The 72,089-nt window shown below is 39.2% G+C and overlaps 1 pseudogene; it reads left to right on the top strand.

Annotated features, from left to right (window-relative positions):
• The first annotated feature begins 52,952 nt into the window (after nucleotides 1–52,952).
• LOC121677029 lies at nucleotides 52,953–65,477 on the top strand (annotated as a pseudogene).
• The last annotated feature ends 6,612 nt before the right edge of the window (nucleotides 65,478–72,089 follow it).

Here is a 72,089-nt window from a genome sequence, read left to right as displayed (position 1 = left end):
AGGTTCACATTGCCAACTAGAGTAGTAAATAAGACAATCTATTTGGTTTTTTTTTTTTTTTTTGCATTATTTTAGAGATTGCCAAAGTTCTGGAATTTTGAGGGCGAAAATTTAAGTTTTTATTCTATAGTTGTATTATAAAGCCCTTAAAATTGCAAATTTTGAGAAACTGGTCCTGTTACAAAGGTCTTAAAGGTTTCATTAATAACTATGCTTTAACAGCATAAATTTCTCTGCCCTTAAACCTCCTAGTTTTTTTTTTCAAAAAATCATTGAAAGCTGAGATGAATATTTATTATATGGTGAAACAGAGAAAGATGTTGTGCCTTCAAATACTAAAAGTCCAATAAGAAGCTGTAACCTAGCTTTCCTATTGCCAATGCAGTAAAAACAAAGTCACTATGGAAGACACGGTGCTCAAGTGCTAGTGCCATGTTAGTGAATCAAATGACTCTCAATGGCAGCACTAAAAAACTGAGGCCTGGGATGGGGATGGGAGAATTCTGAATGAAGTTAAGCTTTATCTTATTGTGGTTGCTGGAGCACTGCATCAGAATCACCTGGGGGCTGTCACAGATGTAGATACAAAGGTCACAGAGCAAAGTTAGTGGACTATAATCTTTACTGAGAAAAGACCTGGGACACACCACTTTTTAGCAGTCACCCCAGGTAATGACTACATACAATCAAGTTTGAAAACTATAAAATTAATGCTTCTGGAAGCGAACTGACACTTTTTTCCCCCTTGAGACACTATGTGTTTTTTCATTCAGAGAGGAAACACTGAAAAGAGCACCCAAGACTGTAGAAATACTTTTGAACAAATGTTCAGCAATTTGGAGGAAGAAACCTCAGCACTCCAAGTTTTCTGTTCCCCAACAATAGGGTCTATCGTTACTATATATTACATAGCATATTTTCAGATTTCTGTGCCTTTTCTAACAGATGATCTCTGGACTGCGACTTAATAATGTTCTGACCCTGCCTATTCAATTTGCGGTCATATTTAAAAGCTTCTTTTAACAAAGACTATAAAATAAATGACTGAAGTCTTTTTATAATTTCTCATTAGCAAGAGATGAAGTAGAGCTTGTATGCAGAGCCTGATGCGGAAAAAATCTTCCCAATACGACTTTCTTTTTTATTTCTACAAAACTCTAGACTTGTCAACACATCTGAATTCCTCTTAGAGTACCCATAATTCTGCTTGGCCTCATGCTTTCCCACGTGTACAGCATTAAGCATCTAGCCCTGTGAATTCCATGAAAAAAAACCCACTGGTTTTACTAATATTCAAGCAATTTGCAAAGTCTTTTAACTCTCTACCTCACTCTGTGCTATTACCATTTGCCTCTTTTCTCCTCAGAGTAGGTTGGGAGTTGAACAGTAGGAAGAGAAAAAAAAAGAGAGGTTTCTTTGTGGTTTCATGTATCTATGCTACCACAATCATCAATGTTTGCCAAGAAAACTCCTTCCCTGAGTCATGAACAATACTCTAATGTTATCAAAAAACTCTACAGCATGGACGGGCTCACTGTGAGCCTTGTCAGTTTGGTTGCTCACCTTCCTGGACTTAGGGGGAGCTGGGAGGACCTTGGACTTAACATAGGGAAGGAAACCCTGATGGCTCTTTGTCTTGGAGAGGGGTGGAGTGGGGGTATGGGTGGAAGGGAGGGGAGGGAAGGGGGAGGAGGAGGGAAGGAGATGGAATTCTTTAATAAAAAAAATGAGGAAAAAAAAGCTTGAAAAATGCTGGTTATAAAAAGTTAACTGGGCCACATAAAATTGCTTGCTAAACAATTATGTTTACCTCCATAGATTAATGTTGCTCTCTGCTCTGGTAGAAGCTTTTTTTTGCAGTGAGCAACAGTAATTGCAGAGACTCAGTGGTCAAAGAGAGGACAGTAAGTGACAACTTGATACCCAGACACAAACACGACCACTGTATCACATTCTGAAAGGCTGAAGAACGTCCTAGGAGAGAAGCCAGAAAGAATTAAAGACCTGGAGACGACGGTGGAGAACTGTGGAGTGCTGTCTTCCAGATATGGCATGACAAGGACACTCATGGACAGCATCTTTGATCATCTATTCAAGATCTTTATAACATTGAGCCCATAAGCATCTTGCCATGAAGGAGAAAAAAATACTCTTGTTGTGATAGGAAAGGGATTCATGAAGCCATACCCCACCCTCAGTATCTATAGTAGTTAACAGTTGTTGTAGAAGACAGTCTTTCTATTGTGTAGCCAATTGTAAGTACCCATACTCCTTTAAATAATCTCTCACCACTGCTCCTGTAAGCAGCCCTGACAAAACTCATTTTTCTTCTCCAAAAAAGACATAAAAATAGAGGAAGGAGGTGTTGAGAAGAACATTTTAAATGGAAATGAGAAAGAGCATGAGTGTGAAATATTGAGATGAAAACAGATAAAAACTGTCATGTACTTGTATGAAACTGTCAAATAATAAAATAATATTTTGTAAAAGTAGAAAGAATAATACTCCATTGTATAAATCTTTATCCATTAGTCAATTGAAGGGCATCAAGGTTGTTCCTAGGTTCTGGCTCTTACTAATAATGCTGCTATTAACATTATTAAGCAAGTGTCCTTGTTAAGGTATGATTGAGCATCCTTCGGTCATTTGAGATTTTCTGTTGAGAATTCTTTTAGCTCTGTTCCACATGTTTAATTGGATTATTTTGTATTTTGATGTCTAGTTTCTTGCATTCTTTATATATTTTGGAGATCATCCCTCTATAAGATGTGGGGTTGGTGAAGATCTTTTCCCATTCTGTAGGCTGCTGTTTTATCTTATTTATGATGTTCTTGGCCTTACAGAAGCTTTTCAGTTTCAGGAGTTTCCATTTATTAATTTTGGTCTCAGTGCCTGTGCTCCTGGCGTTTTACTCAGGAAGTCGCCTCTTGTGCCAATGTGTTCAAGACCACTTCCCACTTTCTCTTCTATCAGCTTTAGTGGAACTGGATTTACACTGAGATCTTTGATCCAATTCAATTTGAGTTTTGTACAGGGCAAATGGATGGAATTAAAAAATTATCATCCTACGTGAGCTAACCAGTACCCAGAAAGTAAAACATAGTGTGTACTTACTCATAAGTGGATATTAGCTGTAAAAAATAACGAGGCTACAACCAGAGCCATGGAGAATTTAGGTAACAAGGAGAGTCCAAAGAGAGATGCATGAATTACCCTGTTAATGGGAAATTGAAGAGATCTCCTAGGTACACAGGGGCCACATGGAAGGAGGGGCTTGGGAACATAAGGGATTGGTGAGACAGACAGGAAGAATGATGAAAGAATGATATCTTGATGGTGGCATTTTGGGGATAAGGAGAAACCTGGTGCCAGGGAAACCCCCCAGAAATCCACAAGGATGATCCCAATTAAGACTCCTAGCAATAGTGGAGAGGGTATCTGAACTGCTGTAATCAGATTGGTGACTATCCTAATTGTCATCAGGGGGCATTCATCCAGTAACTCATGGAAGCAGATGCAGAGATCCACAGGCAAGCACTGGGTCGAACCTTGGGAGTCCTGTTGAAGAGAGAGAGAAAGAATTGTACAAGCCAGGGGAGCTGGGCAGGGGTCAAAGGCATGACAGGGGAACACACAGAGACTGCTACCCCTGAGCTCATGGGAACTCACCAACTCTGGACAGCCAGCTAAGGAGCCTACATGTGACCGTGACTGACCTAGGCCCTCTGTATGTGTGACAGATTTGTAACTTGGCCTGTTTATGAGGCTCCTAGCAGTGGGATCAGGACCTGCCTCTAGTGATTGACCTGGCTTTTGTGAACCCATTCCTCATGCTGGGTTGTCTTTCCCAGCCTTAATGCAGGGGCCGGGCGCTTGGTCCTGCCTCAACATGGTGTCATGCTTTGGTGATATCCATGAGAAGTCTTCACTTTTCTGAATGAAGGAGGAGGCGTGGATGGGGGAATGTAGAAGGAAGGTGGAGGAGGAAACGGGAGGAGAGTAGGGAGAGAAATTTGTGGTCGGTATGTAAAATAAATTAAAAAATTAATAAAGAAGAAAACATGCTTCTCAACTGAAAAAAGTAGAAGTGGACTAGTTTGGAAGATAAAGGGAATGAGTTGACATAGGAAGAGAATGAGAGATAGAAAGTAGAGAGAAATATAATCAAGATACATTATATTTATGTATGAAAATGTCATATTGGAAATTATGATATAAAATTATATTTACTAATAAAATATTTTTGTTAAAAAGTTAACTGGGCCAGATATAGCATCTCATGCCTATAATCTCTGAATTCTGGAGATTAAAAAAAAAGAATCACCAAAGGTTTGAAGTCAGTCTGGTCTATATAGTAATTTTCAAGACAGCATAGGCTAAATAATAAAAGCTTATATAAAAAGCCAAGTAATGCCTATTCCATCAGAGTCATGGTCAGAATGTCCTTTTCTGTGCAAACGAGTTAAAGTGTTTGATTGCTTTTTCCTCTATCAGCTTCAGAATATCAGGTCTTAGGTTGAAGTCCATGATCCACTTGGAGTTGACTTTTATGCAGATTGAGAAATAAGGGTCTAGTTTCATTCTAACAATGTAGGTATCCATTTTGATAGGCACAATTTGCTGAAAATGCCATCTTTCCTTCAATATATACCATTGTTCTCCTTGACAAAAACTCGGGTGACTATAAGAGAATTGGATTATATGTGGATCCTCAATTCTATTACATTTATGAATGTATCTATTTTAGGCCAGTTCTATGCTATTTTTACTACTATAGCTCTATAATATAACTTAAAACCAGAGGTGTTGATTCTTACAGCAATGTTATTATTTGGGCTATTCTGGGTCTTTCATGGTAACATAAGAATTTTGAAATTATTTTGCAATTTGTGCAAAAATTCAGTTAGAATTTTTATAGGAATTGCATTGAATTTGTAGGTTGCTTTGGGTAGGATGGGTGTTAACCTTACCAATCCATGAGCATGAGAGCCTTTTCTATTTTCTGTCATTCCTTTTTTCCTCAGTGTCTTAAAGTTTTCATTATACAAGTCTTTTACTTCCTTGGTTAGATTTATGTCAAGGAATTTAAAGATTTTAAGGCTATTGTCAATGGAATTGCTACTCTGAATTCTTTCTAAGTATATTTGTTATTTGTATAAACAAAAGCTATTTAATTTGTGTGCTAATTTTGTATCCTGCTAGTTTGCTGAATGTACTTATGAGCTGTTAGAGATTTCTGGTAGATTCTTTAGGGTCTTTTATGTATAAAATCATAGCATCTGTAAATAAGGATACTCTGACATCTTTCTTTCCTTTTTGTTTCTCTTTTATCTCTTCCACTTGCTTATTGTTCTAGTTGAAACCAAACCCTGGCCCTGATTATCAGGGCTAAGATGCTGTGTCTAGATAAGTCATAGCACCCAAGGAAAAGCCTACTACTATTACTCTGAGAAAGGGACATAGTGTTTAACCAACTCCTAATGCCTTATTGTGATACTCACGGATTAGTGCATATTTCAATCCTCATCAGAGAAGCTTCTTGAAATACATGATGATTAACACATCTTGTCAAGGTACACAAGACTGCAAAACGCTCAGCTCTAAACATTTATATCATAGCCTCTCTTCCCAAGGCTCAGAGGTCATTTTAGAAGATAGAGCAGAGAGATTGTAAGAATTAGAATCAGTGGATGGATACAAGAAAACAGTGTTTTCTGGACACAGCAGGAAAGTTGAACATATGAGTTCACAGCAGTTGAAACAGCATGCACAAGACACATACAAGCTCAGTCCAGACAAAATCCCAGCATGGAGCAGCAAGTTGGGTATGAAGCCCCACTCTTAGCTCAGATGCTATTGGCAATTGATAGCTACTGGGAGAGGGAGAGTCAGGTTGGGTTTTTTTTTTAACATGGCCCCTGTGGATTGATCACACTTCATTGAAAAGCCATGCATTCGAAAGTACTTGGGCAACACTAACTGTAGTTGATGAATTTAAAACAAAAGTGGGCACAAAAAAAGTGAGTAGCAAAGAAGAGTAGATCTAGGATGAGTTTGGGGGTGAATAGAGTCAAATTGCATCTTATGAAATTCTCAGAAAACTAATAAAAATAAGAAAAGAAAAAGCAAAGGAAATCCGTTGAATTCTTTCCTGAAGGTCCTCTAAGACCTTTACTGTTTTAATTTTCACTTAAAACTCTAGATTGAAACTGTAGCATGCAAAACCTCAAATACTTATATAATGAGACATTATTTTGCATATAGAAACTTATGTGCATAATTTCCCACCCACACTCAGATCCCACCCAATACACCAACAAATTTTGTCTATATGCAACAGAAACTAAAAGAATATCCTGTCTATTTTATTTAAGGGAACTTTCAATTTTACTCTATAATTCTATGCTTCTGGTAACCTATATTTGTTCTATTAGTATTTATTATAACTTGACTAAGATACAGTCTTTTGTTTGTCTATTTTTGTCTATCTTCCTAACTAGGACATATGTCCATAATAGTAGGATTTATCTTTCTTTACTACCATGACTATTATTTCTGCTATAAAGAATTGTGATTAAAATACAGCAGACATATTCAAAGTAATAAATACCCTAAATACCTAATATAATACCATTTGGGTCACCCAATACTAAACAGCATTATGAGACCAAATGCCCAAATGACTGATACTATTGAATAACATTCAAAGCACACAAAAAAGTCTTTCAAAAGATCAAAGTAGCCTTTTCTAATTCCCTTGTAAGCAGATGTGAACTATAGTGCTCTGAAATGTCAAACTCTGAGATTTATTCTATCTTGACAAGTTTCTGGAGGATGTCTGTGTCTAATACTCTGATACTACTTCACTTAGAAAATACAAAAATGGGATATTTCCAGATTTGGTAACACATTAACAGACTGAACTGCTTATGGCATTAATTTGTTGTGACTAATTTCTCCAAATTAAAATCATTCAGGTATTAACATAAATACCTTAAACCACATGACAGATTAGAAAACACATGCTTTGGGCCATCCTAGACTAATATAATGGAGAAGATAAAGGACCAAAGTTATAGCAGTTCCTATGTAAATGAAGCCAGATAAATAAGTCAGTCAAAATAATTCTAAGGGCATGGTGATACACTTTGCACAGTTCAAACAATGTATTTCTCCACAATTTAATAAAAGGAACAATAAAAATGTGAGGAAAACTCAGTGACCAAATAATCACTTGTATTTATCCCACTATCTGAAGAGTTGTGACCAAGAGAAATAAGAATCATAGTTTTTATTGATACAGCTCTCATCCTAACTCTTGCTCCTATGAATTGTTGTAATATAAAGAATGTGAATGAACTTTTAAAAACCCTGAAAGAAGCTTGAAAGAAAGGAAGCTCTAGAAAAATCTCTTAAAAGAGATCCTATCACTTATTAACCTCAACATTTTCCAAAGACTTAAAAATCAATGAGCATTCATTTTGACTCTTGCAAATCAGGAAAGAGAATTGTGTGAGATGGCATAACAACCATAATCACTCACAACTAATATTTAGATTAATAACTGAGAGAAAGCAAACTAAAAATGATTAAATAAGACAAAAATCACTTGAAGAAGGAAAAGACTCAGAAAGAGGCAATTAAGCTAGATATAAGTTAGGTGTGATGGTTCATACTCTAATTCCTGCAACATGAAGACTGAGTCAGAGAAATGCAAATTTAACATGAGCCTGAGCTACACGACAAGTTCCTGGTTAATATAAACTACATAGCAAGACCACGTGCCATGTATAAAGGAAAAGAAAGAAGATGCTCTTGGCCATGCCAGGATGAATTTCCCCTTTTGGAATACAGGATAATAGCACTGTGGCAAAGATCCAAAGGTCCTATACGGTCTTCTCTGCTGCTGGGAGGATAAATGAGGAAAAGCTGACTTTTGACATGGCTTATATTTTCTCGAAAGTAGCATTCCGCAGCTTTATTTTGAGTTTGGGGATACTCTGAGCTCCAGGATGAAGGAACCCTACATGTTGTTACATTGGTATCAGTGGTTCCCAGTCTGAGTTGTGTCTTAGACTCGCCACTCACAGAGCTACTGAAACATAATCCTCAGGCCAGGACATGAAAATCAGAATTTTGTCATGTGCTACTCACACTTAGTTTTGTTTTTTTTTTTTTAAAGAAAATACTTTTCTCCGGATGACTGCAATATTTAACAAGGTTTAATAATCACTAAAATAGATCTTATAAGCATTTTAGAAAAAAAAAACACAAACAGCAAGCAAAGTTCAATTCAATGTGACTATCCCCACAAAAAAAAATCTGACTCTAACCTCAATGTCTTGTCTTGCAACTTATGTTCTTCATAAGTCATAAAAGAAGGGAATGAAAAATGTGTGCTCATATTCCAATTTCTCAGAAAATTCTGTAACATAAGCATGAATGCAATGAAAAGATATAGAAGGACAGCTCCATAAATATTACAAAAGTCAATTTGGAGCAAGGGTAGAAGAGAGAGTAGGGAGGAAAGAAAGGAATGCAGATAGTAAACCCTACTTCTAAGAAAACATTCCGTGAAAAGGAAGGAAAAAATTCAAAAGACTATAGAGTCGTTGAAACAGAGTATCAAAGAAAAATAATACAATAGTGGCATGAGGAGAATAAGATGAAAGGGAAAAGGGCCAATTAAGAAAAAAACTGAGAAGCAAAACATCACTGCTGAACTATAAAACATATTACATACCATGAAAATTATGAAAGAAGAAAGCAGAGGTCATGATATTAATATCAGCAAATATTGAATTCAAGGGGAGGTATTTTGATACAGGATGCCATCCACAATGAAGATATAGCTGCCATAAATATTCATTACTAAATAACAGAATCAGAATACATAAAACCAAACTACATAAAATGCAAACAAAATCTCCTAAAACACAGTAGCAAGATTTGATCTTACATTTCTGTCATCTGCAACAGATGAAGTAGATTAAAAAATAAGCAAGGATATCTAGGGAAATTCTGGAAAAGAATCATAAGAAAATGGAATTAAAACCATTATGGTCCTGCCAACTTTGAAAGATTTTGATTAAAAAGAAATAGCTGGATCAAAAGAACATAATATACTACAGGCTCTATTAGACCGTTATACATATGGAAAGGAAATCTTTGATGAATTTCACATTTCAAATGAGCATCAAAACCATGGGAAATGTAACTATTTCACAAAACAGCAGTCTGAGTTCCTTTCTTATTCATTAACAGATCAAAGGTTTTAATAACATGTAAAATGCTCAAAATTGATGGGTAAAAACATAATAGGAATAATTAATGAACTTGAAGTAGGAAACGCTTCTTAACTAGATAGGAACCGTAGACACTAAAAAAAAAAAAGCTCCAAAATTTTTCATGTATCTATAAACTATGTTCTTTGCAAATAACTGAGAATGTTGAAAAAAAGACAAAAGACTGACTGAAAAAAAAAGCTCAGCATAGCTGACAAACAACTATATTCTTTCATTTACAGTAAATTTGTACAAATTGGTAACAAAAGAAAACGAAACAACTAACAGTACTAGGCAGCTATCAGATAAAGCAATATGAATGGTCATTAAGCACATGAAAAGATGCTCAAGCTTATTCATGATTAATGAAATGCAAAGAAAAACAGCAATGAGGATGTCTTTTTTTTTACCCACTGGATCGTCAATAATTTAAAGGCTCACCAAGATGAGGAATAATAGGCACTCTCTGACACTGCTGGTGAAATTGCAAATTGTTGCCACCTCAAGGGAGGATAATTGAGCAATAGAGACAGCCCAAGTATCCAAGAATAATCACTATCGGGAAAGGGCCTACTGAAAGGAACTCTACATCAAAACAGGAATCAAGATATCATCGTTGTTTTTTTTTTAAGTGTTTGATTAGAAATTCATATTTAAAATATAAAACTATAAAAATGGAGCATAAAATAAAGTTTTAGTACAGCTCGGCAAATTCTTTGAACAATAAGTGACTAAGTGTTGATTGCAGATCTTCCAGGTATGACAGGCATTCTTCTCATTATATCACAACAGGATTCTAAAGAGTAAGTTCTACAAAATATTAAGGGTCTCCATCAATTTTCCCAAGAACCTCTCTTCGCATATGTTATTTCAATTATTTTCTTTCATGCAAGGTATTTGGTCATTTTGTATGAATCTTTTCTAGTTCTCAAAAGTTACTTCTGCCAAGCCCCCAACTTGTCAATGGCTTTATTTAGTATTTAGGTAAAACTCTGTCTCCTTTATTAACTTCATTAAGTCCTATGCCCTTTATACCATTAGAAATTTCTTTTTGAGTTTCATCTGTACTCTTTTTCCATTGAAAGACAGGCATAGATATTTATATGATGGGCAAGGATATCCTCCAGCATTAAGTAATAATTACATGGTTTTTTTTTCCTAATTGGCAAGCTAACTCAGGAATGTGGCTGTTTTCCTGATGATTTTTCAGTGTTTTATAAAATCCTGCAATTCTAAGAATTCATATAATGGCAATTTGAATAACAAGAAGTTCTTCTGCACTATTCAGACCCTAAGAATGATGCACTTAGAGTTTTGTTGGTGTTGTTGTTGTTTTACTTGTGTGGTTTTTCTAGACTTCCTGACTAGCTAGAATATTTTGTTGTAGAAGGAAGCAGTGGGGCTGCGTCCCGCCACCCGGCCGCCAGCTAGCTTTACCCAAAATAATTACACGGAAACTGTATTCTTTTAAAACACTGCCTGGCCCATAGTTTCAGCCTCTTATTGGTTAATTCTCACATCTTCCTTTAACCCATATTTAGTAATCTGTGTAGCACCACGAGGTGTGGCTTACCAGGAGAGATCTTAACCTGGGTCCATCTCGGAGAGGAGAAGCATGGAGACTCACTATGGTGACTGAAGCGTCTCCCCACTCCTGCTACCCAGCATTCTGTTCTGTCTACTCTGCCTACCTAATTTTCTGTTCTCTTAAAGGGCCAAGGCAGTTTTTTACTAATAATGAAAGTAACACATAGACACTCCTCCATCATTTTGTTACAGGTTCTCAAAGTACTTTCAAAATGCATAATATAAATGGACTTCCACATTCACATAATTTCATTAAACATGGCCTTTCACAATATAATACTCAATCCACAGATACATTGATTATATCCCTTAAAACTATCTTAATGTCATTCAGTAATGGAGTGATTAATTCTGTTAGGATATGTCCAGTAATTGAGCATGGTACTGGCTAGCATTTGGAAAAAAAAAAGCTCCCAGACTATAGGAAGCTGGAGCAGGAGGACCAAGAATTTGAGACAAGCTTAGGCTAAACAATGAGACTCTGTCTAATGAAATGAATTATAGCCTAATATAGAGTGATTGTATTGTTCATAATAAAAACCAGGATGTAAAACTCTCTTTAAGGTTCTACTTGTAAGACATGGATAGTGGTACACACTTGTAATTTGAGCACTCAGGAAGTAGAGAAAGGATTATCAGAAGTGCAAGATCACTCTTATCTACCCAGCAAGTCTGAGGCCAGCCTGAGATATATGGAAATCTTCTTAAACAAAATTCTATTCTAGCAGTATACATTTTCAAACACACACACACACACACACACACACACACACACCACTTATCCCAAATGTTTGCTAATAAGTACATTCAATAGTTATTTGGGGGAAGTTATTTATTTGGGGGAAATTAACTAGGGGTTATAAGGAAGAGGGTATTTAGTTCCTGTTACATATTCGTGCCTGAATTATTTTACTACGCTTATGTGCTATTTTTAATTTAGCAGAACATTTCAGGTTGCTTTTTGATATATGAACAAGAGACAAGCAACAGAATGTCTTCAAGAAGTTCAAAGTCCTTGCAAACATCTGTAGGCCATACCGCAATTGAAACAGTGTGCTCTATTTCTTCTCCTAATTGTTTGCTCCATTTTGCCTAGCGTCTTCCACTCCTCCCCCATCTAAGCCTTCAGATCTACTCAGTTATTAGGTCCTATGAATCACGCCATCTAAACAGCTTTCTAGTCACCTCATCCTTTGCCCTTCCCAGTGTCATAACCCTAAATCAGGACCTTCTCTCATCTCACTTAGATGACAGCAATACTCCTTTCTTCCTGCTCCCAGCTTTCAGTCCCATAAGACACTCCCTACCTCATGGCACAGTTCAGTCAATTTGGTGTTCTTTCATTTACTCTGAGATAGATTGTCCTTTGGAGTCCTACCGGAATAGTTTTATGTATATCCTTCTTTGTCATTTTTATCCTTCCCTTTTCCACTTGCTTAATGTCTACTCACATTTTGTTACTTTTTCCATAATCCTCACCCCTCCAAACAATGTCTGCTTCCTTCAGACTATTCTCATCTCCTGAGAATACTTATCACATTTGTGTTTGGGTTTTCTCATACCTGTATTTCACACAGTTGACCTTAAACACCATGAAGAGAAAGACCCTACCAATAATGTCTGGCCAATAGATTGACACATAGTGGCACCTCAGTAAATTCTGGTTGACTGACTGACAGCAAATTGGCCTATATAACTCTCTTGCTTAAATCCCACCACTCATTTCTTACCATGTGAAAAGGAAGGTATAAGAGTTACTTGACTATACTCCTGTTTGCTTCTCCAACTTCATCTGCCCAAACCCAAGCCTTGGTCTTTTATTCTTTACCAATTTTGAATCACCCAGTTTCCTAGAACTAACCAAATTGATCTGTACGGTTCTGTAAAAGCTGTTAATGGTCTGTATATTATGCCTCTTACTTTGTCTGTTAGGTATATATGGCAAATTCTCCTGCCTTCATAAATTATAATCAGATGTGACCTCTTTATAGGTATCTTCCCTGACTCCTATGAACATTCACCCATGATTCCGCTATGTTCAAACTTTGTCTTGTAAATTTTGTCCATGTCTCTTTGTACTACATTTAACATATTTTACTTAATTCCCAAAATGGGCTTTGTATTTAATATCATGCTTCACAAATGCTTAATTCATTACTATAACACAGTAAATACTAATGTTTACAGTGAACTGAACAAGGATTGCATGTGAATATAAATTATTGATGGTATATCTATTGCAACCTGTACTCTTACGTATAATTTTTCTGGGCAATAGAAAATATTATCAAGATTTTATATGTAGTAACTCCATTAACTGCCCTGAAAGAATAGCAAATGCATTTTTTTTACATCTAATAAACCTTCATGCTGCTGGTTGAAAGACTACATAAAATTTGCCTCCCTGGGCCACAGCCAAAGCTAAGGCTAACCAACTTCTTTTCTCAGATCTAAGGTTACAAATCTGCATGGCAAGGAAGGTAAAGCAAATAAATGGTCTTTGTAGACCATGCAATTTAACAGCAGGGAAAAAAATGAGCCATTTAGTACTCACACGAGCATTCTGTGCCATCGTCTCAGGTCACTTACAAGAAGTAAGCCTAGCATATTTAACCACAGAGACTTTCAAATTCACAGCTACTGATTCTAAATTAGCAAAGCCTAGCTAGTCATTGTCACATAGACCTCAGCACTTAGATTAAGAGTTATCCTCAAGGTTCACAGTAGAAAATGGTTAATCAAATAACTCTAGGCTTCTGTATCCCTAGGACCTCTCTCCAAGGTATATCAAGGCATTTGTGACTATTAAGCTCAGTTAATATTTCCTAACTTAGGTTAAAAGAGTCTTGCAACAGGGTGCAGTCCATTTGTAATCATTTAGGGGACCTTCTTTACCCCTAGTGACATTGGACTTACTCATATAATTACCAAGACCATAATAACCTAAGCTTTGTGCATAAAATTTCTGAGGTCTCCAGAGAAATTTTCTCTTAAAAACAACACCAAAATACTAACATCTTTCAAGACTGTTTTGAATCTGTTTGGCTACTAGAATATAGTGTACCAAAGTGCGACAAACTGAGTTGTGCAGGAACAAAGGGATTTATTTTCACAGTTCTAGAGGCTTGGAAGTTCAAGATCAATACTGACATTGTCTGATGAGGTCTTACTTTCTGTCTCAAAGATAAAGCCTTCTTACTGTGTCTTGAGATGGGACAAACGGTGGTACCTTTACTCTCATAGCTATATTTTATGTAGGCACAAATCCCCTTCATGGCAGCTCTAAGCAAATAGGCTAACCATCTCCCAAAGGCCCAGCTTGACAGTTTTAGACTTTTACATATGAATTTGGGGAAATAGAAATATTCGTACCATGAAGAAGGCCAAGGTAACATATAAACTTCATGAAGGCTTTTCTTGTTAACCTGATTACTACCTGACCTAGTGGTGCTAACAGTCTGCACCCAAAACTGAAATTTTGATGATATACTGTTTTGTCTTATTATCCAATAATTCAATATAATTTAGCTTTGCTTATCAAACAAAAATGGTAGAAAGCTTCTTGGGGCAAGTCTTCAAGCCCAGTTCAAAAAGCATCATCTGGAGTAATGATGACAGGTTCAAGTGTGTTCGTTAAGACTGTTTTAATGCTAAAACACAGAATCCATTTAAGAAACCTAAGTATAAAAAGTGACTTGATTAGAATGATATGGACATATCACATAAGACTTTATGAGGGAAATATATTTGTGCTTGAGGAATGGAATATTTTAATTCTTATATCTCAACTTAGAAGCCCACACTTGAACACTAAACTACCTTAAACACTAACATGTTAGAAAACATACTTACTAGTGATTCCTGTATATACACTACTTATTTAGCCATTTAAAAGTTATATATCTTTCTCAAAATCTCAATTCAGATTTCTAAAGTGTGAACTCTGACCCAGGTTAGTTCATAGTATCTTCACCAAGTACGTGAAATATGACAGAAAACTCTAGGTTTAGAGACAAACATATAACCAGATCATTTGAATATTACATAAATATCTAACTCAAACACATTTATACAGCTGTCAGAGCACAGAAGATCAAGATTCAGAGAATATTGTTTATGAGAATATTTGAGGGTGATAAAACACCAAATCTTTACAAGGAGAGTTCACTGCTAGGGAAGGCATTCCAAGCAGAAGAGGCCTTATAAATAAAGATATGGATATATGAGACAGAATGATACCAGTGAGGATCTACAAACGATGTAAAAATAAATGATATAACATGTTTAAAAAGAGGCATTAGATGTAGATAGGTAGTGTTAAATCCACAAAATGATTTAAGCATCACGTTAGGAAGGCTGGTTGGACATTGGGTATTGTATTACACAGGTTATGTTTTAGATTACTCTGGCAACTGTGTGGAGAATAGACTGGAAGTGGAAGATACTCTCCATCAATCTAGCATGGAGAACATACTGAAGCACACTATGCTATGAGCCCATTGAACTAATTCAATTGATGGCATACTATTTTGGGTCAATGGTTCTCTCAATCATCTGTTTCATCACTGCTATTTCCTGTTCCACTCCCAACTCTCGTGTGAGTTCATTTATGATCTCCAATGAAAAGGTCACTAGCTTTAGATTTCATTATGTTCTAGGGAGCTTTATAAGGTGTCACAAAGTTATAATTAGAAATAAGGGACTTCAGACTTGAGGAAAAATTCTCAGCTTGGGGGCAATGTAACTCAATGGGGTCTAGTTAAAATGAGTGTATCAGTTTATGTGGTGGGATTTGCTGAAGAAAAATGCAAAACTCCTTTCACCTGCAGTCTCTCCCAATATTTCACAGACACACATGCTCAGTCTTCTGAAAATTCTTTTTCATATAACCATAATTCACTTCAATTGAACACACCCGAAATTTCCTGGGAAGTTTTTTTTAGAGAAGCCATGTGGATATGTCTAGTCTAATCTTCTCGACTCTCTCGTCAGCTCTCTCTATCTCTCTACTCTATCTCTCGTTCTCTCTCTATTAGTAGACATATCTAGTTCTCTCATTTCTCTTCTCTCTTTCTCTCTATCTTTCTCCGTCTCTCATGCTCTCCTCTCTCTTTCTGTGGGTGTGTATGTGTATGTGTGTGTGTGTGTGTGTGTGTGTGTGTGTGTGTGTGTGTGTGTTGTGGAGAATGAACATCATTGTGTATCCAAAAATATTATTGCACAGATTTGGAGACCAGAGTCAAATGTCTTTGTCTATTGCTTCCCATCTTTTTACCTGTAAGACAGAGTTACACTGGACTGGAAGCTCACCTGGTTCTGCTAAGCCTGTGGGATCCACTTGTCTTCATCCCACAATGTATATATTAGGGATGTTAGCAAAGGCCCTCATAACTTTTACAACAAGCACACTTTCCCACTAAGCCAAGCCCGTTCTCTGACCACTTAATACATAAGAATATGCTACTACAACAGAAGTTATTACAGATTAAAGTACATTTTGTCCTGATCATGTGTACAAACCAAATTTTGAGTACACAAATCACACTTATTATCGTAATTCTGCCAACCACCACGTTCAGTGCCAGTTGTCATTTAAGAGATTGGTTTAACTCTAGTTCTCTGTGACTGTATAGTTTTCAAGATGTCATTTATTCTCTTTCTCCCTTTGTTTCTCTCACTAGAACACTATATATGAGAAAAAATAAACTCATATTGGCTATTGAAGTTTACAACACAAGGGACCCACTCAGAGGTCACCAAAGTTAGTGCCTGCTGTGCCTTGCTGTCACAGAAAGTGGTTTTCATTTAGAACATATAGAGTTTTAGTGTTGTTAATGTCTGTGGTCTGTAAAATCCCCATTGCTCATCAGCAGAGTCTGTGGACGCCTGTCAAGGTCCAATATCCAGCTTAATTAGTCTTCATTGTTTAAATTCTGCCTCTCGTCTTTTTCCCATATAATCTGCCCACTGATGACTGAGGAATCTAGGGATCTCCCTGCACTGAGTCTAACAAGCCAAGGCCAAGCCGTTTTTCCTTAGTGTTAAGAGTGCTCTGTAAAGTGAAATGAACATTTTTCAGCCAAAGAGCAGTTTCTTTATAAAGAAAAGTCAAAGGAAACTGCATGGATGTTGGAAGCTAAATAATTAGAGCCTTATAACCCTCTCCAGATATATTTGTGTATGTGTGTATATGTGCATGTGTGTATACAATACATTTATCTACAAAACAGTGAATGTATGTGTTTGTGTTTCTGTGTATGTGTGTGCGTGCCTGTGTGTGTCTGTGTGTGTTTGCACTAAAACATAATCATCAGGGGTTGGAAAGATGTGTCAATGGTTAAGAGCACTTGTTGCTCTTGCAGAATATACGGGTTTGCTTCCCAGCATCCACAGAACAGATAACAACTAGCAGCAGCAGCAGCAGCAGCAGCAGCAGCAGCAGCAGCAGCAGCAGCAGCAGCAGCAGTAGTAGTAGTAGTAGTAGTAGTAGTAGTATTTGGTTTTTTGAGACAGAGTTTCTCTGTAGTTTGGAGCCTGTTGTGGAACTAGTTCTTGTAGACCAGACTGGCCTCAAACTCACAGAGATCCACCTGCCTCTGCCTCCCGAGTGCTGGGATTAAAGTTGTGCACCACCACCGCCTGGCTGATAACAACTATTTATAATTCCAGTTTCAGATTATCTAATGCCCTCTTCTAACAGCTATAGGCACCAGTCATGCATACACTACACATATATATGTCTATAATATAGGTCCACAACTCAAAACAGAGCACATCCATATTTTTATTTTATAACAGCCAATGATGAGAGTAGCATCGTGTATATTACACATAGTACGAACTTGCAGAAGTACATTTATAGATATTTCAAAAGTTGCTGAAAAGTCAGTTCTAATCCCAAACCAAAGTTCATTAAACTTGCTTTTGTCTTCATTTTTATGAAAAACATATCACCAATTCAATTTAAAAATTTTAAAGAATACCAATTCAGTTTTAAAACTAAATATTCAAGCCTGGTAAAATCCAAAGATATACTACTCTGAGTTACATGAGCAGGAATAATGGTGGGAGATATTGTTTTTGTTTTCCATAGTTAAACTCTGTGCTTCTCTAAGAGCAGAAACTATGTATGGTAAAAACAGTGCAGTTCATAATGTGCACCAGTCTGAAATCTAAGCTGAGACATTTTCAGTCAGTGTTCAACCACTGGCATTGCATGGTATGAGGATTTGCACACTGCAGCGTGTTTCTGTTTTATATTCAGAAACTAGGTTATAGTGAAATTGCTCAACGCAACATGGTTACATGCTGCTGCTAAGAAATACCTCATATTCATCACACATTTGATTTTGACGTAAATTTTGATCACGGTGCTTTCAAAAACCTTTAAAGAGCATCCATTTTTTATAACCACCAATAATGAATTATGCAAACATGTGGACTCATGAGCCAGTTTCAGAGTCTTCGAGACAAACATTGTGTGAAAATATAGTATCTAGGGAGTCAGAGTTACTTTACAAAGTGTTGGTGAATAGAATCAGTATGAGAATTAAATGAGATAACACATCTAAAGGTTCTAGAATGACACATAATAAACTTGGTTACTCGTTTTGTATCCATTATTTATTATTATGTGCATGGGGAGTCCATTTTATTTTAAGTCACCTCTAATTCCTGGTATAAGAATGTAAAATACTATAATGGTTTTGCAATTCACAGCAATCATTAACTTAACATTTCTTTGAACTTGTTGGAACAACAAGGTACGTAGCATAACAACCCCCAAGAAACATTTATTAGCATGAAGGAAGACAAATCCTACCAAAACAATAGTAAGTGACCAGAAAAGGATTATAATGGTGATCATAATGTAACTAAGTAACAAATGAATGGTAACGTATTAGGGCTCAATTGGTTTGTTTAAACAGTGACTTTTAACAGATAACTTCATGAGAGGAGTCCTGAGTTTTCCCATTTTGCTGATTATTGTCAAGCACTACAAGATGCACTATGCTTATGTGACAACACTATAGACAAATGACATACAGATCCCCAGCTGTGTGTCCTCTTCCACATATCAGTTTAACTAGGTACCACCACTGTCTGCTCAGTGAGCTGCTCTAATCACCCTCTTCTGCTTGCTGGTATGAAAGCAGTGGTGCTGAAATATTGCTCTTTCACATGCTTAAAAGTTAAGATGATATGACTCAAGTCAATCATGTATTTTTATGCATTATTCAGCAGCCCTGGATTAAAGTGGTCACCTACCTTCACCTGGCTTCTAAGACTAAAAGCATATCCCAGAATTAACTAAACTCTGTATTTGATCCAACATTCATTTCTTCGTCTAAAACTAAATTCACTATCAGGAAAGGAACGATTTGAAAACAAAAAAGTACAAATCACATACATTCAATTTTCATATGGGATATGAGCTTGTTGTCATGTATAGCCCAACATGGGGACAATCTTTCTGTCTAGGTTCACACCATCTAAACAAAGAAGCACATAGATTATGGCCACCCATTCTTATGTTAGCTTGCTTTATTATAACACACCATGTAGCTCTTTACTCTGTGGCATCCTTCCATTTTTCCATAAAGAAACATTAATAGCTACACTCCAAATTCATGCACTATGTGAAGTATCATTGATAAAGTCCTCAAGAGAGAGAATGGCAGCAGCTGTGATATGGTGAATATGAATTGAAGAAGACTACAAAGGCAAAAACTAGTCTCCAAACTCCCAGAAGCAGACATTTAAATATATGCTAGAATGATTTCTATATAATATTGACATCAGAGTGGACTGCTGGCTGAAAACTTTACAGTATCCTTATTCTGACAACAAGCACCATTAACAGTATGAAAAGATATTTGATAAGTGGGAAGCAATGATGACCAAGGCAGGTGTTATCATAAGTTATCACTTACACACTAATGTTCAATCCAACTAAGTGAAGCAATGAGAGCAAAAGATTTGCTAAACTGCAATGATGGCTGAACTAGAGGTTCTGGCTTAGTATGTGGCACTTGAGTAGGTACTCACGCAAGAAATAGAAAATGCCATGCAGTCCGGTGCTCCTATGTGGGGCTCTGTCATTTTCTCCATCCAATGCCAGGTGAAGGTTCTATGGTGATATGCAAGATATTCATGAGTATGACAATAGGATCTGGACATTTCTGGCACCCTCTCCTCAGCTGCCCAAGGACCTAGCTGGGGGCATCTTCCTGGACACCTGGGAACCCCTCTAGAGTCAAGTCTCTGCCAACCCTAGAATGGCTCCCTTAAGTAAGATATATAATTACTTGTTCCCATATCCACCCTTCCTATATCCCAAGGTCCCGATGAGGAGCAAAAGGAGGGAGATCATGAGCAAGGAAGTCAGGACCGTGAGGAGTGTGTTTACCCATTGAGACGGTGGGACAGATCTAACGGGAGACCACCAAGTCCAGTTGGAATGGGACTGATGGAACAGGGGACCAAACCGGACTCTCTGAATGTGGCTGACGGTGGAGGAGGACTGAGAAACCAAGGACAACGGCAATGAACATGAACTCTACAGCATGGATGGGCTCACTGTGAGCCTTGTCAGTTTGGTTGCTCACCTTCCTGGACTTAGGGGGAGCTGGGAGGACCTTGGACTTAACATAGTGAAGGGAACCCTGATGGCTCTTTGTCTTGGAGAGGGGTGGAGAGGGGGTATGGGTGGAAGGGAGGGGAGGGAAGGGGGAGGAGGAGGAAAGGAGATGGAAATCTTTAATAAAAAAATGAGGAAAAAAAAAGAAAATGCCATGCATTATCCAAGAGGATAATGATGGTGTTGATACACTTTCCTATAAGTAAACATACCTGATCTTTGTGGAATGCATCAGAATTTGCACCAAGAGAAGTACTTCAGTGGAGAAAAAAAAAATCACAGTATACACTATAGCTGTTTTCCAAAAGAGCGGTAATAGGATGCTGTACAAGATACACAGACAGGCCTGATAAACAGAAAAATATATTATCATCCAATTTGGAGGAGAGACATAAATCATGTCTCAAGCACAAATGTCTTTGTTGTTTTTTCTTCTTAAATGTAAACTGTGCAAAAAGGGAAACGTAAAACTTCAGTGAATCAAGCCTTAAATGTTACTCCTGCAGGGAGTTTCAACAATTTACTGGGAATATACCAAGCAGTATAGCTAACATAAAATATAGATCTAGTGACAGACATTCTCGTAAGGGAGCCAAATTTATGAGCCAAGTTGCTCTTTAAAGGTGAATGAACTTCAGCCTTGACTATAGTATCTCCCTAACTAGCAAACACCCTCTACTGATGCTAATTTTGTTTGTTGTCAAAATAAGAATCCTGCCAGCATCTTAGCTAGAAATGTACTCTGGTGTCAATGTCATATGGATATCACTTGACTACCACATTTAGAAACGAAATGTGGCTCATTCTTCAACTGCTTCCAATCAATACTTCCAGAATTTATATTCTATAAACATCCACACTTTGCGTCTAAACAAATAATTTCATCATAAGCTAGTTCTCAGTAAAAACTACAATAAGTTTTCACAATATATTATGGGAGCTCTGGCTATTCAGTTCTAAATAATGGCTCCTTTTGCTGGACAAGTAAATTGAAATTGATTTGTTTCAGCAGCATGTGCTGGAACACACAATGCCTGCTTACAACAAGCCTATTGACTTCTTCAAACACTACTCCAGTTTGCTTCCTCAAGGACTCCCGGCAGGATTTTTAAATCATCCCAACTTCTCTTCCCTAACCCCCAGAACAAAGCATCCATTTAAAAAAGACTCTTCACAATGTGTCCAAAAAAGGGAATGTGAACGAGCTTTCTTTGAGGTCAACTGAGAAGAGCCCAAGGTGAGGATTGAGCCCTCAGAGGAAAGGGTCAAAACAAAGACAAAGACTCCTTATAAGGAGAATAGATAGGGAGCAGAGGGACAGGCAGAGACTGGTTATCTTCAGTACCATACCTCCATCCATCTTCCCTTGGGACAATGCTATCATTGAGATAATCTCATGCAGACTCATGGGATATTTCTCTTCTCCAAAGGTACAGCTATAAGCAGGGAAGGAAACAGTTCAGGCATGCAAATGATGGCACCCCAAGATGCTACATACAAAGCTTATGGTACTTCCAATTCATTCAGAAGGGAGGCCCAGTCACATGGAAGAGGAGCCTCCTTTTCTTGTTTGTTTGGTTTGGTTTGTTTTTTGGTTTTTGTTTTTGTTTTGTTTTGTTTTCACTTGCTGCAGAGGAATCTCAGATTGAATCACAGGCAACATGGAAGTTTCTATGTAAGGAGATACATCTGGGACCAGAGCCAACAAAACTGACCTTTCATTATTACCTCCCGGGATACTTTTAGTAGAGCATCCACAAAAGCAGTCATCCTTGTTCGGTCTAGGACATCTCTGTGGATTTTTATCCAAGAGGGTTTCCCAAAGGTTATTTTTGTTATATATTCCTTGCCACCTTATATCATACTGTTTGCACAGCAGGATAGATATTCTCATTTCTATTTTATAATATGTTAAAATAATAAGGCCAAGAAAGGAACAGAATTTCTCAAAGAGCCAAAAGTTTATAAATACCAGTCCAAAAATTTGAACTCAGGCCTTACAACTTTAAATCAAGTACCTTCCTTCAAGATATTCATATTGTATACACACAATCATTTATTTTTTATATTCACTCAATAAACATGTTGTGTTCTGACTTTGTGGAAGGCAGTAGGAGATCACAAGTTCAGTTTAGAATTCAACTTCAGTAATAGCTATTGGAGTTAAGGCAGAATCTATAGTCAATGTGATGGTTCTTAAACCATTTCCAGTAAAGCCCAACAGGTTATTTCTTCACCCCAGCAGAAACAGTTGTCCTGTGCATCAACACTCTTTTCCCATAAGCCTAACATCTGGCAAGATGCTTCCTGTACATTACATGTTACCAATATCCCTTAAATAGAAAACTGTCACTCACCAGACCTTCAGTTCTAAAGACTCTCTGAAGATTTCTCCTCAAGTATGGGGTTACAGCAGGCTGACTCAGGAACACTCATAAAATTGGCACAAATCTCTGACATTTCAAAACCCAGAAGTGTCTCTTGACTAGAGCCCATTTGAGGAACCTACCTCTCAGCACGAGCTCATCATCCAGCGCTTCTGTGACTCCGCTACTACTATCTCACCACTCCCTAGAAGCTTTCTCCTATGCTGAGGAGTTAGTGAAAATAATCTCTTCTGGCGAACCTTCCTTGTCTTTTCTGAGGGCCCTGTGCCTCAACAATGTATTTTGCATAGTACATGTGTGAGGCCCTGTGGCAGACTAATGATCAGAAAGATTCCAAGTGGAAGAGGGAGGGCTTTTCCAAGTCTTGTTTTCTTGTTTAATCCATAGCCCAAGAATAAGGCATCTGTCGCACTTCTCAGCAGGGAAATGAATACGAGGGATGGTTTTCATGCTGTGGGAATATGTCGGAGGTGTTTGAAAGGGCAAGGAAAATCTGTCCTGTAAGGCTTTGGCCTCAAAAGTCCTAAAAGGACAAAGCCCATGATGGCTGACTCTTCTTAACTCTTACACCAGATGTTGTCCTAGAATAGCTTCTAGATAAAATCGATGTTTATAGCTGAACTTTTGTCAGTGTGGTCTCCAGTGACATGTACTCTTACAAACAAAATCCAGCCTAAGCTGATGACTTCACTTCTAGTTTCTACAAGGTCTGTCTATGACCTTGGGTTTCAACAGTACTTACTGTCTCACAAGGGTTATTTGTGTCCATTTGGCCCATCTCTTCACAGTTTTATACACCATTTCGAGCCCTCTTCTCACCCCTCTGGTAGGATCTGAAAAGGTTCATCCACCCACAAGGTCATAGCAGCCATCTCACTTCTCATTCTGATTTTAGGATTTTAGCAAGAACTTCAAAAATACATGAGTGAGATAAGCCTTTTAGCCTTTCCGCATGAATTCATTGGGAAGAAAAGGCCCTTTTGCCAGCCAGAGTTGTGATTTTTCCTATGGTAGTGACTTATCACCCAACCCTCTATTTCCAGTCTGATCCAGAGCTTCATCTCACCACACTGAAGTTACTGAAATTGATATGTGTGTCCCATAAAAGTCCTCTTGTACTAGGTGGTGGTAGCACATGCCTTTAATCCTAGCACTCAGGCGGCAGAAGCAGGTGGGTCCCTGAGTTCAAGGCCAGAATGTTCTACAGAGTGAGTTCCAGGACAGCCAGTACTATACAGAGAAACTCTGTCTCTAGAGACCAAAGAAACGTTCTCTTTCATCTGCTCCTTCTATGTATGACTGTAACATTAATTCATCTGAAGAAACAGATTTCTATGTAGAATTGCTCTGCTCAAATTCTTTCACTAATTCTAGTACTACAATAGTGCCCACCCTCCTCGGGCTTGCATTCAAGGTCACCCATGCAATGTGTCTATCCTACCTACCCAAATCTATCTTCACCTGTTTCTCAGGTGAGCTTTGTGTCTAATAGATACCAGCTTTTTCTTGTCCCAGGCATATCCCATGCTTTCCTGTCTTCATTATAGTATCTCTCCTCCCCCTGAGCCACACTAGATCCTTACCATTCTTCTTTGTCAACCAAACCTCCCCAGTTCATGCACTGCTTCACTCAAGAACCACTTCTTTCTTAAAGCCTTCTCTTATTGTTCAACCCAGGCCACAGAAGGATATCATAGTTTTTTCCAATTGTACACAATCAGGATCTATATTTTAAATAAAATCTGTGAGTGATTTTATTTACATTACAGATGGAGGTATTCCATCATAAATACTCTATGTTCTCTCAATAAAAGGCATCTAAAATTTCTGAAATTACTACAACTAACACTCCTTTACCTTTACCCCAATCCGTTGTACTTCCTGTCTTATGCTACAAATTCTTTCGAGCTTACAGAGGTAAAGAACAATTAGAAAACTTTGTACCTCACCAACCACATACACCAACAACCTGTCCCTCCTATCATTTGTATGTTATATGAGGACACACATTCCCTAGGTATGACTCAGTTATGCTTCCTCACTCAAGGATAAAAAGTTTTCCTTGTCCTTTTTGCCATGAGCTAATTGTAAGTATAGTTATCTACACTGACAGTCCCCCTCTGAAGAAGTAGCTAGTTTATCGTGTCTAAAAGCCTTGGGCTGTGGAACAGGGAAGTGGTCACCAGACAAGGTTAATTTTCTCTACCTAAAATGACAGTTATCTTTGGGTAGCAGTTCTGGTAGTAGAGGGACAGATGTGAAATGTTTTTACAGCATGTTCTGGGTTGGACTGTATGCTAGCTGCTATTTCCAGCTCTTTACTATATGCCTCACCTTATGTCTAGACACCTAAGGTAATTACAATAGGGAGATGCTGACCAGTTCTGGATGATATCACTGAATAGAGGAAATCCAAACACTCAAAGATGAGTTCAGACTACAAATTCCGTAAAAACCTCTCTCTCCTTCCTCTCCTTTCTCCCTTCATTCCTCCTTCTCTGTCTTCCTTACTTTCCACTCATTCTCTCTCCTTCCCTCTTTTTGGCTTCTAATGCTTTAGAATTAATGGAAATAAAATATATTTTTCTTGGGAGAAAATTGGTGGCAATTTCAAGAAAAATAAGGCTGGAGAGATGGCTCAGACATTAAAGGGTAGGCTCACAACCAAAAATATAAAAAAACACATTTTTTTATTTGAAGCCCATCTTTATAATTTTATTCCGTTGCACTCATTACCTCATGAAACCTAATTCAAGTATATCTCATTACTCCTCTCAGAATGCTTTTTGAATTATGAACTCATGACTGTGCCAAAAGTGGATTTCTATTCATTTATTCAACATCATTATAAATTTGGAGACATGAACATTGCATATAAGACCTTATACAACTTATCACAAAGAGAGGAAGGGACCTCAAAGACATACATACACCATTAATTTTAGCACAAAGAACTAGTGGGTAGCCTGTGTTTGCAAACATAATCCTTACAGAATCAGAGTAGACTACGTAGCTAAATCATTCTTTCTGTTTTAAACTTGTTGATGGGATTCTACTATTAAAGCAACCCTGTTTTCACAAACTATAACAAAATTTTCAGTTTGAGTCTCATTTCAATGAATACAACATTGAATTCAAAACAATTATAATGAATTGTAAGTTCAGTATTTTTATGTTGCAATGTTATAACAAATTAGCTGTGAAATACTTGTTAACTGTCCAAACCTTCTGGCCATTATTCTTCATGTTTAGGAGCCATGGGATATCCAGTGTTTTGAGAATCACTCCTTAAAATAGTCCTCTGCCACTGTCCTCTTAGACTGCCTGATTTTCCACAGCATCTTGTTAACCTGGCTGCTATTGCAGCTGCTGTCTAACACATGATCCCTGGAAGACACCAAGGGCATTTCCTGTCTTCTTTACAAACCTCTACTAGGCATCTCTGGTGACGTTAAATTTGGATGCCTTTAAAAGCTTTTCCTAGGAGACTTTTTTTTTCTGTCACTGACTATCACACCCAGCAGCACATTCTGCAGCCACTGAAAGCCTGGTTCTCTCCCAAGCGAGAGGTCTGGCAGAAGGTTCAGACCTTCAGGTTAAACATCAGACGTGACTAGACTTAAGTACCCACTCATGCAGAGGTCCTGACTATTGATGTGGCCAGGAGACTGTTCAAGGTGGTTAAGACTTCAAAACACAAACCATATTTTCAAGAGGGGATATAATGAACACCGTATCTGTAATTCCCCAACCTGTATTCCAAAATGCCTCCTTTAAAAACTGTTCAGAAAAATCATGCTGGACTCTATGGGGGTTGCAAAGACAATGTTATGAGGTGTATGAGCTTTGTCTCTCAAACCTTAAGTGTCAATGCTTTCTCCTGGCATTGTCAATCTTTTAGTACATAATGCCCTTGTCTCTTCATGGAGGATACTGCTACATTTGTTGTCTTAGCCTGACTGGATCTTAACCTGCACATTATTCTTTGGCCTCTACTTTCTTGGTAGTTCTTAGCTTCCATTCTGAGCACAATGTGGTAAGTTCTGAAACATATAAGTAAATGCCCTTTTGTATTTCAAAGAGAGTTCAGTCAACAGGGGGCCAACCTCAACTAATTTCCCGCTGTGTTATCTGACACCTACCTGACCATGGTCCCAAACTAAGCCTTAACATTAACCACACATTGATTTCCATCCCTTACCACTGATGTGATAACTCTTTTGGATTAAAACCTAAAATAACCAAAAAAATGAGAATGAGGAGGGCAGGGAAGAAGAGCAGAATGGAGGGAGGGAATAAGAAAAGAAGGAAGGAAGAAAAGAAGGAAAGGAGAGAGGGAGGAAGAGAAAAGTGTGGGAAGAAAAAATGGGGAGCTATAAGTTCAAGTCAGACTGGTCTACATCATGAGCTCCTAAGCCACCCAGGGCTACCTAGTACGACCCTGCTTCAGAAATGGGGTCAAAAAATAAAATAAAATAGGTAAAGAATAAAGGAAAGACTCAGAAAAATTCAATGGCATACAAGCAAAGGCAGGCTTCACAGGCCACATCTTATCTACTTGAATATAAATTACTAGTGCTACCTTTCTCTAAGAAGGATATTATGTTGCCAACAGTAATTTATGACCCACCAATAAAAGGTGAGGTGGACATAGAGATTGGCAGCAAAAGTGTCTCTGTAGACCAACAAATAAATTGAAACAAGAAGAGCCTCCTTCACCTACAGCATGCACCTCCCTGCCAACCATATTAAGATATACTTTTTACTATGTTTATTGACATAACCCTGACTCTGTTCATATTGGAAGAAGAACTGAACCATGGTGTCCAAATATTCACAAAAGTAAATATTTGTAAGCAGAGCCAGACAATAAATGTCTGAAAGCAATAACCCTAGAAGCACCCAGATGTGAAACATCTAACATCACTGCCATTTGTTAGAGCTCTGAGGAGTAAATAACAGTTCTTAAGACAAATTCCGGTCTCCTAATGGTAGCATGTTTGAAGTACAAAAACAAGAATACTTGAATGACCCCCAAGGCAGCTCATTTTTCAAACAACAACATTCTGCCTCCTATTAATTGAAGATTTATGCAAGTGCTTTATTTAATAGCAAGCTCTGAGTCCAGTCATTTCTCGATCTTTCTAATGTTGATCATGCCTCCCAAGAGACTTCTAGCACTCCACATGCTCTGGGAAGAACTCTTCCAGGGATGATGTGTGTCCCTATGTTCAACAGTTGCTGACAGTATGTAAATTCATGGAAAGCAGAATTCATCCATGATAAGGAGATTGCATCATGTTCAGGACTGTGGTCAGCAATTATTTCCATTAGAAAAATCAAAAGAAAGGTAAAGGCTGTCTTTACTAGCCTTAGTCATCTTCTCTTGACCCCGTCTTCTAAGGGAGCAAGATGAGGTCTCCCATATTCTCATTTCTAACTGTTCTTCCACCACAGCATAAGGGTTCCTAAGTTATCCTCACAAATGTGAATAAGGCAACAGGGGCTGTACACCAACCTAAACTATATCTAGCTATGTCACCTTGGGGATGTCACTTTTATGTTAGGCTCAATATGTGATACTTGGTGTCCGAAATTTATCATTTTAATAAAATGAAAGTAAAGAAGATCAAGGGAACTAGAATTTATACAGTTCTCAGTATGTACTAGACCCTGTGCTCAAAGCTATTTATATCAATTATTCCTTTAATCTTCTCAAGCAGTTATTACAGTGCTGACTCTAGAGATAAGGAATATTAGGTTCAGTGAGGTTATATGGCTAGCTCAAATCACACAAGGCTTGTGAGTGGGAGAAGAGGGATTTTCATCCAGGTCAGTGTATGGTGACTACATTACCTCCAGGGGCTTGGCACAGATAATCCCTAAGGCTCCTTCCAGCGTTAATAACTTAGTCTGTAAAATCCTACCATGTGCACAGCTGTATATTCCACATATGTAAGGTGCCAGCTCCATAAATAGTTGTGAAAAGAAGAGAATTGAGTATTATAAATGAGAGATATTGGGCAATGTATATTTGATGCCTGAATTTAACTGTAAGAAAACAAAAGAAAAGAAATCCAATTGTTCTTTAGAATCTCATTAAAGTAAAATGTGAGAGCTTGGGGAGACGGCTCAGAGGGTAAAGTACTTTGCTGTATATGCACAAAGACCTGAGGTTGGATGGGGCTGGAGAGATGGCTCAGAGGTTAAGAGCCTGCTCTTCCAAAGGTCCTGAGTTCAATTCCCAGCAACCACATGGTGGCTCACAGCCATCTGTAATGGGGTCTGGTGCCCTTTTCTGGCCTGCAGGCATACACAGACAGAATATTGTATACATAATAAATAAATAAATATTTAAAACAAAATAAAATAAAAGACAGGCATTGCCATGATATGCATCAGTATCCCCAGTGCTGGTGACAGAACAGAGAGAGAGAGAGAGAGAGAGAGAGAGAGAGAGAGAGAGAGAGAGAGAGAGACATGCCAAGGGGTTACTGGTTAGTCAGTATAGCTGAAATAGAAAGCTCTGGGTTTACTGAAAGACCTTATCTCAAAAAGAAGATAGGATGGAAAGAGAAATACAGATACTCAATATCTACACACACACCACCACCACCACCACCACCACTACCGAAAGAAGAGAGACACACAGAGAGCAGAGATCATTATAGGAAACTGTCTAGGGTAAGTTTAAAAATAAGTAGACAAATTACCCCCTTTTCTATGAAAGAAAGGGGGAAGCTATGTGGATGCTCAGATTCTGTCACCACCATTCTCTTCCTCCTTCAATAGAAGAAAAAAAGAGGTCTATCTTCAAGCAGATAAATGAGCCAAAAATGAGTGCTAACTTTTCCCATCACCAGAATCAAAAACATTATACTTCTTTAATTTTGTTTGTTTTCTTTCTTTCATACCATACAAAGATGTATTCCCTTCCTACTCTTGTATTCTGTGCCTTTGAAGCCATACTGTGGAATTCAAATTAGACTAATGTGACAGGGTATCATCATGAGGCTGAAATTAAATGATGGTAGCCAGGATGGAGATGTTGGTGATAGAATCAACACAATTGGATATCAAAAGTTAGAAAGTAAAAGGTTTCTCACTTTTGCAATGAAAAATGACATAATTGGTCCCCACAATAATAAATATAAGATACAAAGCCAAGATGAAAGGAAATTTGTAGACTATCAGAGAAAAACTTATCTGAAGCTCTACCCCTATCTTGGGCGTATCTACTGAAATGACTTCTCAGGCATCATTCACCTAGTATTTAAATCTACAACTCATGGCTACTTAATTACTTCTCAGAACTAATATAATAACCTCTTTTGCCTTTGTCCTCCCATCTATCCTCTACCTTGTTGCCAAAAAAGTCCAGCCCAAACACAAATCTCTCCACAGAAATGTCTTACTTCGAACCCTTAGTAATTCCTAACTTCCAGTAGCATAAAACCTGGCACCCTCCCATAATACCCAAGTACTTCATCTCTTTGCACACCAAACTTCTTGGAGGTCTTAGGTAACATTTGCATTGACTTTACCTTGTTCATGCAGTGATGAACCCTAATACCATCAGATCATGTTTGCCTTTTCTTTTTAACTTGCCCTGACATTATTATCATGACCAAATTTCTGCCCCCACATCTAAGACATGGTTTTACCACAATAACTTCAGTACTTTGTTGTATATATGTTTTTGGCCCAAATAGAGATGATAACTCCTAAGAATAGTGACTATGTATGGTATCGAGATAATTCATTCTTATTAATGAAGTACTGAATTAAGAGATAGATGAATGATTAGATGGATAAATAAATGGATTAAAGAATAAACAGAAAACAAGGAATGGCAGCAATGTTAACAAAAACTATCCATAACACTTTGCATATTCACAGTATTCCAGGCTGCATCAGAGTTTGCAGACTACTTTAAACCCTCTTAATTTATCCCTGATAAAATCGTGAGAAAGAATGGAATTTGGATGACAATACCCTATCATGACTAAGATCCAGATTGCCAGAATTATTCCCAAGTTGGATCGTCGGTGATAACCAAATGCTATAAGGAAGAGAAACTGTCAGTAGATGATTTTTCTCTTTTATGACCTTTCCTCCCTAAACCCACTTTCTCCACGCATTTGCTTAGAAGCTGCTTCCACAATGCCATTTTACATTTCGACTCTTTGACGTTCAGCACCAAGTCAGGTCAGTGCTCCCTGGCCTTGTCAGCAGTCTCAGAGTACAACAGTCCAGGGCACAGGAGAAACCTCGAATGTTAAAAGGCCTATTGCAAGTCTCATCAGAAAATCAAATACATAACTCTAAAAATATCCCCCGTGATCTATGCATGTAGCCATGGTGTCTGACAAATTCAATTAAACCTGTCATACATCATTCTCCACAGTGTTATTGAGAGAGACATAGTAGTATCGAATTTTAATTATTCAGCTCCTATTGATCCCACCATAATCTGGTGAGAATCTTTTGCAAACTGACAGTCCCTTCGGGAGACAGCCACTATTATCTAATTATAAATCTCATAGTGTCATTTGATAAAAGGTAAAATTTTATCTTCCCCTCAAAAGAAAAAAAGTAAATAAAAGCCCCAATTTTTGCTAAGGAAGTCTTATAAACAAGCCAAAACACTATAGAAATATTTCTTAAATACATCCGTGAATGGAGTCTATTTTGTGGCACCAGTGCTTTTCTCCATTCTGCCCAATTCTGGTTCCTCAGCATCCAGAAAGGTGTGTGGACACTGTTGGCACAACCTCCTATAGCTTATGATCAACCCGCCCTCATCCCATACCATCATGATCAACCTTCTCTCAATGTTTGCCCCAAAGACTGCTATGATCTAAGCTATGTTTTCTTTGCTAATACAATCAATACTGAAAAAATAGCTTTATTCATACAGAAGGGTGGAGAGTGGGGTAATTTTAAGTACCTGGAAGATGGCTGGAAAGACAAGGAAAAAAGGAGTACCACCAAGGTTCAAAATGGTAAATAGTTGTGATAATTTCCCTACTTGCTAAATTCATTCTCTTTGTTCTCTTTCTCCTTCAAAGCCAAGATGTATGTGCATGTCTCTATTAGTATAAAGTAAATATATATTTATGCTCAAAACCAAGAAAAGGCATCGTGAGGATATTAGATTCCAAAGGAATTCCTAAAAACCTGAAAGTCGCCGAATTATACTAAAGTGGGCAATGGCAGCCTAGGCCATGTACAAATTAAGTTCCATCAGCTGTCTTCACATAAGGTAAGAACAACAAAAAGAAAATTCCACTTTTGAAAGCCAACAAACCTGAGGAGGAACTTCACACAGGGGGGAACAACACAGTTACTTAAAAGGTCAGAGAAGTGATTACAGCAGTCAAGATCTGTGTATCCCCTTGTCCTTTCCTTACTGTGAGCCAAGTGACAGCAATGGCAATGTCTAGCTTCAGACAAATGTATAATAGTATCTGTGCAGGCTGGTAACCTCCAAAAAGAAAGAGAAGTGGCTGTATCCTGATTGCACACTGTGAGAATATTTTTTCCAAACAACACATTGAAGGGATTTCTGCACAATTTCTACTTGCACAGAAACTAATACAGGCATTTCATGGAGAATAGCATAAATGGAGGCATCAACAGATGAAGCAAGAGATTTTTGTCTATGAAGATAAATTCAAAATTGAGAATCACAAATACATGAGGCGCAATGGTGGTAACAAAGGACAAGGATTTTCACCAGCAATGACAGAAAAAAAAAAAGACAGTGGAAGCAGAAGGTAATACATCAACAAAAGCATAGCAGGAAGAATTAATAGGATATGCCAAGCTTAGGATGCTATAGGGAGATAAGTCTGGAGGAGTACAGTGGGGCCATATTGTGCAGGATTTAAGGTATCAAGTAGAGCCATTTAGATTTTATTCTGTCAGCAATGAGAATAGAGATAGTGGCAGTTTATGAGGAGGAGGGTGGCATGATGACAGCTGTGCTCTAGAAGATAACTCTGATGGGAACATAGAAGGTGACTAGAAGTAGAAAGAGTAGAGCTATTTAAGTATCTGCAGCAGACTACAGCGTAGACAACTAAGGACTAAAGGTAGTGATACTAGATGACAAAAGAAGAAACAGCTGAGAGATGTTAAAAGCATCTGGAACTGATTAGGTTTAAGGCTTTAAAAGAAGCCCTGCTCCTGTTACATGTCTTGCACCATTCAGTGATGTATGGAACAGCAAGAGATTTGCTTTGGGGTTTTGCTTATTTTTGTCATTGTTGTTATTGTTTGATAGGGGGAAGTCATCCTGTAAGAAACTTTGAGCTTGAAATGCCTGCAAGGCATCTACATGAAAATATCCTATAAGCAGCTGGAAATTCAAACCCCAATTTTAGGAGAGACATCAAAACTAAAATATACACATTGGAAAAGACTTTTCCCCAGTAGGTTAGATCACCTCCAGAGGGAGTAACTGAGGAAATGTGAGGAGCTGACTAAAGACAAAGGTTCTAAATGAGGAACAGTTATCTTAGGAACTGACTCACAGCTGCATTAGAAGCAGCAAATTGATTTTATTTTGGTGTTGTTTCTACTAATCCAAAGCAAATAAGTCGAATAAATGATCATGGGAAAAACTCACTAGACACAAATGTTGTGCTAAAGGGTACGCTCTCTCAACACATACAAATGTTTTACTTGAACTATATTGACAAAAAACCTGTGTATTACAGTTGAAGACACTAAAGTACACAGAAATGAAGTTGTATCCTCTAAAATCACATAGCCAGAGTGATGGAAAGGCTAGCAGCTACCTCTTATGTATTATCCTTTCAGGGATTCTTTTCTCTCAACACTATGCCCTTAATCCACAATGCTTTATCCTGCCACAACTAACAATCAGAATAGTCCATTGCTGCATCTGACCCTAAGAATTAAAACTATAATCATAGGTGTTTGGCATGGTGAAGACTGTTGTAGCAAATTTAAGTCTTCGGGATTTAATCTGTGCATTTGCTAGCAAGAGAACCCTGACAATGGATATGTTTTTAAATCACTTGCTTCTCCTCTTGTAAATGAATCTTAAAACAAAGGACACATTTTTATCTCATATGTGAAAGTTAATTATAAGTAAATGATGATATGTATAACAAAGGCAAATCTAAAGTACGATGGACCACAGTAGAGAGTCATTAACGCCAGTTTTAGAAAGAAGATTAACTTCATGGAATAACTGACATCTGCCTGGAAATCTTAAGTATAAATAAAAGTTATCTAAACAAGGTCATGAATATAGGGGAATGACAAAAGACAAAGCTGGAAAGAAAAGGCATGCAAAAATCATACATGGCATTAAGAACATGGTGTTGATTGGATTTCAAATGTAAAGAGGCAGAAGAGGACCCTACACCAGGTAATGGTATGATTTGATTTACATTTTTCTAAGATAATTTTGGCTGCTGAATTGAGAATGGATTGAGAAAAGATGGTATAAGAGTGTCATCAGGGGCCTCTCTAGGAAACCTCTCCTAGCCGTGCTATGATTTGGATGATTTGAGTATCCCTTAAGGTTCCACGTGCTGATTTTGATTTACACTGTGAGATGTTAAGAGGGTGGAAACTAGATCTGACTATGGAGTTTAAAGGTGGGGCCTTTGAACAAAGATAATAAGATTAATTTGTCAGGGCGGAGCTGCATTACTGATCAGTGGTAGTTTCATAAGGATACTTAACCGAGCAAAAGTGAGCTTCCTCTTTTTGGGCCTGGGTTACCTCGCTCAGGATGGTGTTTTCTATTTCCCTCCATTTGCATGCAAAATTCAAGATGTCATTGTTTTTTACCGCCGAGTAGTACTCTAATATGTATATATTCCACACTTTCTTCATCCATTCTTCCACTGAAGGGCATCTAGGTTGTTTCCAGGTTCTGGCTATTACAAATAATGCTTCTATAAACATAGTTGAACAAATGCTTTTGTAATATGATTGGGCATCTCTTGGGTAAATTCCCAATAGTGGGATTGCTGGGTCCTGGGGTAGGTTGATCCCAAATTTCCTGAGAAACCTCCACACTGCTTTCCAAAGCGGTTGCACAACTTTGCATTCCCACCAGCAATGGATGAGTGTACCCCTTACTCCACATCCTCTCCAGCAAAGGCTATCATTGGTGTTTTTGATTTTAGCCATTCTGACAGGTGTAAGATGGTATCTCAGCGTTGTTTTGATTTGCATTTCCCTGATTGCTAAGGAGGTTGAGCATGCCCTTAAGTGTCTTTTGGCCATTCAAACTTCTTCTGTTGAGAATTCTCTGTTCAGTTCAGTGCCCCATTTTTTAATTGGGTTAATTAGCATTTTAAAGTCTAGTCTTCTGAGTTCCTTATATATTTTGGACATCAGGCCTTTGTCTGTTGCGGGGTTGGTGAAGATCTTTTCCCAGTCAGTAGGCTGCCTTTTTGTCTTAGTGACAGTGTCCTTTGCTTTACAGAAGCTGCTCAGCTTCAGGAGGTCCCATTTATTCAATGTTGCCCTTAATGTCTGTGCTGCTGGGGCTATACGTAGGAAGCGGTCTCCTGTGCCCAAATGTTGTAGAGTACTTCCCACTTTCTCCTCTAACAGGTTCAGTGTGTTCAGATTGATATTGAGGTATTTAAGCCATTTGGACTTGAGTTTTGTGCATGGTGATAGATATGGATCTACTTTCATTCTTCTACAGGTTGACATCCAGTTATGCCAGCACCATTTGTTGAAGATGCCCTCTTTCTTCCATTGTGTACTTTTAGCACCTTTATCGAAAATCAGGTGTTCATAGGTTTGTGGGTTAAGATTCGGGTCTTCTATTCGATTCCATTGGTCGACTTCTCTGTTTTTATGCCAGTACCAAGCTGTTTTCAAAACTGTAGCTCTGTAATAGAGTTTGAAGTCAGGGATGGTAATGCCTCCAGAAGTTCCTTTATTGTATAAGATTGTTTTGGCTATCCTGGGTTTCTTGTTCTTCCATATAAAGTTGATTATTGTTCTTTCAAGATCTGTGAAGAATTTTGATGGGACCTTTAAGGGGATTGCATTAAATCTATAGATTGCCTTTGGTAGAATTGCCATTTTTACTATGTTGATCCTCCCAATCCAAGAGCAACGGATATCTTTCCATTTTCTGGTATCCTCTTCAATTACTTTCTTCAAAGACTTAAAGTTCTTGTCAAATAGATCTTTCACTTCCTTGGCTAGAGTTACCCCAAGATATTTTATGCTATTTGTGGCTATCATGAAAGGTGACGCTTCACTGATTTCTTTCTCTGCTTCCTTATCCTTTGTATATAGGAGGGCGACTGATTTTTTGGAGTTGATCTTGTAACCGGCCACGTTACTAAAGGAGTTTATCAGTTGTAAGAGTTCTTTGGTGGAGTTTTTCGGGTCGCTTATGTACACTATCATATCATCTGAAAATAACGAAAGTTTAACTTCTTGCTTTCCAATTTGAATCCCCTTGATCCCCTTGTGTTGTCTTATTGCTATTGCTAGAACTTCAAGCACTATATTGAAGAGATGAGGAGAGAGTGGACAGCCTTGTCGTGTTCCTGAATTTAGTGGGATGGCCTTGAGTTTCTCTCCGTTTAATTTGATCTTAGCTGTTGGCTTGCTGTAAATAGCCTTTATTATATTTAGGAATGACCCTTGTATCCCTGATCTTTCCAAGACCTTTATCATAAAGGGGTGTTGAATTTTGTCAAATGTTTTTTCAGCATCTAATAAGATTATCATATGGTTTTTATCCTTCAGTTTATTTATATGATGGATTACGTTGATAGATTTTTGTATATTGAACCAGCCCTGCATCTCTGGGATGAAGCCTACTTGATCATAGTGGGTGATTTTTCTAATGTGTTCTTGGATTCAGTTTGCCAGTATTTTATTGAGAATTTTTGCGTCGATGTTCATGAGTGAGATTGGCCTGTAATTCTCTTTCTTGGTTGAGTCTTTGTGTGGTTTAGGTATCAGGGTAATTGTAGCTTCATAAAAGGAATTTGGCAACGACTGTTCTGTTTCTATATTATGAAATACCTTAAGGAGTATAGGTATTAGGTCTTCTTGGAAGTTCTGGTAGAATTCTACATTGAAACCATCTGGTCCTGGGCTTTTTTTGATAGGGAGGTTTCTGATAACAGTTTCTAATTCTTCACGACTAACAGGACTATTTAGATTGTTCACCTGGTCCTGGTTTAACTTTGGTATATGGTACTTATCTAAAAAAGTGTCCATTTCTTTTACATTCTCCAATTTTGTGGCATACAGGCTTTTGTAGTAAGATCTAATGATTCTCTGAATTTCCTCTGTGTCTGTGGTAATGTCCCCCTTTTCATTTCTAATCTTATTGATTTGTTTGTTCTCTCTCTGCCGTTTGAATAGTTTGGTTAGGGGTTTGTCAATCTTGTTGATTTTCTCCAAGAACCAGCTTCTTGTTTCATTGATTCTTTGGATTATTTTCTGTGTTTCTATTTTGTTGATTTCAGCCCTCAGTTTGATAATTTCCAGTCTTCTATTCCTTCTAGGTGAGTCTGCTTCTTTCTTTTCTAGAGCTTTCAGGTGTGCTGTTAAGTCTCCAATGTGTGCTTTCTCCATTATTTCAGTGGACACTTAGTGCTATGAGTTTTCCTCTTAGCACTGCTTTCATAGTGTCCCATAGGTTTGAGTATGTTGTGTCCTTATTTTCATTAAATTCAAGGAAGACTTTAATTTATTTCTTTATTTCTTCCTTGACCCAGGTGTGGTTCAGGAGTTGACTGTTCAGTTTCCATGAGTTTGTAGGCTTTCTGGGGGTAGCATTGTTGTTGAATTCTAATTTTATTCCATGGTGATCCGATAAGATGCAGGTGGTTACTAATATGTTTTTGTAACTGTGGAAGTTTGCTTTGTTACCGAGTATGTGGTCAATTTTCGAAAAGGTTCCATGAGCCGCAGAGGAGAAAGTATATTCTTTTCTATTTGGGTGGAATGTTCTATAGATGTCTGTTAAGTCCATTTGGTTCATTACCTCCATTAAGTCTCTTAATTCTCTGTTAGGTTTCTGTGGGATTGACCTGTCCATTGCTGAGAGCGGAGTGTTGAAGTCTCCCACTATCAGTGTGTGTGGTGTGATTGCTGCCTTGAGTTCTAGTAGTGTTTCTTTTACATAAGTGGGTGCTTTTATATTAGGGGCATAGATATTTAGGATTGAGACTTCATTCTGATGGATTTTTCCTGTATTGAGTATAAAGTGTTCCTTTCCATCTCTTCTGATTGATTTTAGTTTGAAGTCAACTTTGTTAGAAATTAGTATGGCCACACCGGCTTGTTTCTTAGGTCCATTTGCTTGATGAATCTTTTCCCAACCCTTTAATCTGAGTAGATGTCTGTCTTTGTGGTTGAGGTGTGTTTCTTGTAAACAGCAGAATGTTGGATCCTGTTTTCGTATCCAATCTCTTAGCCTGTGCCTTTTTATAGGTGAATTGAGTCCATTGATATTAAATGATATTAATGACCAGTGGTTGTTAACTCCGGTTGTCATTTTTTATTTGGTAGTAGGGATTGTGTGTTTCCTTTCTTTGAGATGTGCTGGTGAAGGGTTGCTAGATGTCTGAGTTATTTTGGGCAATGTTGGACTCCTTGGTTTGTGATTTTCCTTCTATTACTTTCTGTAAGGCTGGATTTGTGGCTATGTATTGTTTAAATTTGTTTTTATCTTGGAATATTTTGTTTTCTCCATTTATATTGAATGAAAGCTTGGCTGGGTATAGTAATCTGGGCTTGCATCCATGGTCTCTTAGTTTCTGCAAAACATCTATTCTGGACCTTCTGGCTTTCATGGTCTCCATAGAGAAGTCAGGTGTAAGTCTGATAGGTTTACCTTTATAAGTTACTTGACCTTTTTCCTTTGCAGCTCTTAATATTCTTTCTTTATTCTGTATGTTTTGTGTTTTGATTATAATATGGCGAGGGGATGATTATTTTTTTTTTTTGATCCAGTCTATTTGGTGTTCTGTAAGTTTCTTGAACCTTAATAGGAATATCTTTCTTTAGGTTTGGGAAGTTTTCTTCTATAATTTTATTAAATATATTTTCTGGACCATTGAGCTGCAATTCTTCTCCTTCTTCTATGCCTATTATTCTTAGGTTTGGTCTTTTTATTGTGTCCCAGATTTCCTGAATGTTTTGTGATGAAAATTTGTTGGATTTGCTGTTTTCTTTGATCAGTGTGTTTATTTTCTCTATGGTATCTTCAGAATCTGAGATTCTTCTATCTCTTGTATTCTGTTGTTTATGCTTGTTTCTGTAGTCTCTGTTCGTTTACATAGATTTTCCATATCCAGCTGGCCCTCGGTTTGTGTTTTTTTCCTTGCCTCCATTTCAGTTTTCAAGGCTTGCACTGTTTCCATTATCTGTTTGATTTTTTTTCTTGGTTTCCTAGGATATCATTTACGGATTTACTCAATTCTTCAAACTTTTTGTTATTCTTCTCGTCCATTTCCTTAAGGGAGTTTTTCACCTCCTGTTTAAGGGACTCTATTACTTTCATAAAGTCAGTTTTTTCTACTTCTTCTTGATTAGTGTGTTCAAGTCCTCCTGTTGTAAGTTCGCTGGGTTCTGGTGCTTTCATGTCGTTTTCCAAATTGTTGGAGGAATTCTTGCATTGGTGCCTGCCCATTTTTTCCTCTGAACAATCCCCTATGGGTCTTCTTTTAGAAGTTCAATTCACCCCAATGAATTCAATTCACTCACCCCAATGAATGATGGACCTTCTGGTAGACAGTCAGGTCTCAGTACTGGCCCAGTGGCTCGCTGACAAAGTGCCTACCTTGCTGTAGTCAGGCTATTGAAACAGAGGACCTCCCACCCCACTGGGTGCACTCAATTTCTGGTCCAGGCGCCCAAACAGGCTGAGCTGTGGGATTTTATGGCCCCGAAGACAGGAGGATGAAGCGGGGTGGGGGGAGTTCTGGGTGCAAGCTGGGAAGGGACAGGAAGAGAGAGGCAGTATCCAGGGAGAATAACCCCTGCAGGAAGAGCAGGAAGTGTGTGTGTGAGGGGGTTGGGGAATGTCCCAGGTCCCTCTCCAGGCAGTTGCCTCTGTTCAGGCACTCAATCACCCCAATGAATGATGGATCTTCTGGTACACAGTCAGGTCTCCTTCCTGGCCAAGCAGCTTGCAGACACATATCACTTTTCTTACACCCCCCAAAAGATCCTCTCTTGTAATATACCACCCAAATTGTGTTTCTTAATATATACCAATCATTTCTGCCCCCAAACCTTGAAAAAGCCAAATACCCCCCTGGTCATACAACTACCCAAAATCACTCTCTTGGCATATACCCATCATTTTGCATCCAGCCTTGTAAGACCCGAATCCCTCCATTGAATTATACCTATCCAAACTCTTTCTCTTCCTGCATACTCACCATTGCTGCCCCCAAAGTGTAGGATCCAAATCCCTCCCTAGTCATTTGCCCAGCAAAACTCGCTCTGTTTCTATATACCTACCATTTATGACCCCATCTTTCTGAGACCCTATTCCCACCCTTGTCATATAATAACCCAAACTCCTCTCTTGACATATACTCATGATTTCTGACCACTGAGTGTTTGAAATCAACTTCTTCCCTTGTCATCTACAAACCCAAATCTCCCTTGCCATTTACCCATCATTACTGTCCCCAAAGTATGTGAAACCCAAATCCCTTCCTAGTCATATACCCATCCAAACACCCTGTCTTAAAATATATCCACCATATCTGCCCCAAACATAGTGATACCCAAATCTCTCCCTTATCATCTATCTAACCAAACTTCTCTTACCCTATTTCCACCACTACTCGCTCAAAAGTATGTGAGACCCAAATCCCTCCCTATTGACATACTAACCAAACTCCCTCTCTTGCCATATACCTGCCATTTCTGTTCCCATCTTTGTGAGAACCTAATCCCTCCCTTGTCTCAATACCCACCTGAACTCCCTTTCTTCCCATATCTCTTGTGAGACCCAAATCCCTCCCATATCTTTTACCCTCCCAAATTCCCTCTCTTACCATATACCTGCCATTTCTGTCCACTAAGTACATAAGAATCATATCCCTCCCTTGTCATCTAACCTATATTGCAACATACCCACCATTAAATCCCTTCAAAGTATAAGAGACACAATCTCCCTCTTGTCTTCTACCCACCAAAACTCCCTCTATTGTCATACACCAGCTATTACTTCTGAGACCCAAAACCCACCCAAGCTCCCTCTCTTGCCATATACTCATCATTTCTGTTTCCAAAGTATATGAGAATCATACCCCTCCCTTGTCATCTAACCCCTCTTGCTTGCTATATATCCACCATTAAGCCCCCCAAAGTATGTGAGACTCAATCACTGCCTTGTCATTACCCACCCAAACCCCCTCTCTTTCGGGGACACCAACCATTATTGCCCCAACCCTTGTGAGACCCAAATACCTCCCTTGTCTTCTACCCACCCAACCTCCCACTTCACATGCAACCACCATTACTGCCCCATACCTTGTGAGACAAAATCCCTCCCCTGTCTTTTACCCACCCAAACTCCCTTTTTCCATGTACCCACCATTAATGTCCAAACCTTGTGAGACCCAATCCCTCCCTTATCTTTTCCCCACCCAAACTCCCTCTTTCCATGTACCCACCATTACTGCCCCAAACCTTGTGAGACCAAATCCCTCCCTTGTCTTCTACCCACCACCTCCCTATTTCCATGCAGCAACCATTAATGCCCAAACCTTGTGAGACCCAAATCCCTCCCTTGTCTTCTATCCACCCAAACTCCCTCTCTTTCCATGCACCCACATTACTGCCTCAAAACTAGTGAGGAACAAAGCTGTCCCTTGCCATTCACCCACCCATATTCTGTCCCTTCCTCTATAACCATCATTTTTCCTTCCCTTTCCTGGTTTCGCCATTAGTTACTCACAAGGATACATAACTTTTCAATTAAGTGGAATTTATTTTTAATTTAATAAATTTATATCAATGCAATTTTACTTGTCATATTTGGGAATTCCCCATCTTTGAGATGGCCATCTTATTGGCTTCCCCCCTCATCAGCTGCTGCAGCAGCGCTTGGTTCTCCAGTCGTGTGCTCCTCGGCATGGTTTTCGGGGTCCTCTGCCAGAGGTTGAGGCATTTCAGTCACCGGTGCCACTTTGATTTTCTTCGTCTCCAGTACAGCTGCGGCTTCGCGATCCCTCTTTCTGCTGCTCTTTTTGGAGCCATGCTTCCTGTGCTTCCTCGTCTTGAATTCCTGGAATGGCAAGAGGTGAACACAAGAATTAGTTAATATAGGGAGAAGTCAGGAGAAGCATGTGAAGGATACTTGGTCAGAAATGGTGAGCATTGATAAGGGATTTATGCCAGGACAGAAAGAGGTAGTGACTTTAGGTAAGAGTAAACCAGTGGAGGAGGGAGCTCCGGTAGGGTTTGGCATCTCACCTTTCCATACAGGATGCTGGGTGGATACTGCTTGTAAGCTGCCTTTGTCTTTACCATAAGGAGTCCCCTGTTCGCTGCCATCGGAGCATCACTAGAGGAGGATGGGAGGTCCATGTCAGACAGTGATGCCTGAGGTTTCTTCACAAATTCCTCCATCACCAAGTAGCGTGTTGTTTCTCCCTCGAGGGGCTGTGAACAACTGGCAGGGTAGGGAAGGCCACACCCTCAGAACTGATTCATCATCAAGGTCTCAACCAATAGTAGGTGAACTTGTGCTCTGACATCACAAAGCATGGTTCTGACCCAAAAGAATGCCTGGTGAAGCAACAAAGAGCAGAGTGTACCATTCCTAAAAATTTGATGGTAGGGGGACGATATTGAGAAGGCAAAGAGAGTTTGATTTTAGATGGTGACTTCTCTTTAATAATTCTAAGGCAAACTTTCCATGGGATCCTTCTTTACATATCCACTTTAGTTGTAGTAGAAAACATGACAGATCATTTGCTTCTCCAACTTCTTCTCAAATACTATACCTGCCAATGGTTTATTCCACTATGTCTGCCTCAATCTTTGGCTAGTATCATGAATGTCTTCCCTAAAATCCCTCCCAAGAAACATTCCTGTATTTGAATATCAGTATATCTATAAACCATCCTACCATTGTGTGCTATAGAATACATCTAGGCTCCCACCAGGACCCGGCCTTCTACACACATCCACCCACAGGACACTTGGATCTGCCTACCCTTTCTTGCTTCATACACAGACTTCCCATGTCTTCCTCCAGAGTAAAGCCTGATGAGTGTATACCACCACCCTACACTCATTTTTCTCCATTTCACAGTATCTAGCCTGTGTCTCACAGCATAGTCTTTCAGCCTGTATCTTGCAGTAGCCACATCTAGGCTTCCTTAGAGTCCAAACCTGACATCCTACTTAGTCCCATCACTAAGTGCTACAGTCAATATCTAGGCTCACTCCAGGAGAGGCCCTATCCTCATCCACTCACAGGACACTTTGGGATATCTACACCACCACACTCCACACATATAGTTTACAGATCCCCCTCCAGGGCTTAGCCTGTTGACTGTACACACACACACACACACACACACACACACACACAGACACACATACACACACACTTGAATATTTGCATCTCCACATTCCTCTGGACCTAATGAGTATACCAAAACCAGTGCTCAGGCCTTGTCTTGTTAAGTAGCAATAAAATCATGGCCTCTAGGCTTCCAAAGGATCCCATGTCAGGTGACCCAGCCTAGCCTCAATACCTCTTTTACTGTGGTGAACATGCAGCCTCCTTTAATACAATCATTCACCTAAGGACCCTTTCTACCACCAACATAAGCCCAGTCCATAACCAGTATTCTCATATCTTCCATTGTCTAGCCTATTGAGAATATCACACACTATCAGACACTTGATTTTCAACATACTGGTAGATATAACCTGGAAACCATAAGAAATGTTCAATCTTAGTCTGGACTCCATGCCTTACAGTAGTGAGTTTTAGGCTTCAACATGCTGCAGCCTATTAGGAACATTTTTCCTATACTATAGGAGAACATCTGGGCTACTGCCAGATATAACCCTCTCTACATAAACCAATAGGGCTCTTAGAGTTGCCCATCTCTCTTAACACCATACCCAAACTTCCTAAGTCCCCCACTAGGATTTATCTAGGTGAATATATCCATACTCGGTACTTGGTTTTCCATACTGAGTGGAATTTACCCTGGACAGAATAGTCCCTGTCCCATCAAATAATGGACTCTTGCACTTTGCAGTAGTGCTTTGTGGCATTCTTCAGAAACACAAATCTCAAATCGCAGCATGATCCCACAAGCTACTATTCTTCCACAGCCAACACTGAGGGTTTCCCAGCACTTACCATACCTGTACTGTCTCACGGAATAACCCCATGACTTATGAAATGTTACCATTTTCTCCCAAAGTTCAAACCTAGTGAATATTTCCTGTTTCCAATAGTGTTTTCCCACATCCCTCCAAACATCGCTCATATTGATGTGGGATTCCCCTCTGTCTATCTGTGTATCATCATGAGACTGTGGCCTACGAGTACGGCTCTCCCTGGCAGCTGCTGGTTTTCTCCTTCAGCAGCTACATGGCACCTCCCTGACGGTGCCTAGTTTCTCTCTATATCTCTGTTCAGATTTCCTCCCTGGCTTTGCTCTACTAATCCATTGCCCAAAACATCTTCTTGAATAACCAATGGCAATAAAACATATTCATAGCATACACAGGGTAATCCCACATCATCATATCTCACTGCCAGCATCCCAGCCTAGTTTTGCCGCTCACATTCTTTCATGTTGCAGTGGGTTTCAAGAGAGTCTGAAATCCAGAGGCCTACTCCTGCTACCTGCTCCTGTTGTCTAACCAACCTACAGCGTCCTACCAAGACCCACTCTACCACACCACCTATATTAACACACTCCATACCTGGACTTCATTAGTCCTCCTCCATAGTATAGTCTGGTGAATACTTCCTCAAAATCAGATACGTTTTTTTCTACATCCATCCGTATCTAACCTGGTTTTCCAATCAATACTCTGAACTAGTCTGATCAACTAGGTACCATCTAGACTTCTTCAGGTTCCCAAAACCCATCCCCTGGCCTTGTCTCTTTACTTCCACATGTTCTGTAGTCAACAAAAGGTTCCAGGCTAGGTGCTGTCTGCTCCCTCACACAGGATTGGTTCTCTGTGCTACCAGGACCACCCTACTCATTAGCCACAATTCTGATGTCCTCCTCCAGGGTCTAGCTTGCTATATAAGCCCATAAAAGATACTTGATTTGCACACCCATCTGGATGTAGCCAGAGTTCAACAACCAGCACCCCTAGCTGGTCTGGCTGGCTGCCTGTCCCTTGCAGTAAAGACCTCTATTCAGCCGGATCCCAAATACTGTAGCTCAGATTAGTCTCATAAATTCTCCTGTACTGTACCTAACATCTATCCTCCTGCTAGGATACGTCCAACCAGAAACCAGCCAAAGGACACTTTGTGTAGACTATAGTATATTACTCCTTATTTAGATTTTATTCAGATTTTTAATCTCTTCCAGGGGTCTCACTTGTTGTGTATACCACTGCCACAATCAATACTTGTTTTGATGTATAGGGCTGGATCTACCCCTGGTCCCAGAGTTACTGTTCACAATTTCTCCAGCAATGTCTCCTAGAAAGCTCTAGGAGTCCTAGTCCCAACAACTCCTCTTGTGCCATAGACAACATCTACATTCCCACTGAGACCACCTCAACCTCATCAAACCACAGGAGCTCTGCCTGCCTACATATTAACACACAAAGCCCAGACTGTCCAAGTCCTTCTCCAGAGCCTAGAGAAGTAAGTGCCTCTTTCCAGCAGATAATTCTTTTCCTAATCTAGTAGAGTCCAGACCTGATGACGCATCCAGTGGCACCCCTAGAATAGCTGTTTGCATTCACTAATAGTGACTTTTAGTTGTTTGCAGAGTTCTAAACCCTATGCTCCATCTAGGTCCTACCATGCTTTGATAAACAGCTCTAAGCCTCTGCACGCACTTTCCCTCCAACTGGCCTTGTCCTAGCACATTCTTTTGTGCTGTATCCAGCATCTGTATTCCCAACAGTAACCATCCTACCTGTATCCATCTACAGGGTGATTCTGATGACTAAACCACTTCATTATATAACCAGACACCACACAACCCCTAGGACCCAAGCTTTAACCTATTGAGTAACTCCCTACACACAAATGAATATTTGATGTTCGATATGCTGCCTGACCTACTGTGGCCTCATGGGCCTTGCATTTGCAAGTTTTAGGCCAGTACAGGTTTTCAACTCCTTCAGCCAAGACTAGGTCCAGCAACTCCTACTGTGCTATAGTCAACAGTTAGGCTCCATCTGCACTTAACACACCTACACCCATGCATGAAATATTTGTGCTGCATTCACAACTTCAGTTTGAATCCAGACTTTCCATGTCCTCCCCAAAGACCAACCATGGAATATTTCCCTTACCAGATAGTGTTTCCCCATATGCCAACAGAGAGATAATATGTCACTACCAGTGTCCAAGTCTAGTTTTTGCCACTGACATTCTGGCATGTTGCAGTAGTGCTCACAGGATTCAACAGAGTTCCAAATGCGGGAGCCGACTCACAGCATCTACTCCTGTCCTCCAAGCAACATACATGGTCCTACAAGAACCAGCGCTGTTTGCATCTACACATAGTACCCCTTTTGCTACTATCTTACCCCAATTCAAACCCTGTATTCCTGAGCCCTCCTCCATGGTATAGCCTAGTGAGTACTCACTCCCTCACCACCAGATATTTCAATTTCTATGTCCATCTGGATCTAGCCTCTTTCAAAAAGTCATTATACTAACCTACTCTGATCAACTAAGTAGCAATATCTAGGCTTCTATAAGTTCCAAAATCCCATGTCTTGGCCTTCCACGTATGTGATTGCCGACATCCATGCAGCAAACAAGTTGGTACCTTTACCCACCCACAGCACCCTCTGTGCTACCTCCAGCACCCTACTCCACCACATTTTTAATGTCTTCCTCCAGGAACTAGCTTGTTATATAAGCCACCAACTGATACTTGTTTTCCATATCCATCGGCATCTAGCTTGAGTTTAACAGCCAGCACCCCTGCATAGTCTGGCTGCTTTCCTCTTGCACTAAGGGACTTCTAGGCAGTGCGGTCCCAACTACCTCAGCTCAGACTAGTCTCAGCAATCCTTCTTTGATGGAGTGGAAATCTAGACTCTGCTAGCACTTGCCCTGCAAGGATCCATCCATGGGACACTTTGAGTAGAATATCGTACACTGTTCCTTATTCAGAGTTTCCATGTATTCCCAAGGGTCTAACTTGTTGAGGTTAGTTACCCACTTACTACTTTGTCCATAGAGGGCTTGATCTACCCAAGTTGCAACAGCCAGGGTCCAGGACTTCTCCAGCCTCCTCCAACAGCCATTTCTGGGAATTCTCGACCCATCAACTTCTTCTGTGCTGTAGACAGCATCTAGATTCCGAACAAGACCACCAATGTCTCATCGAACAGAGGAGATCAGGCTGCCCTACATGACCACTCTATCCCAAGACTCTCCAAATACTCTACCAGATTTGAGACTGTAGAGCACTGCTCTGCATCCTAAAATTGTTTTTCTAAGCCAGTGGAGTCCAGATTCTACGGAACTTCCAGTGTCATCCCTAGAATAGTTCTTGCTATTACTCTCAATAGTAGTGACTTCTACCTCTTGGTAGGGTTTCAAACCCTTTGTTCCATTCTAATCCCACCATGGCCTCCTGGGCTGAAGGAAACATTTAGTGTCGGTTTGAATCTCCACTTTACCAAAAAAGATGAACATGGGATGTACTCACTCATAATTGGTTTCTAGCCATAAATAAAGGACATCGAGCCTATAATTCGTAAAAAATCCTAGAGAAGCTATATAAGAAGGTGAACCCAAAGAAAAACATATAGTTATCCTCCTGGATATTGGAAGTAGACAAGATTGCCGGCCAAAAGTGGGAACATGGGGGTGGGGTGGGATGGGGGGATGGGGGGATGGGGAGAGAAAAGTGTGAAGTGGAGGATGGGAAGAGCTTGGGGGAATAGGATGGTTGGGATATAGGAAGGGTGGATATGGGAACAAGGAATTATATATCTTAGTTAAGGGAGCCATTCTAGGGTTGGCAGAGACTTGACTCTAGAGGGGTTCCCAGGTGTCCAGGAAGACGCCCCCAGCTAGTTCCTTGGGCAGCTGAGGAGAGGGTGCCAGAAATGTCCAGATCCTAATTGTCATACTCATGAATATCTTGCATATCACCATAGAACCTTCACCTGGCATTGGATGGAGAAAATGACAGAGCCCCACATAGGAGCACCAGACTGTGCTCTCAAGGTCCTGATGAGGAGCAAAAGGAGGGAGATCATGAGCAAGGAAGCCAGGACCATGAGGAGTGCTTTTACCCATTGAGACGGTGGGACAGATCTAACGGGAGACCACCAAGTCCAATCGGAATGGGATTGATGGAACAGGGGACCAAACCGGACTCTCTGAATGTGGCTGATGGTGGAGGAGGACTGAGAAACCAAGGACAATGGCAATGAACATGAACTCTACAGCATGGACGGGCTCACTGTGAGCCTTGTCAGTTTGGTTGCTCACCTTCCTGGACTTAGGGGGAGCTGGGAGGACCTTGGACTTAACATAGTGAAGGGAACCCTGATGGCTCTTTGTCTTTGGAGAGGGGTGGAGTGGGGGTATGGGTGGAAGGGAGGGGAGGGAAGGGGGAGGAGGAGGAAAAAAAAGAAAATAAAGAAATGAAAAAAAGTGAGCTTCCTGAGTCCTACTAGGTAATGTTTTTTACCTCTTTGTAAAGCTTTGAGACTCTGCCAACAATAAAATCAGCACAAGATAAAACACCTAGACAGAACATTCAAAACTGCAAGTCAAAATAAACCTCATTTTCTTAAAAACATGTCCTGTATATATCATTATGTTTTAAATGTGGATTAAAACTAGTAGTTGAGCAAAGAAGGGTAGCTTGATTTAGAGTGATAGCTTCGACAATTTATGCTAAACCAAGGAGGTTTCTATAGATATAATTAATAGAGATTGTACAGTATTAAGAACTTGACAGGGGTAAAATTTGCAAGATAAAAGAACTGATTGGATGGTAATAGTGTTACTACAAGTCTCACTGAAAAACATGATTTGGTATTTGGTTCTCTATCTATGGCAAACAGGTAAAACTCCTTTACATACAAGTTTTATCTGTAGCTATTTAATCCCCTATTCATATTCTATAATTCCTATACTATTGTATTGATATTGTGCCATACTATCAGGAATAGTTCTGGTTGCATATAGTAAGGTGAGGGAAAAGTGAAGGTTTACCCCTAGTTTCTTTTTTTCACTTTTTTTTATTAGATTAAAAAAAACACTCCAAATTCTCACTCCCTCTCCTCCTCTCATTCCCTCCACATACCCTTCTATCCCATTCCCCTCTAATCCTAAGAGAGGGTAAGGGACATTGCTTTATGGAAGGTCTAAGGCCCTCTCTACTACATCTACACTGAGCAAGGTATACATCCAAAGAGAATAGGATTCCAAAAAGCCAGTACATGCAATAGAGATAAATCCCAATGCCACTGCCAGTGGCCCCTCAGTCTACCTCAGCCATACAACTGCCAACCACATTCAGAGGGTCTAGCTTGGTCCTATGCTTGTTCCTTCCCAGTCCAGTTGGAGTTGGTGAGCTCCCATTAGCTCAGGTAAACTGTCTCAGTGGGTGAACCCATCACGGTCTTGACTTCCTTGCTCATACTCTCATTCCTTCTACTCTTCAACTGGACCTTAGAAGCTCAGTCCAGTGCTCCAATATGGGTCTCTGCCTCAGTTCCCATCTGTTGTTGAATGAATTACCCCTAGTTTCTAATTGCAAATAGTGGGAAGCATGGATTTTGATAAAAGAAGCAATAAAATAAAAAAGTAAATAAACTATGAGGTTAAGGTGTAAAGTTAAAGAAAGATGAGCTTTGTTTGAGATGCTTTCTCATTTGCACTCCCTGTATCACTTACCCCTACATATGATATTCAGGAAATGTGTGGTTAATATTTGTAATACATTACAAAATCTTTACATTATAACAAGTAAGCCATTGAAATTGGTCAGCAAGTAAGACATTTGCCATGCAAGCCTTATTGATTATTCACCATTTGAAACAGATGTAAACATGGAAGAGAACTGCCTCTACAAAGTTGTCTTCTGACCACTAAACTTGTGATACGCTTTGTGTGTGACTCCCATCATGCACACAATAATAATAACTTTTTTAAGACTAAGCAAGGAGAAGATGAAATCCTGAAAGATTCTAAACAGGAGTGTTAACTTTTAAAGACAACATAGCATTTACTGAGTTCCCTTAGTACTGACCACTGCTTTTAGATTTACAGTGAAAATCTAGAAAACGAGCACAAAATGTGTGCCAACTGGTCTGTTTTTGTCCAGATTACCTGTCTATTGGACAATGTGGAGATCACCTACTATTTCTGAATTGAGGTAAATTAATGTCATTCATTCTAGTAAGTTTGCTTTTGATGACTTTGGTATATAAATGTTTAGGATTGTAGTGTCTTCTTAGTTGATTAGAATTAAGTATCCTTTAAGTTTTTGGGTCATTTTTGTTTGAAGGCTATTTTTCTCATCTGCAATTGATACATCCCCAACACAGCCCATATCCTTAAGGCTCAAGGAACACCAAGGAAGCAGGCACAGAAAGATTGTAAGAGTCAGAGGACCAGAACACCTGCTGCTAGATTGTGTAAAACCATAACAAAATCTAAACAAGCATATATGTGTGTGATTACTTAAAAGTTCAGGTTTAATTTTACTTACACAAGTGAAAACTGCATGTGATAGCAGGAAGTGTTTATACTTGAAGAATAATTACAATGCTAATGCTTTATTGTTAAGCCATAAAAAATGTGAAAATTGTATAGTTTGACCAAGAAAAATAGTCTGGGTTCTTCATTTAAAGCTATGGAAAGCTGCTATGGACAGAGCTGAAGTAACAGTAAAAGGGATGAGTACAATAAAGAGAAATCTCACACTCTGTACAGGAACAAAAGGAATGGTGCCTTGAAGGCAAAATTCTAGCCATCAAGTGTTGCAATGCACAAAAATGCAAATGTATTTGAAATGATCAGTCTAAAATGAGAATGCCTGGAAACATAAAGCCTCCAGGGCATCCTGCTACAACAGGGAAGCCCATGGAAGTTTTTGTTTATTTTTTATTACAGGTTTATCTATGAAAGCAGAGATTTTCTGTAGTTCTGGTCCAAGGGGGCCAGCCTACATCTCAATTTGGTAGCAAAATTTTGTACTTTTTTGCAGGCATGCAAAATGGAAGAATTATATTGACATGGTGGCCAGATATCAGTTCTGACTCAACGTCACCATTTTCCTATTGCCATTATAATGTAACCACCTCCAGATGCCCCTGCTGCCTCAACCATGAGGCACTGCCATGTCTTCCCCCAAATGATTCCATCTTCCATCATTATATTTTAAATGTTTTATCACAGCAACAAAACCCATAAAATACAAGAAATTGGTGATGAGGAATGTGGCCATTGCTGTGATAAACCTGACCAAGTGTTTTGTGGGGTTTTTTCCCCCAACTCATTTGCAAGAAGAAATTTGAAGAGTTTGGAAGAGCTTGTAGCTATGGGATCGAGAGAAATTTAAGGATGCCTTAAGCAGATAATAATGGGCCATTCTGACACATTCAGAAGTTCAGAGTGCCAATAGAAAGGCAGACAGTGAAGATGGTTTATGAGGTTTCAGAGGGGAAGAAGAAACCTATCAGGAGCCAGGCTAGAGGCCATTCGTGTTCAATTTTAGCAAAGAACATGGTTATGTTTTAGCCATGTCCTGGGAATTTGAGACAGGCTGGATTCAAAAGTAATGGACTAATTTGTTTGGTGGAAGAAGTTTTAAGACAGCATAGCATTCAAGATAAAATTAAGGCCGGGCGGTGGTGGTGCACGCCTTTAATCCCAGCACTCGGGAGGCAGAGGCAGGCGGATCTCTGAGTTCGAGGCCAGCCTGGTCTACAAGAGCTAGCTCCAGGACAGGCTCTAGAAACTACAGGGAAACCCTGTCTCGAAAAAACCAAAAAAAAAGAAGATAAAATTAATAAAGCAAAGCAACTAGGACGGTTTGATGCATTAGATGAATATATGTGAAAAGATAATAAATCTACCTATGAAAAAAGAAGAGCAAATATCACTCAAAAAATAAGCAATAGAAAGAAATTAATAAATATCATTGTGGGAATCCGTGACACAGAAAGTAGAAAAAATAGAGAAAATCAGTGAAATCAAAACAGGTTCTTTAAGGAGATAAATAAACTCAATAAGCCCTGACCTTGGGTCAATAGAAAAAAATGTTTTAAATAAGTTAGCATAATCTGGAATGAGAATGAGGATATTGCTATAGATTCTATGAATATTAAAGGATATTAAGAGAATATTATGAATAGCTTTGGCTAATAAATGTGACAATCAATGACAATTTGAAAAATACCAAAGTAGTTCAAATAGAAACTATTAATGCTTAGAGATAGATAGCCCGGTTAGTACTATATCAATTTTAAAAATTAGAATTTATAACTAAAAACTTTTTGAGACAGAAGACTCCAGGCCCATATGGTATCACTGAGAATTTCACCAAACAGTTAAAAAGGATAGGATTCAAGACACACTCTTTCAGAATGCTGAAGAAGGAATATGTCCAACTCATTCTGTAAAGCCAGCCATTATGAAAACACAACAAATTATAAGAAAACTACAGATCAATATTTCCCACAAATAGACACATTCTTACTTAAGATAAATCCAGCAATAAATAAAAGAAATACTACATCATGAACAAGGGTTATTTATCTCATTATTCCAGGGTTGAGCTAATATTTGAAAATCAATCAAAATAATTCACCATACCAGGAGATTCAAAAAATAAAATAAAAATGGTTATTGTAGATGTAGAGAACACATCTGGAAAAAAATCTAACATCTATTCCTGGTTTTTAGAAGTAATTCTTAGCAAGGATGTCATAAAGGGAGACTTCGTCAACATGATGAAGGGCATCAATGAAAACCCTATAGCTGACAATCTACTGACACATGGGAGAACGTGTGTGAATTGCATAACCTCCATGCTTGAAAGTTGGATATATCAAAGTGCATATGAACTCATAAAACTTAGTAAGTAATACATATATATTTTAATATTAATTACTATGTAACAATATTAATTATCAAGAAAATGTGAATCAAAAGCATAATACAATAGCATACCACACCTATTAAATAGTATCAAGCAAATAAGATATATAACTAGTTTGGCAGTTGAGGACAGTGCAAAGAACAGTGATCCCCTGTATCTTGTTGTTATTAACAAATTAGCATAGTCACTTGGAAAAGAGTATAGGGGTGGCATCAGAAAATTAAAAGTAGAATTATCATGATTCAGTAATCCCAGTACTACATAAATTCAAATTGTATCTTGAGGTATCTATATTTTCATGTTCACTGCAATATTACCTCCAGCAATGAAAATACAGAAACTTTGTGGTGAAAAAAAAATAGGAAGATTTGTAAAATGTAGAAATTTGCTTCCAACATTTTAGATGAATCTGGGGGGCACTTTCAGTGAAATAGGACAAATACAGAAAGACAAGTACTTCATGATCACACAAATGCAATCCTAAAACTGTTGGACACAGGGCTAGAGAGAAGAAACCTCAGTGATTCAGAACAATTGCTGTGCAGTTATGAGGATCAGAGTTTAGACCCTGTCATCCATGTAGCAAGGTTAGTGTATGCCTGAAACCTCAGCTTTCAAGGTGGAGAGTCAGAGGGAATATCTGGGGTCTGGGTTTACTGGCTTCCATCCTAGCAGAAAACAAAACAAAAGAACAACATCAAAACACACACACACACACACACACACACACACACACACACACACACAAGTTCCAGATTCATGGAGAGAATCTGCCTGAAAGAAGTAGGTGGAAAATAAAACAGGGCATACAATATCCTCTTCAGGCTTCTCAACACGCACATAAGCATACACAAAGATACATACACTCTAATGACAGACACACATATGTATGCACACATTTACACAAGCAAATGGATCACTTGATGGGGAAAAATGAACTCAGAAAATAGAACAGCTTTTAGAGGCTGGGTGAAGGGAAAAGAACAGGGGGTAAGCCAAAATAATTGGCCAAAGGGCACAAACTTTTATTTATAATATGATTAAACTTGAGGGATCTAATATAAAGTAAGGTATCTATAGTTAATTCAGTGCTATTCTAAAAATATTTTAAGAAAATAAATCTTAAGTACCCTCACCACACGTTAAAAAAAACAGTAATTATGTGAGGTGATAGAGGTGCCAATTAGCTTGATTATGACAATCATTTCACAATGTATACATATATCAAGTCATCACACTGTTCAAGTTAAATTTATGCAATTTTTATTTGTCAATTATGCTTCAATAAGAGAGCGAACAAATTATATAGAAATAAAATAATTAAAGAACACATTATACTCAATTAGTTCTATTAATATGAAACACTGGGGAAAAAATAACCCATCATAACAAAAAAGCAGTTAACTGGTTGCCTGGGGCTGAAAAATAGAGGCTTAACTAGGAAGGGACAATTAACTTTTGGTTAGTGGATCTGTTCTATATCATAATCTGACAGTGGTTACACAGGTGTATACATATGTTAAAGTCATTAACATATACTTTAAAATATGTGCTGTATAGTCTATATTTCAAACATTTATAAAACTTAAATTAAAGTTAAACATATTAGTCTGATTTCAATATCTGAGACTGCATAATTTATAAGAAAAAAATATTTTGAGTTTTTTCTCCCTAATCTTCAAATAGGAAAAGGTGGGAGAAGAGTGACCAGTAGACAACAGGAAAAGATTAATCAAAAGAAAGAGAACATGAAAAAGCCACATAGGTAGTTTTTATTTGGTAACTCATTTAAAACACATAAAAGAGGGTTTGAAGGCAGATCCCCTGCAATGCTAGATACTGGTCGTAGTGGTAATGGGTCAAAAACAAAAAATAAAACAAAAATCCTCCATGGTCAAGAATATTAAATCTACATAGAGGTGTTCAGGGAGCCCTTCAAACAATTCAGACCTTTGCCATTCTCTTGGCTGTCCACCAGAACGTTTTTATAAGACCTTATTGCAGAAAACACTACATACCTCATATGTAGGAAACAGAAATGGAGGTGGAACAGAGCTGGAAACATCCCACCTGATAGCTAGCTTTCATAGTGAGAGATAATACTATACAGACTGTGTGGAGGTGAGTGTGAGAGAACATCAGTGTTTGTACCCAGCTAAGAACTCTATGAGATAAAATACCAACTTTCCAGGCAAAACATGGCTATTGACATAACAGTGGCACAGCTGTTATGGGGATACCAATCACTCCCTAATGGATTTGAGGTCCACTGCATAATTGAAAGCCATGCCTATTATAGCAAGTCTAATAAAAAAAATTTTTAAAAAATTTATGACTGAGGTCTACTGTAGCTGTTTACTAAAGTAGAAATAACATCAAACTCCTTTCTAAATGTTTATGCCGTCCACAGACAAAGGTTATTCCAACTCTTAATCAGAGAACCCTCTTGGCAGTGAATGGAGGTAAGTGCTGAAACCCATGACTATACAAGATACCAAGAACAAGGAATAGTAGAGGGTTAAAGTCCCAAAAACGCATCCTACCAACTACTTAAGGCTCAAGGAACATTCTAAAAGAAGGTCTGAAAAGAATTTAGGGATTAGAAGATAAGAAAGGCTGTCAAACACCAACCACCTGCTTAGTGTAACATGGCAATCATGAACCCAAACCAGTTGGTCTACTGTTACTAGATCTTTGCAAGTCAGGCCTACATTGCAGTCAGCTCTGCATGGCAAAGGGACTCATAGGGCCCTTCTCCTTACTGTTGACCTATTGGGAACTAAAAGATTCCTAGAGACAGGGAGAGATAGTAAGCAGGTGTGTACCCACTAGTGAGTCTACCAGGCTCTAATGCACAGTTCCAATTCCATGGTAACACAGATGACACTGGTTGAACCCTGGTTGAACTGAACACAGAACAGAACCAAAAAATGTGAATAAAGGAAAGCTATTGAGGCTAGTTATGCAAAGGCAGGGTTAGAGTAACAAGAATACATTATATAAAAATATTAATTAAAACAGAAAATGCCACACACAAAAAGAGAAAAGTTCAAATTCTCCATTTTGGAGGTTCGGGGTCTTCATGGCAGATAGTGCAATGGCAGAAGCTTATGGCAGATATCCATAGCACAACAGGAAGACAGAAAGATCAAGTAATGACCAGTCTTGTTCGTGTATAATTACTTACTTCTCAAAAGGGCAGCTAGAGTACCACAAGAACTATTTTAATCACTACAGCAAACAGATCTCCTAAAGCTATCTGTGGAGCTTCCAGTAGGACTCACCTCTTAAAGGTACCAAACACATTTAACACTGCCATACTGGTAAACAAGCTTCTAACACATGAACCCTTGACGGACGACCTATGTACAAACTATAGCAATATAGGTGAGAAAGAAGTGGTGAGCTCAACCTGTTCTGTGGCAGTTTGGGAATGCAGAAGAGAAAAGGGAACTAAAAGTAAAATTGAGTTTTCATTTATGTTAAGGGGTCAAATTACTATAGATTGAGTAACACCTGATGAGGTAAGAAGTCAAACAGTAGAAGGCACCTGCCTGTAATCTCCTTCAACCTTTCCAGAAATTCTAAGTTTTATGCTTCCCTATTGATGGTCCCTTTAAAATGAGAAGTGTAGGTTTGAAGAATATTTGCAAAGACAGGGAAACTTCCAACCAGAAATCTTGAGCAACCTATATGTATGTCTCTGGTCAGTGTTATGTGAAATAATCAGTCTTCCTAAGAACCTCAGTTTAATTACCTAGAGCTGACCACTGCCTAAGAAAGGGAAGCATCCCAACTTTCCATGCTTTTGATGGGTCTGCCTTTTGGGTATCTAGTGTTAGTTAACAACTTACTACCTGTATGTATACAAATGTTGAGAGTGATATTCTGAAATTAAACTATTTTGAGTTCTAAAGTGAAACTGAATTCAGAGTAGATCACATCGGTCCACATTGTAGTTAAGAATCTCACACAGACAACTTAAGGACACTTGTGAGTTCTACAAAAGCTTACATTGGTTACTTATTGGAGACTTCTTTCCTAAGTGTAGTTTCATTCTCAGCATTTACATATGTGACATTTCACAAGTAAGATCTGCAATTAAACCAGAATTGAAAGTGTCAAAAATGACAGGGATACATGCAGTATTGGAAGTTTCCGATGCTTTGGCAAAAGTGGGGCAAAGGATTCAGAAGATAAAGAGGTTTCAGTGCTGTGTGTGCCCTTTTCAAAAATGGCTTTTACGGCCATTAGCCTTGTTATCTTAAACAAGAAAGAGTGGGACGAAGACAAATACCAGTGCTGTCAGCCTTACAAACGAAAAGAATGGTAGATTCAATTTCAAAGAGATCTTGCCACTTCTATTCTAGCCTGAAAACTTGGACAACAGTTCTCATACTCTCTCCAAAAAGATTCACCCTGTGCTTTCAGTATAAACACACGTTTGGATTATTTGTTGCCACATGAAGGCAGGTTATCCCTGTCCTATTAGCAGGGCATGTTTCTTTTATTAGAAGTAACGGAGATACACTACCACATTTTTCCTTCTTTCCTGGTCCCTTTGATGACACATAACATATTTATGAGGGTCAGTAACCATGTAGCCTATGGTCAGGGCTTTAATCAACAGCTAAGATTTAAGGGCTCTATGCATGACAGAGGTTCAGCCTATGATCAAGATTAGGGTCTTAGCCTATGGGCAATGTTAGGACATATGACCCTGTGTCTAGGACTTGAGGTTTTATGGGGCCCGGGTTAGGGCTTGGGCTGAGATGAACTGTATATCCTGCTTTCAGTCTTTAATACAGTAACAAAGTAGATCTATCTGGCCCGAATTAGAACTGCTGCCTTTCTCTTTTTACCACAGGGCTCTGACCAGCTGAGTTAACCTGCCAGAGCCTGCTTTGGAAGAGTATAAGAGAGCACCCTGGGAGCCACTACTTGTAGGTCCTTCAACCTCTGCTGACAATTAGCTGAGGAAGTCATTTCCTCTCACCATGACTCTCATTACCCAATCTTCCAAGTGCAGAACATGGTCATTATTTCTCACCATGGGATGAGGAGGTGGGCTGGGAAGAAAGCAAGAGAGGTGCAATAAGAGCAAATTAACATTTGCAGTTTCTTTTCTCCCCAAAGCCTTTCTCTTATTGAAAATAAAGTCAAGCTTTCTATTTCATCCCTCTAGGAATCCAATTTTTCCTGTTTCTTATATGCATAATTTGGGTGCTTATTTGTTTTCTGAAACTGAATGTTTTTGATTGCCCTACACACTAGGCTGCCCTAAGTGATTATTTTTCTTTCTCTCTGCTGGTAGTCTGTATCCCTTCTGGACCTTACCTCCTTGTGCAAATACATTTATATGTGCACACACAGTTGGTAAGCAGATTTGAAAATATTCACAATGATAACTGGATGCCCAACTAGAAATGTCAAGCAGGCCAGAAAGTAAACATAGTGAATCATCAGAGTGGTAAGGGATTATTGTATCCCTTAATTCATTTTATGTGGCTACAACAGAATGTCACAAGACGGATAATTTATATTGAATATTTATGCATTTATTCACTGTTTTGGAGGCTGAGATATCTAAGATCAAGGTGCTTGAATCCTCCAAAAGTTTTCTTTCTGTGTTATAACATAGTAGGAGCAAACATATTGTACAAATGCAAAAAGACGCAGGAAGAGGAACGGAGGGAGAGAAGAAAGAAAGGAGATGAAAGAGAGAAGAGAGAGAAAGATGGAAAGAATGCATAAGAAGAGACTAGTCAATTCTCATGATAACTATTAGGTAAGTCACTCATGGAGGTTTTATGATCTAGACACTTCCCAACATTGTCACGATGGTAATTAGATTTTAACACAAATTTTGGAAAGGACAAATATTTAAACTCTGGCATCTTGGCATCTCTTTAAAGGAATTCATCAAAAGCAGAGCAATCTGAACTAGACACTAATGGGGGAAAGGATATAAAGGAAGGCTTTGGTGTGCAACTACCACCCTGCAGGCTGCTTTGCCTGGTTCTTAGGCAATTGCTACTCTTGTCTAGCAGATTCTAGAAACAAAGGTGATATGATTAACTCCAGAGAAACTTACTCTTGATCTTTGAGAACCCAAAATACATACAAGTAATGGCACTGATGATGACTAGTGACAATTTTAAATCACCAAGTTTTTATTTATTTATTTACCATGTGTGTGGTTACTCACAGAGGTAAGAAGACAACTTTCAGGACTTGGTGCTGTTTTTCTATCCCATGGGTTGCAAGGATTGAACTCAGGCCCTTTTAACTGCTTTGCCATATCACCAGCCCCACACAGAATTTAGGTCAGGGTAATGTTATCTGAAGGTACTGTTATCTTGGTAGTCCAGCCTATATGACAAAGGCCAGTATTCTTTGTCTAGTTCCATCAGTGAAACATTTCTGTGTTCATTTCCTGGAGAGGGATATGACTGAATAAAAGCAGAAAATGAAGTCAATGAGCCTGCATGTTGAAAGTGAATAGTAGGTAATAGAGGTGTCAAACAACATGTTCATTGAAGAATGAAATATTTCCTCTCTCAGACTGTTTTATCCTCATTGAAAGAAAGAAAGAGAGAGAAAATCTGAGTATTTAAAGGTGATAAGAACCCAGGAAGAAGATGCCTGAAACCTGTATCATGATCAGAAGGCTGGAGAATGGAGAAGAAAAATAAATCTGTCTGGCAATGATTAAGAAAGAGTAGAATGATTTTACAAATTCTACTAAGTCATTAGAACTGGCCAGGACAGATGGAAGGATCTCAAAGGTACAACTGGCCCAAAAAATGGCCTTATGAAAAATATCCATACAACAATAGGAAAAAAATTACTGAATGAAATAATCTTAAATTCTGTCACCCTCGGGGTTTGGGGACTCAAATAAAAGTTAATATATAAAAACCTCAATTAATGAGTGTGATTTGAACCCATCACCACAATACACAGAAGACAATATCCGTGAAATGATCAACATTATTATTCCTTAGACTAAGATGAAAGTTGTTCCTTTAGGGATATTATTAAATAGTATCTACCCTCAAAATAGCATCGCACATATAGCTAGGAAAGCAGAGGCCTGAAATGGCACCTTACAGGTGTGCATAATATCAACTTCTAACTATGGGTAAAAATTAGACACCAATTAAATAAGCACTGTGATTCCTGTGGATGGCACAATTTTCCCCAGAAGAAACTGTCTATCAAATATATATATATATATTTACATATAGTTTTTATGTGACAACGGATTTTTTGTGCACTGCAATTTATTCTCCTGTTTGTCAAATGTTAGACATTGGGTAGTATTTCATTTGAAACTCTACGCACACTGGGAACACACACACAAACACACATGCACGTGTGCATGCATGGCAGTGCTTAGAACTGAAGCCCAAGCTGAATACAGATATTCCCTCTACTTCTTAGCTTAGATAGTTCTAGATACAGTTTGAAAATGCTAACTCGAATGGGAAGTGTAGAGGATTTTAGAAGAACTGCTCATTTCAGACTTCTTCGCTTAACTCTTCAGAGGGGTGGATGTCTTCCTGTCTTTCTATATGCACTGTACCCTTTCATCTTGTTTGCCATTTCCAGTCCAAAGATGGTTTCACAGCCCACCTTCTCTCAACCATCTCCAATTGCTGATGGGCTTGCCCCGAGAGTGCATTTCCTCCATGCCAATGCCCAGGCCACTCTGTCATACTCTCTCCTCTGTCGATTTAGTGCTCTTCTGTGTTTCCTTCACTAGTTTCCCATGTCTGCCTCTCATTTTTCCTGATTTATAAGATTCAGCACAAAGCAGCAGCACAGTGTGATGACAACAACAAAAAAGCACTGGAGTTAAAGTCTTTGCAGTCAGAAAGCTGAAGTTCAAGTCTCCTGCTGCCATTTACTGGCTCAGTGCATTTTGACAGGTCATTTTGTACTTCTCAGTCCTCACTGACAGTGTTGAATTTGGACAAAGTTCAGCAAACAGGAGATGTTTGTGGAGAACTGGACCTACAGATAGACTTTCTTCAAATGACACAGTATTTAATTTTTTTAAAAAAAAACCTGATTTTAGATGAAAACTATATGCTCTATTTCCTCAAAGTACTTACCACTCCCCATTGCCTTCCACTCCTCAACATTACACACAGACACTTTCCTTAGGATTGCCGAATTATGTGCTTCTTGTGAATAATACTCATTCAACCCTAGTTGCTCTTTATGGTTTTTACACTGTTATTCTTCCAACAGGCACCTGCTACTCTACATCCCCTGGCCACAATAACATTTCAGTCAAGCAACTTCTCTGTGACCAAAACTGCTTTGTGACAATAAAAGTTAAGAGTGTGAGAAATATAAAGCCTGAAGGCAGGAGAAAGATTAATTTTGAATGTTATAACTTGAATTGTGCCTTAATAGGCAATTATTTGGGATGTCACGTGTCTTTCTGGATACCATGCACAAAGAAAGTGTTCTAGCTACATCCCATACACAATTATCTTCAATTTCTGGCCTCCCCCAGATTACCAGTCGCACACCATGAGCCAGGCCAACTCAGGCTACCTCTAGCTCTCCTGGCACCCCGTGTCCTTCTGAAGCAGCAAACATCATAACGTGCTGCCCATGTTTCAATCCTTTCAAAGAAAAATGCTTTGAAACATTAATAAAAGCAGCTCAGTGGGCTCCTGTATATCAAATCTCTTTTGCAAAACAACGTTTTGATGTGTTAAATGTAAATCAATTGGAAGCACAGAGATTCAATAGGTTCTGAAATGTGCCCAAGCTTTAAAAAACAACGTGAAGGAATACATCTTTAGTGTGGAGTTTGGGACCATTTGCTTGCTGCAAAGTACTGAAGAAAATCCATCTTTACCTTCCACAGAATCTCAACTATGTCAACTCTGATAGTGCTTTCTGGACCCTTCTGTCCTCTAGTACGTCCCCTATCAAGCAAACTATAGCACTAAGTCACAACCATCTTTAGGAAGGAAAGCAATCATATCACTGCCCTCAGGAATACTGTTTGCAAATGACTGTCTCCCTTCTGTGTTCCAGATCACAGAATGAAATACTGAAATCCAAAGATGGAGGCTTGCATCAGACTTTATGGTGGCAGGTAGGCTCTCTGGTCAAACTAGCTGGTTGTAATTCTCTTCAATATCAAATATCTAATTTGATGAGATAGAAATCCCTTCTCTAAAGCAACTCTGTATCCAGACTAAAATAAGAAAAATTCATGAAATAAGTTCCTGAAACTGGTATTGGCAAACAAAACATAATCACAACCAGAGTATCCCTGGTCATATGCATTACTACATAAATAATATTATTTACTTGATTGATTGATTGATTGTTTGTTGACAGAGTTTCTCTGTGTAAGTGCCCTGGCCATCCTAAAACTCTTTGTGTATACTAGGCTGACATTGAACTTACAGAGATCTGCCTGTTTCTGTCTCCCAACTGCTGGGATTAAAATTTTTGATAGCAATGGTTATAAAATAACAGTGATAATATATGTCCACTACTATTGCCACAAACAACAAACAGAATCTTCTGTTTATCAGTGCCCTAGAGTGACAGTGTTACTATATTGCCATGACCAAGGCAACTAATAAAAGAAATGATTTAATTGGGGGCTTGCTTACAATTTTAGATAATTAGTCCATGATTATCATGGTAGAAAGCATGACACTAAAGCATGGTACTAAAAGCATGGTACTAAAGCAGTAGTTAAGAGCTTACATCTTATTAGCAAGATGGAGAGATAGAGTCAGACAGAGAGAGAAAAAGAGAGGAAGACAGAAAGAGAGAGGAAAAGAGAGAGGGAGACAGAGTGAGGGGGAGAGAGAGAGAGAGAGAGAGAGAGAGAGAGAGAGAGAGAGAGAGAGAGAGAGAGAGAGAGAGAGAGAGAGACTGGGCCTGGTGTGGGCCTTTGAAACCATAAGCCCACTCCCAGTGATATGCTTCCTCCTCCTCGTACAACATCATACCTCCACTTCCAAGGCCATACCTCCGGGCCATACCTCCTAATCCTTCCTAAGAGTCTACCAATTTAGGATCAAACATTCAAATATATAAGCCTATGGAGGCCATTCTCATTTAAATCATCTCAGATAGGGTTTGAACTAAGCATTTTATATCCATTTATAAACCTTTTCTTATTTAATCTACCCCACACTGCTGCATGATAAGTGCTATTATTCTTGTTTGGGGGGGATATGAAAACCGAATTAGTAATAACAGGATTATACAAGGTCAGTACCTACCTTGGTGTTTTCTGGCTACTAGTACCTCTATTTAATATTATGTACATCCCTTTCCTTTTTGACACTTCCTGATAAAGCACATGGTTCTTGCTTTATTCTTTATTTCCTGTCTGAGAAAAATTCATGTTCCTTCCTCAACAGGAAACAAACACTGGCCTCTGAACAGTTTGGGTGTTCAATCCATATTGCTAACTAAATGACTTTGTCATCCGGTGTTGGCTGTCAGAGACAGACATAAGCAGCACTGTTGGTGCTTTTAGTGCCTTACACAATTAGATAAGAGCCAGTGTTCTTAGCTGTCTTAATGTTCGTACCTCTTCGTCTCTCTTGTACTGAGACAGGCATCCATAGCAGTCTTGGCCAGGAGACAAATCTGAGACATAGTCAAATGTGCTGTGCAGTGATTATCAGCTCTACTCTGATCATGAGGCTTCCTTATACGGTCAAGTCACATTACTCTTGGCTTCCTCTTTGTTTACTAGGGAGGATCCACTCCACAGAGGCTCCCTCCTCAGGCTTATATATCCAACCATTTTCCCAACTGTGTTAAATTAACCTTCATTCCAGTTAAATCCAAGGTAAGTGGGATCAATAAATCACCTACACTTAGTGTGCACAACTGTTATGAACTTCAGCTAAGCACTATGAACTGAGGGATAAAATTCACAACCAGAAAACCAGTTTCAAAAGGAAATTTCACATGTATTCTCTCATATTTGGGAATCTAGATTTTCAAAAACTTATACAAACAGAAGAGATGGCTCAGGGGTTAACAGTACTGGCTGCTCTTCGAGAGGACCCTGGTTTGGGTCTCAGCATCTACATGTTGGCTCACAGTCATCCGTAACTCCAGTCCTATGGAATCTGTTGTCCTCGTCTGGCCTATCCAGGAACTGCATCCACATGATGCACAGACATACATGCAGGCAAAACACTCATATAGATGGTAAAAACAAATGAATTTTTTAACAGAATTGAACCAGAGAGGTGCTTATTATAGAAAATAAAAGGAAACCAATGAAAAGTGGAAGGGGAGGTATAAAAAGAGTATAGAAGGGTAAATAAGATTAAAGAATGTAATATACAGGTATAGACATATACTTCATGATGTCATATGAAGCTATCACTTTATACAATGACTATAAGCTAACCCAAAACATATAATAAAATATATTTATGTGAATTCATTACAAAGTAACCTCATTGCTTACAGTGAAGTGGAGAGAGGTTTGTTGGCATATTCCTCAAGGAGTACAGACTCTCATGCCAAAAACAAAACGAAAGAAAAAAACAACAAAATTGAATTCGAATTCTCTAGTTCCACCTTCTACTCACCTATGTGGCAATATACAAAGTTTCTCATTTCTCTCAGCTTCTGGTGTTTTACTGCAGTTTTTCTTCTTATCATCTGCAAGAGGAAGGAAGCAATTGTAGCTCTTCAATGTAGTGTTATAAAGATTATATGAAATAAGAGCACTCAAACTTTCAAAGTTGCCTAGTTTTTAGGAGATGCTTATCAATTTGTGTCATGATCATTTTCAAGGACATTTACTGGATTCCTGTGGTTTTCAGAACAAATTTTAAAAATTAGTGCTCCTGGTTGCTAGCCTTCCCTCTTTCTTTCTGTGCCGATATCGGACCCGCCGGACATTCTGCAAGAAATGTGGCAAACACCAACCCCACAAAGTGACCCAGTAGAAGAAGGGCAAAGATTCTTTGTATGCCCAGGGAAAGCGGCGTTATGACAGGAAACAGAGTGGCTATGGTGGGCAGACTAAGCCTATTTTCCACAAAAGTGCTAAAACTACAAAGAAGATTGTCCTGAGACTGGAATGTGTGGAGCCCAACGGCAGATCCAAGAGGATGCTGGCTATTAAGAGATGCAAGCATTTTGAACTGGGAGGTGATAAGAAGAGAAAGGGCCAAGTGATCCAGTTCTAAGCTGATCTTGTTATGAAGACAATAAAATCATGAGCTTTCACTCATAAAAATCTTAGTGCTCCTAATGGCCTGCACTGAAATTATATACATATAAGCAACACTAAAAAGACTCATCGGGTTATATTTACTTCTCTAGGCATTTATAAATGCAACAATAAAATCAAAGAACAAAGGCCATGAATTTGAAAGAGAGTAATGAGGGGAGGGGTGGAGAGTGAGAATGAAATGGGTGAAATGACATAATTATATTTTAATTAAAATTTAAAATTATTAAGAAAAACACAGTGTTCCCATACAAGCCCATACAGCCCAAGAGTCTTCTTTACCCTCTGTGTTATGAACATAAAGTACGAGTGTGACTTCCTCTAACCATGTTCAATAACAATTTAATCATTCTTAAAAATTACTAGGTAGTTCTAAGGATCCAAAATATTAAACACACAAATCCATTTACCAATTGAAGTCAGAAGTGCCATTAACATGTGATACAACAAAACTCTACAGAAGCATTATCCTATATCCAAAGAGGCCTGAGCTCCTACCTCTGTCATCTCTTAGTTATATGACCTTGAACAAGTATATAGATGCCATATATATTCTGTAAACAGACAGAAAATAGACTAACGAATATTCCATACACATTTGGAGTTAAGACTGAGTTTGATGTGATACATGAATCACATGGTTCAAACAAAGCTTTCATAAATTGCTTGTTGTATCTTAGCTGAATAGAAATTATTACAGGGTGTTCTTGACCAACTCAAACTGGATACCAATTATTGAATCAACAAAAGCTCCAGAACATATAATAATTTGTCAAAATATTAATCAGCTTCACTCTCATGCATTAACATTGTATAATAAGACTTTTCCTGGGGAGACCCAACACACACATCTACTCACCCCAGATAGTGAACCCATGACTGAACAATGTATAAATACCATCAAAGTCCAATTTGGTGAACCTATAAGTTTTATTGGGATTACTTATAGGAATGTGGGTGAGGGTTTACTTACAGGAGCAGAAATGACTCAGACAAATGCATTACCAAAGCACACCCCATAATGAGTGATAGCTCACAAAAACTGGGAAGCTGAAACAGACTGCACAGCCTGCAGGCAGTTCAACAGATTGGAGAGTATCCCTTTCAAGTGATTTGGTTGGTCTAAACCTCTTCCAGGCAGCTCTGCTAGTTTCTACTTCTTCCAGGCAGCTGCTCTGATCCAGAGTCTTCTTAGGAGCTTGCCTCCTCTGAGACTGACTCTAAACTTTCCTTATTGCTTACTCTGAGAGGTGTGGGTCTTAGTGAGTCTTGTCAGTTTCGGGGACTTCCTGAAGCTATTTTGAGTTATCTTCTGACTGAAGGAGTTTCCCCGAAGGATTGAATACTTCAGTCTGGGAAGCAACTGATTCACAACAATAATCCCCGTATTTCTAATAAAATCAAGAGGGCAGTATGCATATTGCTTATTGGAAATAGACAGCTACACCAAGCGACTGAGTTAAAATATCAGCTCCTCTATTCACCCTGCAGATATAAGTTTGGAAAAATGTCATTACTTCTCCATGCCTCTATTAGTTTCTTTGCCATCTTTAAAGTGGTGGTAATAACAGTACCGGCCTCATGCTGTTCCTGTGATGGTTGAATAAAGAATATACAGAAGTTTCTAAAACTACTCAATAAGTATTCAATAAGTGTTGTCTTACATTACAGTAGATGAGCTATGAGTGGCTGTGGTTAAAGGAAGGCATGGATATTGGTATCTTAAAGCCCACTCCCCTCATGTGGTGGGTTTTTGTGGGGGGGGGATTATTGCTCCAGTTTGACTTTCTACCTAGTCCAAGAATGTGTAGATCTCTACAGAATCTAATCATCATTTAACACAGTTATTGAGGGGAAATGCATTATCTTCAAATGTTGCTCCTTTAAAATGTCAGGCCTCAGATCTAGTTCAGTAAAGAGTTTTTGCTGCTCAAACATGAGGTTCTTGGTTTGGAGCTCCAGCACCCATGTAAAAAGCCAGGTATGATCATGTGTGCTGGCATCCCGGCACTGGGAGAAACAGAGACGGGAGAGATGGGAGCTTACTGGCTACCAGCCTAATCAAAACACAAGCTCAAGGTTAAGTGAATGACTGTCTCAAGGGAAGAAGGTGGGCAGTGTTAGAGTAAGACACTTGACATCCTCCTCTGGTACATGGGTGCAAGCCCTTATATAGACAGGCTTACATATATCCATATACAGGGAGACAAAGTAACATTTTAGATGACACTGACCGTTTTGCAGGCATCCAAGTTTTATCTTATATTGAATCAAAATGTAACCACCCAGACGAGTGGGAAGTAAGTGCCACAGAAACATGAGACAAAAAGATACTGGAGATTAAACCAGCACCTAAGACAGACACAGGACTGTTGCCCAGAACAGAACTGCATATATGGGAGCCCTGTCCCTGGAGATAGTCTTTAGGAGGAAAATAAAGTTAGGCCAGTTAGGCCAGATCATAAGGGTAAAACCCAACCTACAAAACTGTGGTGCTACAAGAATGAGAAGGTATCTCCGTTTCCCTCCCCTATCCCCAACAGGCACTTAGGAAGGGCCTTGTGAGGTACACAGCTATAAGGCAACCTTCTGGAAGCTGAGAAGAGATCTCTCACTAGAAACTGAATTTTCTGATGCATTTACTCTCCAACCAGCCTACAGAAACTAACATAGGTACTGTAAGTATTAATCAAGGCACTATGTATAAGTGTCAGGCATGAGTCCAGCATAAAAAGCTTAATTATTTTTATTCTTAGCTCTCAGTTAAGTCCTGAACAACTAAAGTAAGCAAATCAAATTATTTTTCCACATGAAGTTGGTCTGATAATTAAAGACAGATGGCGTGGAGGACCCACTACAGCACTTTGCCAGACATATCCAGTATTTGCCTCTTAATTTAGAATCATTTCATATGCCTGTTTCCTAACTACACAGTAAGCTCCCTGGGAGCAGAGACCATGGTTTAATTCTTCCTGTAGTTTCATTGCCTAGTTACATGGATGTGAGGTATAAAAAGCAAGCAAATTAGAGGTTGATCATGCGGCTGTAACCTGTTAGTGGGCATTTGGAAGCCTCCTGGCCACAGACACCTTGCTTCTTTTCTCTCATGCAGCATCTTGCGCTGCCACTCAACTCTTTAGCTAACAGCAAGCCTGTTTCCCCTTAGCCACTGGACACACTGTGGCACTGAGCAAAGAACAACCAACCACGCCTGTCAAAAGAATTTCTCTGAGCTTCAGAGCTTCTGCTTCACGGTGGCCCCCAAATTGCAACTTGGGTTACTTACCTGGAAGCAGAATGTATTCCTGCTGAGAACATTTCCCACACAAATGGCAATGTCAAATCACGGAAGGGACCAAGTTTGTTCAATACTCGCTTCGTACCAAGGCCTGTCAGTCTTTTCATCTTCATCCATTACTTTGAGTGAAATGACTGACGCTGTTTTGCACAGAGATGGTGTGCTGCATATTAGAAATAATTTACTAAATGATTGAATCTGAATCTTTTGAAGAACAGAAATCAACTGGGACAGTTACTGTGTTTGTGCATATGAATATCCAAATTACTCTTTGTATGAAGTCAGGTTAGGTATGGATGGGAGTTAATGAAGCTGTAGTCAACGGGGCTTGATTATATAGTGAAACTCTGTCAAAACACAGAATGTGTTTTAGCAAGCTGACAGCTCATGGTTCAAAACAATCTCCTAGAAGAGGTAGAGGAAAGCAAAGGGGGAAGGAGGAGGAAAAATGGTCGAGAGTCAGAGGATGAGGCAGAAGGAATATGGCAGACCAACAACAAGAGAGCAAGAACATGATCATAATCAACAGAAGAAGGAAGAGAATCGTAGCCACAAGCAGAGCAACAGCACTTTTATGGAAAAGCTGCCTATTGCTAGAAGAAAACTGGATGTTTGATATGGACGTATGGATATTTCCCTTGAACAAAAAGGAGCAGATTTCCCTATAGCTCATTTCCTCATGTAATCTATGACGTGTATAATCAAACTATTAGTAGCATTAAAAGCTAGCATTTATTATTTACTACTAGCCAAATACCTTACTGAAGTCACATACTTAATTTTCACAATATCTTTATGAGATATATGTTCAGTTGGAACCTACAACTTGCTCCTGCATGGTCTGAGTAGTACCATTCCTGTTTCTCCAAACCCTACCCACTCTGAACAAAGGAAAGGCCTCAAAAACCCAGTTCTGCATTCTTGGAGGCTAATGCAGCTTCCTCTCCTTGAAGTTGCCAGCAGCCCAAGTCCCAGCTTAAAGTGCTCAATTTTGACCACAGTTGGGCACAAACCCAGCCTGTGGCAGACATTAAACAGCTTAGAAGCAGAGCCCTGGTTTGAACTTATATTTAAGAAACACTGCATTAGATTGCCCCCTACCTAATCAACTGATTAGATTAGGGTTAGGAATAGTTCTTGTCCATCTTCTGCCAATCATGACAATATTTTTATGAACTCTAAACTCTGATCTTAGCTAAGGATTTGTTTTCCTTTAAAAATATGAACCCTTAATCAAAACAACTCTCAGATACACCATGGTACACCAGTCCTCCTGAAGAAAGGGAGGAGGGATTGCATGAGCCATGGGGGTCAGGGTCATAATCAGGAAACCCACAGAGACAGCTGACCAGAGCTCATGGGAGCACATGGACTCAGGACCAACAAACAGTAAAGGAATCTGCATGGGACCCCTCTAGGCTCTCTGCATGTGTATGACAGTCTTATAGCTTGGTCTGTTTGTAAGGCTCCTAGCAGTGAGATGAAAATCTGTTCCTTGTACTTAGCTGACTTTTGGGAACATGTTCCCATGCTGGATTACCTCACCCAGGCTTGATGCAGGGAGGAGCAAGGTCCTCTCTCAACTTGATGTGCCATGCTTTGTGCAAGCCAATGAGGCCTGCCCCTTTCTGAATGGAGACAGTGGAGACAGAGGGGGCGGAGTGAGGGTAGAAGTTAGGGAGGAGGAGGGAACAGAGGAGAGAAAGGGGGCGAATTGTGGACGGTATGTAAAATAAACTGGAAAAAATGTTCATTAAATAAAATAAAATTTAAAAAAGAATTAAATGTGTATCAGAAACAAACAAAAACTAAAATATAATAAAAAGATGCAGCCTTTTCACATCGGCATCTGACTTCATATCCCTTTGGCCATTTCCATTAAGTGTGCAGGAATGGGCAGATGGAGGTGGAGAGGAAGAGAAGATGGGAAACAGAGCAAGACTGTTAAGACATCAGAGAGCTAGGGCCTGGAAACAGGACTAAGTGACTTGAAGCTGCAACCCCTCTTTTGTTAGATAACCTTTTCTTATACAGATACCGAAGCCCCCAGGGCCGGCAATAAGGAAAGCAGAGGCTGAAATGGCCTGGGAGCACCTGCTGCCTTCCCTACAAGACAGGAGATTGGGCTTCTCAGTCTCCTTGGAGCGCTCCCGGAAAGGAGCCCTCCCTTTGCAACAATGACTCCTCCACTGAAGGACGCTGGCTCCTCCTGCAGGTCTGTCCTGGAAATGACCTCTGTTTTTCTTTCTGCCCCTGTCCTTCCTATTGGAGATAAAAGATCCACCCCAGGCAGTCATACTCAGCCTCCTACCCAAAGCCCCCTCCAGAGAGAGAAGAAAGCATCACCGAGGCTAGGGCCAGCTCCCTCTTCTGCTCCTGGCCAATTACTCTGGGCCTAAGCAGCAACCCTGTTGGAGGGAGGTTTGATGAACTATTCATCACATTCCTAAATAATTCATTTCCCTTTGAGAACAAGCAGCCCACAGGAGCCACGAGGTTTTCTTAAGCTGACACCTTCTGAGAGAGGAAAACTAAAGCAATAGCTCCCTTTTAGAGAAACCACAGTTGCTTATATGCCAAGCCTGGCATTTCTCTTCCGCAGGGCCAGGTGTTTGCTTCCTTTCCGCCCCACTCCCGATTGTTGGGCTTTTATTGTTTCCTGGTTCTCTTTTTGTTATTCAAACAATACTCTGTAGGGTGTGTGGGGCAGACCTCTGAGCACTATCACCCCCCCTCCCCCGCCCCCAGCTTCTCTAGTGTCTAGGCCTCCAGTGAGTGCTTTAGAAGCCAGCTCCATTTGGGACTTTGGAACAAGGGGTAGGCAGAGCCCTTGCAAAGGACAGTGTGTGTGCTTGTGTGTCAAACGCAAGGCACACAGAGCATTTCGGGATGTGTCACTGTCTTCTGATTTCAGATTCCCTGACAGGGTCCCACTGCTTGCCATTCTACAAACATGATCTTTCTCCTTGCTCTGACTTTAGCGAAACCTCCATAGAGCTGCTCTTTCATACCAGCTGATGTCAAAGCCACTGCACTGTAGAGGCTCCTCTGTATCCTCAGCCATTCAAATACACCCATACCCAGAACACGAGAGAGATCGGCTTGGAAAGCTGATAAGATCTCAGGCTGAGACTAATTATATTCTCTAGTGTTGGTCCTGCCTCCTCCTGCTGACTTTACAGTTCTGAGGTTCTGACTGCACCCTGGCAACAAAGCACCTCTCCCCATCTGCCATAAAGCCGCGGCAAAGGAAGAGAGCAGTGCCTAGCAGGAGCCCAGCTCCCAGCCTCCCACACTGGCCTTTGCTTACTAACTGTTTT

This window comes from Arvicola amphibius, chromosome X, assembly GCF_903992535.2.
Source record: "Arvicola amphibius chromosome X, mArvAmp1.2, whole genome shotgun sequence".
NCBI lineage: Eukaryota > Metazoa > Chordata > Mammalia > Rodentia > Cricetidae > Arvicola > Arvicola amphibius.
This window is presented reverse-complemented; position numbering and strand designations above follow the sequence as displayed.